This window comes from Alnus glutinosa, chromosome 6, assembly GCF_958979055.1.
Source record: "Alnus glutinosa chromosome 6, dhAlnGlut1.1, whole genome shotgun sequence".
Lineage (NCBI taxonomy): Eukaryota > Viridiplantae > Streptophyta > Magnoliopsida > Fagales > Betulaceae > Alnus > Alnus glutinosa.
The window spans coordinates 2,832,279-2,904,367 of NC_084891.1; the positions used below are offsets into that span (position 1 = coordinate 2,832,279).

Below are 72,089 nucleotides of genomic sequence, written 5' to 3' on the forward strand. Positions count from 1 at the left end.
GTTTTAGTTTTCATTAGGGTCTAATGATAAAGCCCAAATCACAACCCCGATAAAGGAAATGTTATTGAAAACCCTAATAAGTTTCCCTCCTACTATTTGAACCCCCCAAAAAAAACTGCTTCTCAAAGCAAAGGTGATAAGGCATACTGAAGAAGAAAAAGGGTCTATTAAATTGACATGTGTTTGTAGAGCACGTGAGACATTATTAAAAATGCAATTTGAGAATCACAGTCTACGAGCAAATGTCAGTTTAATGGGTATGTTTGTTAATGTGTTTTCAATGGTACTTTTTTGTTTTTTTGTTTAAAAAAAGTGTTCTAATGTAACATAAATGTAAAAACACTTTTTGTATTCATATGAGCATTTTTTATTTATTTATTTATTTTAGGTTGTTTGTTAATGTCTTTGGGTTCGTTTGGTTAAACGCCATCCTTTGGAGACACTCTTGAATCGGATCAGACATTTTGGAGGCAGCCTCGACAGTGTATCTTCACAACCAATTCCTCAGGCAGATGAGTAATGCTACATATCATTCATTTGTCTTCTTTTTGTCCCCCTAAAATTGATGTGGCTCTTAAAATCACCATTGGATCAAAATCCAATAATGATCAATCATAAATTCAATGGTGATTTTAAGAGCCACATCAATTTTAAGAGAATAAAAGGAGGACAATGAGATTATATGTAGCATTACTCCATGCAGATATCTTGCCATTCTTCCGACCTCTGCTTTGTGCATGGTTAAAGGCTATAAGGGTATTCTAGGTTCACTAATGCTCCGTTTGTTTCGGCGTAAAATGATTTCCAGAAAATGATTTCGGTATTTTACGGTGTTTGGTAGGGGCGAAAATAACGGTCAACGAAAATCATTTTCGGTTTGACCGTAAAACCTTCTTTAATTTTTGGAAAACGATTTACGGTTTTTAAAACCGTAAATCGTTTTCCAAAATTATATTCTTCGTCTTTACACGCACGTTTGATATCTGACTGTCCGAATCTGACAATAGTCGATCGTTCGAAAATAGGCAGCACCGGAATCCGGCATCATCAAGTCACTGGAATAATGCCGGCGTCGAAATTCGACCACCGGAATACCGCCGGCTGCCGAAATACCGCCTACCGCCGGAATCCGGCGACATCTAGCAACTGCACCGAATGCCGGTGGAATCTGGCCGGAATCCGGCCATGGACAGAAAACCGACCGGAATCCGGCCTGATTTGACAGGATCCGGCCACTGATCCGGCCGGATATGACCGGATCCGGACACTGACCCCGCCGGATCTGACCGGGCCCGGAGGTTTCCCGCTGGAATCCGGCAATTTTGGCCGGATCTGGCCAAACATGTTCGCCGGATTCCGGCGACAGTTGCATTTTCACTTTTCATAATTTTTTCGTGCGAACCAAACGCCGAAAAATATTTTCGAGAAAATAATTTCTTTTGAAATTGATTTCGTCGAAAATATTTTACGACGGAAACAATTTTACGTCGAAACAAACGGAGCATAAGTTTTATTAAGTTTATTGTGAACTTTTGATTTTTATTTATTTATTGGTATTATATAAGAAATTACATCCAATATACTTTGATTGGGTTATTGGCATGATTTAAACTATAACATATAAAAAAATATTACAGATACTTCTTTCAAATTATCGTTCTCATTATTAATATTCTCCTAATTTTTGACACAACCCATGATCTTAACACAAACTCAACACAAAATTAACAAATTATGATAGAATGGTCTAATCCGTTTAACTAAATGAATCGGATTAGAATTAATATAACTATATTATGTTATACAAACACTTCAACTCAACTCAATCCAAACCCAAACCCAATACACAAATTCACACCCTCAATCACCCCAACTGCTGATTGTAGACATAATTTTGCAGGCATTGTCGATTCAGGAAAATTAGGTTGTCATAGCCCCACATGGACCTTAAAATACAAGGAGCTGTGTGAGAACTGACACGGACTCCACAACAACCATTTTCTTTTCATTTTAGTGCGGGGTGTTATGGAGTTGAATTCCTCCAAAATTTCAAATTCATATTTTGCCTATTTTGCATAATTCACTTACAAGTAGTACTTTTACCCCCATGACAATTTCCTTGTTCCCTCCGACCACTTATCATAAAGGAAAATGTTTGGACTATTATAATTTTTAATATAAAATTTACATTTCATGAAAATAAGTGTCACATAGACTATTACGTAACAATTCACATTTTAGTGGCTGACGTAATGAGTGTCACATGGACTGCCACGTCATTTTATAAACGTAATAAGTGTCATGTGAACTACCATGTAACAATCCACATTTTAGTAGCTCACGTCAATTTATAAAGGATTTGTAGTAAAAAATTTAGTACCATAACATCAATTCTTCTTAATAGATAGCAATAGCATTGGTCTAGATAATTATGATAGATAAATAATACCATTTCACATGCTTCTATTTGTAGGCGCTTTATAGATACTTTTCATTTTATGGAAGAGTCAGAATTTAATATTGTTGTATCTAACAAAATGATGTCCTATCATTTAAATTTTTTGAATAATGTGTCAATATATTTATTATATATCATCATTTATACCATTAAATAGATCAATATTAAATTATGGCTATAAAATGACCCATCTTCATTTACGTAAAATCATATTCGGGATTTCGTACATTGAACTTCATTTCTCTTCTTGTGTCATAGTTGTCAAATCTATATTTTATTTTCAAAAGAACCAATGAAGGTTGAAATTTGTGACAAGGCTATGAATAATACTTCATAAAATAGCTTAACTACATCAATGAGATAAGTGATACCCACAAGCGACCTAACCACGTTTTGAAAGTTGGTGTGAGGGGTGGAACCAGAATTTTAGACGAATTTTAGATGAAGATAAATAAAATATATTTTGTTTAAGATAAAATTTAATTTTGAGAGGTTTAACTCATAAAAACGCATAGAATTTAATTAGGAAGGACAAATGCCTCCAAAACTAGAGGTAGTAAAAAGTAGGATGATGATTAATGAAAGCCAATTTAAGGCACCAAATTAAAGGCTAGCAAATCACCCTACAGTTAGATGGCCACTAGTATGTGCTTCCATTGAGTGGAAGAAAAACTATAGCATGTGGTTGGTTTATGGAAAGTTGCATCACCCAATTATGTGATGTATTTTTAATGGGTTCTTATCACATTGTCTTTTCAAAGATTATTGTAGACCCTTTATTAATTAATCACTTTGTTAGCGGACAAACTCGATTCTAATCATATCTCATCAATTTTATTGCCTATATTAAAAAATTAATTCTTTTATTTTTTTTGTTTAAATTTTAAAAATAACAAATAATTTAATATAATATCAAAACAAAAATCATGAGCGGACAAAAAATGAAAAAGATAAAGTCGCTGCGATCGAATCCACTTGTGAGGAAATCTTTTTAACTAGAAGTATGCATTGAGGGGGTAAAGTTAGGTTATGATTTAGAAAGAGATTGATGAGAAGTTTCCACCGACCACATGTTGGTGAGGATTGAAGTCCAAACAAGATCCCAATAAACATATAATATATTATGATCGATCTAAATCATCATCATTAACATCCCATTAACATCCAGAAGGGGGGTTTCAATCTTGCATGATAATCATAATCTCTCTTCACCATTGTATAATATAATATTATAACATACAATATCTAGAAGATTCGTGTTGGGTGCAAAATCTTTAGATTCCTTTCTTTTTGGAGTAGCATGACTTTCTCTTTGGCATGATTTAAGGTGATGGGGGGGGAAGAACAAGAACAAGAACAGTAGACCTAAACATGGGAAAATGCTAGCTTATGCATGCCCCAAGTCTAGCTTTGGTTGTCTCCCATGAGGGATATATGCCCGCAATATATAAACATGTGGAGTGGATTCCTACGATCTTCCTTTTATGTTTTATATATACTCAAATCTTGTTCCACTTGCCAACCATGGTTGACCATATTTTGTGCAAGAGAGAGGTTTTAATTTGTAATCACTACCAATTATTGCCAAAACGAACATTTGTGACTTGAACAAATCTACGATTGTTTTTGGGGTGCATTTGAAATTACGATTTCACAAACAAAAAGTAGGATTAGGATCCTCTACAATTTCAAAGAAATTTTAAATTCTCAAGTTATGTAAATCCATGCCGTTTTTTAGAGTAATGCTACATATCACATTTGTGTCATCCTTTTGTCCTTTCAAAATTGATATGGTTTTTAAAATCACCATTAGATTTATGATAGACCACATTATTAAATTTTGATTCAATGGTGATTTTTAGAGCCAAATCAATTTTGGAGGGACAAGAGGGAGACATAAGGGTGATAAATAGTATTACTCTGTTTTTATATCGAACAACGTGAAAAATGATACATATTAAAAATATGACATTACTGAGGCAAAAAAAAAAAAAAAAAAAAAAAATCATTCTAAAAGGCTTTTAATTCACTTTTGAGGAGACGCTTCTTCTTTACTAAACCAAAACACATGTTTTTGCTCAAAGCTTTTATACGATATAAAGTGTAAGAGCTTGATAAAAATATATTCAATGGTAATTTTTAGAGCCAAATCAATTTTGGAGGGACAAAAAGGAGACATAAGGGTGATAAATAGTATTACTCTGTTTTTATATCGAACAACGTGAAAAATGATACATATTAAAAATATGACATTACTGAGGCAAAAAAAAAAAAAAAAAATCATTCTAAAAGGCTTTTAATTCACTTTTGAGGAGACACTTCTTCTTTACTAAACCAAAAGACATGTTTTTGCTCAAAGCTTTTATACGATATAAAGTGTAAGAGCTTGATAAAAATATATTCAATTCTCATTGTTAACATGTCACATTTTTAATAGGTAGCATTTTTGTTATGCCGTTTAATGCATAAAACGACCCAAATTAACATAATTTGAGAATATGCAATTTTAAAGAAATTATAGGGGATCCTTAAAATTATCCTAATCCCAAAAAGTGTAAGGTTAAACCAAATCGCAGAAAATGAATCGTTTGAAAATTGCGTTTTTTAAATCGAATGCAATAGGGTGCTTTTATGAAAACGCATAATTTTAAAGGCTAATCTGCGATTTTAAAGACCAAATTGTTATTTTGCCAAATGCCTAACTGCGTTTTTAAAAATCATTTTTTCAAATCGCACTTTTTAAAATTCGCAAACTCAAACAAACTCTAACAATAAATATAAATTAAGGGGTACTCAAGAAAAGAGAAAATAACAACCAGGAAGAGGAAAAGAAAAAGAAAAAATCTTTGTAGGTTTTGTTTTTTGTTTTATGGTTTTTGTTGATGTATAGTTAATAACTTGCTGTTTGTAGTCAGAGCTTGGAGTTTGGTTGTTGACTAGCAACTTTGTTATTTTTCTGGTCTCATTGTTTTCTTTTAATTATATTCTGAAAGCTGCCTTTATGGATGCTAAGTTTTGAGTATTCTTGAAGCAAAATACTTTACAGAAAAAGATAAAGATAAAAATACAAAAATAATTTTTAAAACTTGAAGATAAATCAATGTTGGGAAATAATACCAACCCTACCAAATGGGCCAAAAAGCTCCGATCCACCAAAGCCCAACCACGGACCATCAAAATGAAACTTATTGGGCCTATCATTAAAAAGGCCCAATGTATCCTGATAGAATTTTACTGAGGCCATTTCACCTAGAGTCGGTAAAATACCGAATGAGGGTTGATTAAAAATCGCCCCTGCAGTGGTCATGGAGACTAACCCCACGATCTACAAGACGGCGATTATTGTGAAAGGTGCTCTCACGACCTGAAGCCGACTGACTCCACGATGATCATGGGGCATGCACCATAACCCCACGATCTAGAGCCAGTTGAAGACCGACTCCACAATGATCGTGGGGCATGTAACATAATCCCGCAATCCGAGTTGTCGACAAGTGCTCCGGACCCGACGCGTGGTCCAATGAAAAATCAGACCGCTCTTAGCACTTCATCTATAAATACCTCACAACTACGTAGGTACTTTTTTAAACTGCTTAGTGTGCAATTACCACAGATTGATATACACTTAAGATAAAATATTAACTTTAGCATTGAAGTGGGATTGTCGAGTCCCCCGACGCAGTTTTCTTTTTTACAGATTAAGAGGCAAGCTCTTCCAGTTCAGCGATTGACCAAACCGGAATCTATTCTAACAATCAATATATTTGTAAATAAAGCAAAATATTTGTAAACAAAGTAAAAAGATAATATTAAAAAAATAATCTTTAAAACTTATGCTCAATTCTACCAATTCTTGCAATACGGACGATCCTAATTTCAAAACGACATTCTAAGGTAGGAGATGTCCAATGGTTAATTTGAACAAAAGATAAATAAGAGATGTACCACAGAATATGAAATAACATTTCTTTTTTCTTCTTTCTTTTTATTTTTTTAATTAAGGCCATAGTTGACTTGTAACATATTATCTCTCACAATCTTTTCTTAAACTCATTTTACCGAGTTTCATAATCCAATTATAATTAAGCAAACTTTATAATATCTTGAAAATGAATTACTGTTAACTTATTTTTAAAATTCTCAAACTAATTTCAATCAAAGAATGTAATTATGAGAATTTCGAGAAATTTTACTAAATCATTTCAAACCACATTACTTTTCCCCATCATCAAGCAATCATCGACGCCCCCATGTCCTTGAAGCTGCCAAATAAATAATTAAAAATATATATATTAGTTCAAATTATTCCAACCAACCGTGACGAAGTTGTATATAGGATAATTCTGGGGCTACATTGGCAATAAACAAAATTTACTTTCAAATTAGGGTTTTTTTTTTTTTAGTCCATTAAATTAACATATATCAATAGAGGTCCAGTTCTTATGGGGATTGAAAGCTTACCTAGTGCTGAGATGGTCCAGTTCTTATCCTGGCCAAGGGCCCAAAAGAAATATCCACCCAACTGCCGAGACCGTGCAAACTGGATCTTCAGCCTTACGGATTGGATATCATCGTACCCGATCCAAGAGTCTCCAGCAAAGGAATAATACGACACAGTTTGGCCATCAAACACTACTGTTGCATTGTTCTCGTCGTTGAAATCAAGTATTTGATGATAATCAAGGACACCGTCATCTCCAGGCCCCACGCCCAGCGCCGGCGCTCCAATCCCATTGACATACGGCTCCTGGAGCTTCCATGTCCGGCCATACAACGGCAGCCCCATGACAAGCTTGTCGGTCGGTACACCGGCTTGGATCCACGACCCGATTCCAAAGTGTGTGCTGATATTACTATTAGCATCTCTTAGCGCCGAGTGCGCCCCGGTGAAATTTTCCCATGACCCATGATAATCAAAGCACATTGGACTAATCCAATCCACATATCTACGAAGAGCTTCAACTGGGTATGATCGAGGCTCACCAAATAACGTGATTTTTGAAGCGTAATATACTGCAGAAGTTAAGAGCAGAGGAGGCTTTCTGAAGGTCCTAGCTTCATCGAGTAGAGCTGCTCGCCATTGCTTGTACAGCAAGGCAAGGTTTGACATGTCCTCGGCATTAGCCGGGAATTCCCAGTCAAGATCAACGCCGTCAAACCCGTATTTTCGAGCTACTTCAATGATGGAATCAATGAAAGTCTGGCGTGTCGCCCTGCTGCTGACCATTTTAGAGAACACAGTCGGGTCATTACCGCCTCCTCCCGTGGATAGTAACGTTTTGACGGGTGGGTTTTTGAGACGGATTGCACCCATGAAGTCGGGGATCTTTGTTTGGTCAAATGGGGTGACATTCAGTTTATAGGTGATCGGGTCGGGTAAAAGGAATGCATAGTAAATGTGAGTGAAGTATGAGGTGTCAATGGCTGATGCTGGAAATGCATCAAATGATGGCCAATAGGCAGCTTTGATCCCTCGAGATGGATGAGGAAATGCAATGCATTTTAGGGCATTTGTGTGAAAGATTGCAAGAATTATAAGTGAAATGAATTTTTGGGCAGCCATGGTTTGAGATCTAGAGCTTATAGAAAATGCAATGGCTAAATGTACATACATACACACACATATATATATATATACACAAGGAACATAAGCTATGGTAGCATCGAAAATTTATGTTGCATAGCTGTTTGGATGGAACCTTAAGCTATGGTAGCTAGCTTGTCTTTTAAGGTAATCTTGGGAGACATAAACGAGGAGGAAGAGATCAAGCAAATGCATCCAAATTTACAAAACAAAGTCAAGAAGGGCCTGCCTGCCTAGGCCTGCATAGTTACAACAACAAAATTTCACATATAAATATTTTCTTAGAAGAATTGACCAAAGTTGCTTCACCGAAACATTGTTCTCATAAAAAAAAGAATATTAATTGTATGGGGGAAGAGGCACTTAGGGTGATGGTTTATTTATTTATTTTGGGGCTACTAATCATATTGAACTTGTTGGGCACATAGACTGTATTTTGATTGGAGATAGTTAAGTGTACTTTTGGTTATGTCTTTTAAATTGGTTCAAGAATTAATTTGTTTTCCTTCTGATCGAAGAAGCAGCAAGTTGTTGCCTTTTTAACTGCTTATAAGGTAGAGTAGAACACAGACAAATTAGGTTTGACCCCTTCCAAATTATATATATGAATTTTGAAATTCACTCTTTATATATATATATTAAAAAAAAAAATTGGCTTGATCCCTATCTAAAATAAGTGTAGTCTTTCATTCATGCATTACCTCTCAGATAAATATTTTTTTGATTCCATCCTGAATGAACATGCACCTTTTTAGAATGCCCTAATGCTATAGTTTGATGGAGGCGTGCTTATCTTTAGAGTAATGATACTCTTCACACCCATTTATCATACTTGTTGGAAGTTGAGCAGCCCAATACAAACCCAGTTGCAAGTGAAGGAATCAGTCCAGTTTGACCCATCAGCGATCGGGGCCCACCAGCAACATTTGTCCATTATAAGACCGACATGGGTAGGGACCATCTTTCAGCTTAATTATCAAGGCTCACAATCAATCGTGGGATGGACCCAAGCGTCCGCTACGTACGATCACCACCAAGAACCTTCACTAACTCAACTTACGAGATTCTATCACTGATTGATTGGACCCGCATTAAAAAAGAGATCTTTGAATTATCTCTTTCTTTCTGCGATCCCAAAGTATGACAGCAACGCATGTAGTGTTCTACAAACTTGAACATGGCCAATGTCCAATCAAATCTTCAATTCGAGAAATATAGGCACCACAACTTGACAACACATATTGTCTGGCCATACCAACACTCCCTTTTAGTCAAAAGGCCTAGTGGTGGTAGGGGAATTAGCCATCATGACTACAATCGTTGCAAAGCTCTTAGGCCATCTCCAGTAGTTGGAGTTAAAATAGCTACTCAAAAAGTAAAAATCTCTACTTTAACCACTGGCTATCTTAAAAACACTCCAACAATAATCTCTATTCCACTCTTCATTTTCTTAAAATATTGTTTTTTAATCTTTTTCTTTATTTTTTTTTTTTTTTTTTTTTCACTTCTCCCTCTCACTCTCCGGTCTCCCCCAACCCCAACCCATCTCCTCAACCCTAACCCATCGCCACCGCCGCAGCCTATGGGACCCCCAACCGGACTCCAACACAGACAACGCCAACAACACTCAAAACGGTGACGATTCGGGCAGTGGAGCGCGGAAGAGGAAGTCGCGGTGGGCCGATGACGAGCCGAAGTTGCCGACGTCTCTGCCACTTCAGCTCCCCGATTTCATGAAGGAACTCACCGGAGGTATTGAATTCGATCCCGAAATCCAAGCTCTGAATAGTACACTTTTAGAGATTAGTCGAATGTTATCGTCCGAGTTACCTCTAGACGATAGAGCAAAAAGGGCTCGGTCCCCTTCACCCGAGCCGATATACGATAATATGGGCATTAGGATTAACACTAGGGAGTATCGCGCGCGAGAGAGATTGAACAAAGAGAGGACTAAGATTATCTCTCAGATTATAAAGCGTAACCCGGCTTTCAAGCCACAGGCAGATTATCGGCCGCTGAAGCTTCAGAAGAAGCTTTACATACCGATGAAAGAGTACCCGGGTTATAATTTCATCGGTTTGATTATTGGGCCGAGAGGGAATACCCAGAAGAGGATGGAAAGGGAGATCGGTGCCAAGATTGTGATTCGGGGGAAAGGGTCAGTGAAGGAGGGTAGGTTGCAACAGAAGAGGGATCGGAGAGGGAGAGAGGGAGAGAGAAAAAATTAATAAAAAAAGTCTAAACACATGAACAGTGAATAGCCAATGTTGACTATTTACTGTTCATGTGTTTAGAAAAATGGTTAAAGTAACCATTATGTTGGAGAAGAAAAAAAAGCAAAAAAAGTCAAATTTGACTATTTTGGCTAAAATAGCAAATCTGTTGGAGATGGCCTTATATAACCAACGCTTAGAAAAGATATGAAGGATTCTAGCCAATTTTCTCCATTTTCGAGCTGTATTTGTCTATCTGATTTATGCATCGGAATTATCTCCCACCAACACATCCCGACAAGCTCTTTGTCTAATTGTCCTCTTTCTTGCAGGAATCAATTCATATGTGATCAAGTTTGAAGCTATCCAGTCACCTACCAAAAATTGTTCTAACATTACTTATTTTATATCGATTAACGTGACGTATTTCATTACTCTTATCTTTATCGCGTTGCCAGCAAACGAGGCCTATCTCAATAGAGTCTAAATCTGTTTTGCCCTCATCATACTTCTTTGTAAAGGATTATAAAAACTCTAACGATCACTTAAATGGGAGGATTCGGTTATAGCAAGAGATTTGACCTTGATCATATATATAATAAAGTAATTAAATGTAAATAGTTGTCACATTTGCTTCACTATTAAACTTGCACATGCAATCAATGAAACATTTTCATAGGATGAAAGCTTTCTCAACAAAGAATAGAGAAAGTCATTTCGTGTTGATATATATGGACATAAATAATTCCATTGTGTATGTTGGAGATTCAAATTTAGAATTCCTATCTGTCGTTTAGGGATGAATTTGTTACCCTTATGACTTTTATTTTATTTTCAAATGATAGGAGATGAATCCAAAAAAAAAAAAAAAATCGACTCTTTAGTGATTAAGAAATTAGTGTTAGGTTCTAAGTCAAGACACTTATATAACATGAATGAAATTATTAAGGTCCTTAAATTAGGAAGAGTATGTTTGGCCCTATAATTTTACAAGCTAAAAGTATTTTCAAACAAAATCGTAAAAAAATGTCTTGTTTGGGAATACATTTTTAAAAAATTACGGTTTGAAAATGTGAAAAAAGAAAAAAAAAAAAAAGAAGATATTTTCAAATTGCAGGCAATAGGTACGTTTTTAAAAACACACAATTTTAAAGGCAAACTGCGATTTCAACAAACGTTTAACTACGGTTCTAAAAATCATTTTCTCAAATCGCAAACTTTGAAATCGTTATTGTTTAAATCACATGTTTTGAAACCGCAAAATCAAACAAATCCAATGTGTATAAGCACACGAAAAAGAACAAAATAGAAAGAATAAGGTTTGTGTCCTGTGCGCACAAGATGCAAGATGGGGTGCCAAATTAGTAATTAGGAATGCACAAAACATAAGTTGGGGTGTCACATTAGTAATTAGGGATGCATTTCACCACAAGTTGCTTCCTATATGCTCATGACACAAACCAAAGACAAATAAAACATGCAACTAATAAAAGAATTGAAAGAATAACTTTTATAGGGGCATGTCATAAATCAAGTTCTTTTTGCTCTCCAATATGAGATAAACACAGCGTAGAACACTAAATTAAAGTGATTAAAATGAAAAACATGAGATCTTACACTTGTTGGGAATATATCTAAAAGATACAACAGAAAGATCTCAAGAACAAACATCATGAAAGCATAGTATAAGATCAAGCAACGCAAAATTTGCAAAGCAAGAAGCTCACCTTGCAAAGTTGGCTACCAAAGAGATTGGGGATGATTTGAATCATCTTACTCCAAAATTCAAACCACATACGTAGGCTAGAGTTTTGAGGCCTTTAAAATTTCTCCTCAATTTTTATTAAGTGATCAAGAGTGTAGACTCTAATGCCTATATAAGCTCCCTTTAAATAGGCTTTTATCTCATAGTAGAAGTAGTATTAGGTTTCTTTGTCAAAGTAGGGCTTGAAAACCCAGCCTACCATTCTTTTCATACCTGGCCAAAATGGGTTTGCCTTGTGCAATTAGCTCAAGCCCAATAAGGGTAATAATCAGCTTGGGGAGAGATCTAAATGAAAAATAAAACTAGCTAGCTCCAATAGGCATAGGACACTTGTCATCTTATGATTTGTTCTAGATTACTATTAACTATCAATTTATTCAACTAAAAATTTGTAATTACACTTACAATATTTATTTTGATTAATCAAAACTCTCAATGATTTCTTATAATTGCATTTGACTATTCATGAAATAATCCATAGTCGAATTTTGCATACGGAATCGCAAGAAAAAAAGAGATAAATCCAGGAGAAGTTTGATCATTTAACTAGATATGGTAGATTAAAAAAATGGGATACCAAAAGAAATGATTGCAGATTAAGATTTCAAAGTTTGATTATTTATATATTTCTTATTGTACAAAAGAAGTCAATGGATTCTTTCTAAAAAGAGATTTCACTAACAAAAAGCTACCAATGCTATCTAATATTTATATATATTTCTAAAAGAGATTTTCCATCACTTTTTCTTTCTTTCTTTTTTTTAAAAAAATATTGAGATACATATTTATATATAGATTACAAGGTGGGGGGCTAAGCAGGTTCAATGAGCTCTCATGATGTTAGGTACAATATTCTTTTTATTTTTTAATCTATATATCTTACTGGTAATTAATTTCTTATGATAACACGCAGATATGATGATCGATGAACAAGCTAGAGTTCTGTCAAGTATTCATCTTGTTTCCATGGAAACAGCCAAATCAATATTCTTATCAAACCATGCATATATAAAGCTAATCTGATAGGGACTTGATTATTTAAAATCAACACTTAATTTTACCATAATTAATATAACCGAAACAGATAATATAATGGTACTAAAGACGTACGATTGCTTCTTTCACAAGAAACAATTATATTTATCCATGCATAACTAGATAGCCCTTTAGAAATTTCGATCTCTATTGCTCTTTCTGTTTTTACCTGATAAATTATAAAATAGTCTTTATAAATTAAAAGAAGAGTTTCTGCTCTCAAAAAAAACAAAAAAAAATACTCATGAAACAAAGAAGGTTATATATATATATATATGAAAGTCTGGCTTGTCTCCAGGCCAATAAAAAAAAATTATTGGAGCCTATGAAAACAATAAACGGTGTAGATTGCCTCCAATGAAAAAATAACAAGAGTTCTCTCTCAATCATCTTGGAGTATCTAGAATGTAGAAAGGCCTAGTAGGCCCAAACAAAGGCCCATTGGCCCAGAAGCAGACTCAACCCTAGCCTAAGACCCGGCTCACCAAACATCGATCGCACACATTGGAACCCCTCCCTTTGCTTGCGCCCCAAACGGAAACGAACCACGTAAGGAATAAGGATCCTCCATTAAGGACCTATATGTACTAATTAAGGATGGCAAATGGTTTTTAGCGTGCCTAGAAGAAGAAGACTAGAAGAGGGTGTGCATCGAATTGGCTTTCTTTTTGATGCATGTAGGGATCGAAGTGATGTCACTTTTTGGCTTTCTTTTTATGGGCATTGAAAATTAGAAATGGGAATTGTTTTAAGAGTCTTTATGTGGACAGACAACAGATCTGATAAAGAGATTTGGTTCTTCTATTTGATCAGAAAAAAGAAAAAAGAAAGAAAGCAAATTGTACATGGAAACACAAGTGAGAGTTGTTACATGAAAAAGAAACCCTTTATATATTGCCCCAACCCAACCCAATCAAAGTGAAATGCCATAGTCAAAGAAACCCTTTATATGTGGCCTTTGGATTGGGTGAAAGAAACCTTTCCATGGGGGGCATTGAATAGGGTTAATAATATAATAATAAATAAATGCAAAGAGATCCCAAGTACTTATCCCAAGAGTTAACTTTGGAGATCTGATTTTGTTAGATATATATATATATATATTAATAATGCAGCATAATATAATATAATATTGTATTATATATATATATATAAATATATAGCACTATCATGCATATATATAGAGGGACTCCACATCAGCTAACCCTTTTGCTTGTCGGCCATTTGTCGCCTGCCCCACAATTCATGCCATGCAACAAGACAAATTACAAAAAAGATATTATTATTTTCAAATATGATGACATGGTAACATGTAGGATGGCCTTCATTCATGGCAGATGCATTTTGTGAGAGAGACGGCTACTTTGGCTTAACCCAAATCTAAAGAAAAAGATCATCCATATCTACTCCATCTTTAACATACAATTAATATATTATCATGACATACATATGTGTTATTGAAAACCTAAGAAAAATCCAAGAGAGAGTGAAAGAATTGGATACCTCACGTGTAGTGGAGTTGTGAAAGGATGAAAAAAAAAAGAAAAAAAATAAAAAGAAAAAAAAGGAGAAATTGTGGTGAGGAAGAGTTGTTGGAATAGAATTTAGGATATTCGGAATTAGAAGAAAGACTATGTAAAAGTTGTTGTCTTAGTCAAAAGCTTAGATGGAATGATTGAGAAATGTTTGGAATCATTTTTATTCTATTTTGATGATGTGATAATGTTAATCGATCATTAGATCGGTTCTTGTTAAAAAAAAAAAAAATAAAAAATAAAAAAATTAAAGATCGATTAATTGACAGTGCTATATTAACAAAGTCTAATAAAAATAAAAACGAAATAAAAATATGGTGTATAGGTTGCGTTTTATATATATCCTCTACACGGGATACAAGCCGAGAGTACTACAATATTGAAAGCGCGGGACACCTCTAGCTTGTGTCATGTGCGTGCGACGTAACCGATATTTACGGCATTTTGTCTCTTATATATCTATCTCACTCAAAACAACATTTTTTCTTTTGAGTAACAAGATAAAATTGTGTCAAAATCAACTATATAGCCTAATTATAAAATCTTATGGTTCTCAAGCCAGCTGTATTCTTGTTCGAAATATCAAATTGTTTGTTGAAATTAAATATGACAAGAAGTTTTCACATATATACAAAGTAGCCTTATTTTATTGATTTGTTCAAATTAATTTCTTTCTTGATAGAGCACGAAGCAAGATCCTAGAGAAGATAAGGTGTAAAATATTAACACTCTCCATTGAAGGATGCTAGCCTCTTTTTGGTGAAGGAATTAAACTTTATTTAACTGCCCTAAACTTTTATTATATTTACAATTATCTCCTTAAACTTAAAAACTCTCAATTTAATGTATCTATATTTTATTTTATCTTTCGATTTCACTAATCCGTCAGGATTTTTCGTTAAATCCTAATGAAGGGGTGTCAAAAATCTCAAAATACCCCTCCGTTTTTTAGGAAAAAAAAAAAATTACAAGATTTTAAGTGTTGATCAGGATTTAACGGAATTTGCAAAAATACCCGTGCTATGAATATTTTATGTTTTTTTTTTTAATATTTGTTTATATATAAAAAAAAAGGTATTTTGTAAATTTTAAAAGAATTTAATGAAAAATCTTAAAAATTTGGCTGTGGCAAAAATAACTACACAAGTTTAGTTTGGGTTAATTTCTAGTTGAAATTAGACTTGTTGAGATCAAAACACTTGTCTCATAACAGGACACAAAAAAACACGTGTCTCAATCTTGCAAGGCATTATTTGGTTCTAAATTTGAAATCCTATGAAACTTATGCCAAAGATATTGGACAAAAGTACCTGTAGTTAATCTAGTTCCACTGTGGATAAGAATATCAATTATTGTTTGTTCGAAAAGGTTTATTTGTGCATGGTTAAAAAAGAAAAAAAGAAGAAAAGGACAACTTTTGTTTGTTCTGCAAGATGAAAGATATCTATCAAAAAAATAAAAATAAAATACAAGATGAAAAATATAGGAAAAAAATATAAAAAAGCTCCATAAACATACAGTCGATTTTAAAATAGTCCAACGAATTTTCAAGTGCGACCATAAACAAAAGTGGCGTTTTCGACACACTTTGGTAGTTTGATGGGTCCCATTAGTGCATTTGAAAATTCAAAGCGCTATTCTAAAATCGATTGTTAGCTCTTAGGGCTTTTTTATAATTTTCCTAAAAATATAAGTAGGGAAATATCTAGGGATAGCGATGCCCCACAAAAAATGTACAGAAGTATAGATGGAACAACCATCAACCGGGGTCATGGTATTTAGGGTTGGCAAAACAGGTTATCGTGTCAGTTTCAGGTCGACCAGTTGACCCGCCAACTCGAACACGACACGATTAGCTAAATGAGTTGAGACACGAAACCCGAACACGACACGTTATAAGGGTCATAAATGTGTCATAAGCGGATTGACGAGTCATAAACGGTTTGATCCGTTTATGACTCGAATCCGTTTAACCTAAACCCAAACCTTATAACTTTGTGTCAGATTCGCGGATCGTGTTAAAAATTGCCAACCGTAATGGTATTGGTACATAAAAAGGTTTGCATGGCCCCCTATGATTGAGGCACTTTAAGTAGTTGCACGTAATATATTACTGTTAAATTAACATTTATCTCAATGGTGAATTTAGTGAAATGTAGTAAATTATGAATATTTTGATATCATGTTAAATTATCATTTATTACAAAAGCTTAAGCTAGTAAAACTTGATGAGTTTAAGTCACTCAAGAAGTTTTTGGTTCAGGCAAAACCGAAACAAAGAACTTAATACTTATTTTATAATCTCATATTTGTTTTTACGTCCTAAGACTCCTTATTTATCTTCAAACTATTTTATGATATAGATTTTATTTGGTTGCATTCAACTGTATACATAGTGCCAAGTTATTTAAATATATTTTAGGTAGAACTTCACTTATCACCCTTAATCTTTTGTAACTTTTACAATTATACCCTTAAACTCTAAAAAGTGTCAATTTAGTGTATACATCTTTCAATTTTTTTTTTCTTTAATTTCAACCATCCGTTAGGAATTTTCGTTAAATCCTAACGGATGGGTGTCAAAAATTTTAAAATACTCCTCATTTCTCAAAAAATAATAAATAAATAAATAAAAAATTGGAAGGATTTAACAGAATTTGCAAAAATACTTATGGCTGAATGAATCTTTGAAAAATATTTATAATTTTTTTTAAAAAAAAAAAAAACAGGGGTATTTTGGGACTTTTCTACAAGATTTCACAGAAAATCTTATTGGATGAGTTAAATTGAAAAAAAAGTGAAAGATGAATACACTAAATTGATACTTTTTAAAGTTTAAAGGTATGATTGCAAAAGTGGTGAAATATTAAAAGTGATAAGTGAAATTTTTCCTATATTTTAAATAACGTGACAATATATTCACTACGTGGCAATATATACACCATTAAATCTACTGAACTATGAAATAGTTCCTCTTGTTTTCACCTGAAATGTAGAGGATGATCCAACTTAATGTGACCGTTACGTTTGGTTTTAGCTAGGACTCGTAACTTTTTAATATGACTTGCGAATCTGATTTAAATTCAACACGAAATTAATAGATAGAATTAGGATTAATCTATATAATCTTCTCCTCGTATGTCGATTAGACACCACCCTCCCACGAATGGCTAAGACTTAAGGCTCCCGACTGGATAATTATCAAGTGAAATGATGGAGTTTCAACCAAAGTGTACGAGAAGAACTGATCTAGTACCAAAAAAACGTCTAAAGTTTTCACTATTTTAAACTTTGTGGAACAGTGTATCCTTGTTGAATATATAGCACAAAGCATTTACTTTCCCATGAAGGACCTTTTATCCTTTTTATTTCAAAATCCACCAAGAAAAAGAGGTATTCTGCAATGGAGCCAACAAAGAGTACTGAGCCCTGTCTGTCTAATAGTACTCCTCCAAGCATCTTCTATGCTCCAGAGGTTCCCCCATTTCCAAACACACCACTGCAAAACGGGGAAGAAAACAAGCAGGGAGTTGTTGAAGAAGATGAAGGAGAAACAGAGACAGAGCCAGAGCCAGAGGCAGATGTCCTGTTAGATCTAAATCTCTCTACAGAGCTCAATCTCATAGGTTGCTTGGAGGTGGGTTCATCTCAAGCCCCAGAAACCCCACAAGCTTCTTCTGCAGAGCCACGAGTTTTTTCATGCAACTTCTGTCAAAGAAAATTCTACAGCTCACAAGCACTTGGAGGGCACCAAAATGCCCACAAAAGAGAGAGGACTCTGGCGAAAAGAGGCCAGAAGATAGAGGCGCAAATAATGGCTTCGGCAGCAGCTTTTGGGCACTCCTTCCTCCACCACCAGCAACACTATTCAAGCGTGGCTTCTCTTCCTCTTCATGGTGTTTATAACAGATCCCTTGGAATTCAGGTGCATTCAATGATCCAGAAGCCATCTCACAAATCGTATTCCAGTGGCGGCTTCTATTCACCTCGCGGCTCTTCAAGAGTACCCCTCATGAACCAACAGCCAGCAGTTAAGAATTTTCATGCACCAGTTGATCAGAATTTTCATACAGCAGTAGGATCACAGTCGCGAGGCAGTGTTGGTAGATTTGACTTGGTAAGAATGATGAATGCTTCTCCACCTGATGCTGAACTCAGTGGATTCTGGTTGCCAGGTAGTGGTGTTTTCAAGACTAATCAAGAGCAGATGAAGAAGCTTGACTTGTCTCTCAAGCTTTAAGCAGTTTCGACAGAGATTCTCAGTACTTTTGTTGTTCGAATTGTTAGTCTCTATAGAGCCTGCTTACCTGAACCAGTCAAGGCAGCCCGGCCGCCCTCTCGTAAAAAGTCTCTCACATTTGCTGCCCGAAGCAAATTGGTGGAATCCGGATCCCATCTTTATTATCTTCTTTTTCTTTCTTTTTTTTCTTTTTTTTATCTTCACTCTTATTTGTAGTAAAAAGTTTGTTCAAATTTTCTTTTCACCAATTGCAGTAATATAGTGTAGATTTTATGTTATAAAAGGATAGTTTTTCTTTTCTTTTCTTTAAGATACGTTTAGTGTATTTTATTTTTCGAAGGAAGATACATTTATTGAGCTTGGATTTCTTTTTTTTCTTTTTTTCTTTTTTTTTTTTGTGTGTGTTTAATTTGATGAAAATATACCTTGCCCATTTAAGATTGCATCGTCTGTCAACCCAGATGGGAATCAGAAAATATGTTGATTTGAGGTTCACAGTATCTGTGCACTAAAAGGAAACCATAAGATGGTCAACTGGCAAAATTCTAATGGGTGGTTTGATAATCCATCAGTCCATATGTCTTGAGTTACTGGCTTTTTATTGTTTACAAAGTCATCACAACCAATTCCACTATAACATCAAGTATGATGATGGAGTTGATCGCACACTAAATTTAGTCAACGAAACCTGCAAAACGAGTAGAAGCAATTAGGGACTTGCCGACAGAGAATTTATAGCTCCGATGCTTAAATCAGTAAATAAAAAGTATTAGTACCCTTCAAGAGAGCTATGTTATTCTCAAAATTTGTGTATGGGGATGAATGTAAGTTGTACCTGGAAGAGTGATATGACCTTCCCTTATGTAGAGCATTCACTAGTGAATTGTGGCCTTAGCCAGATTCGGTGCTGAATTCTACATTAACCGATGGGTAAAGTCAAATTGAAATCATTGAGTAGTTATACTTGGTACTACCATCTCAGTATCCTTTAAGTAACTACTATGTTGGAACAACTTGTCAAACTAACTGGGTTTTTTTTTTCTTTTGTCGAATTTTGTTGTCTGTTCTTTGTTCTACTCATTTGTATTGACCTTAATTTGTAGTCTTGTGGGAGTTTGAGTTTCAAGCTTTATCATCCTGAGTCCTGACCCAAATCTTAGGCTCTCGACTGAGTTTTTTCAAACCAGAACTAGTCGAGTGTATATCTTTATCTATATCATCAAAGTATAATTTTCTCAATTTTCTATATGGAACCCCAAAAGTCCAAGGTCAAAATCAAGCCTGCCACTATCATTTAAGCCAATCACAAAGAGATCACATGAAGTTCACACTCCACTCCATTGAAAAAAAGCCTCAAAGGAACACCAAAAGGCCAATAGCAACAAGATTGCATAGGATGAGTAGGAGATCTTTATGAACATAATTTCTTATGTTTAATTATAGGAATAGTTTTGTTGCCAACTCAAAGAAAGATAGATAGAGACTTGCTCCACTATTTTTTTTTCTATCTCCACAAGTGGAGAGTATTTTTGTCTTGTATCGAGGAGCGTGTGGTGTGTCACTTTCATCAAAGTACCTCAAAATCTTGGAAAGATTTTGTAGGCATTTTAATCCAATCCAATCTAAAACTCAGTCAACATTGCAATTTGTATCACATTTTACATGGATCATTTCTTTTTTGTAAGCTAGTTTTCGTGGGCTGGTACAAATCATTAAAACCTACCACCCCCACAAACCAGATTTTTGAGTCGCTGTCTCTTAATAATAATAATAATATGACTTTTTTTCTTCTTTTTTTTTTTTTCAGAAACTTTTTAAATTTATTTCATTAGAGTTTAAGAGACGAATGAATTTATAATTTTGACAATTAAGCGCATTTAAGATATGTTTGACTTTCAAATTGAGTCTTCTATCACTCGGGAAAACTTTATTTATAACTAGTTGCGGAGCTAAGAATCTGTCTTAATAGGGAAGGAATTAAAATAATAAAATATAATGATAAATAATTTTTTTTGTTCTTTTTATATATTATATTTTTTTTTCATTCACGGTGTCTAATTTTGGTTTTGGGTTGGGTTTTCTTAGTTTTGGGTTGGATTTTCTTAATTCAATATCAGCCCAAATTTGAGGATAACTTTTATTTTTTAAGGGTGTTGCTGCCACTAGGCTAGGCTAAGTTGTCTCGATTTTTTTTTTTTTTTTTTTTTTTTCTTTTGAACATATACAGGGGAATGAATGTTTTGATTTAATTTGTAGAGACTTGTAGCCTTGTATGGGCAAAATAAAGTTTGGGTTAAAAAATTTTATATATATATATCTATATATATATATATATATATTAGACATTTAGGGGCGCCCGCCCCTCTTTATCTCCGCCACTGCTTTATAACCTCTGATTTTTCATCACTTTTGAAGTAAAATACTCTAACTTTAAAACATGTCAATTTAAGGTATTTATTTTTTTAATTTTTTTCAATCTCAACCATTCGTTAAAAATTTCTGTTAAATTCTATTAAAATTTCTAAAATACCCATGCATTTTGTTTTGTTTTTTTTTAAAAAATAAAATAAAATAATTTCAAAGATTCAGGGATGAGTATTTTTGCAAATTCCTAAATTCTGACTAACACCTAAATCCTTGCAATTTTTTTTCTTTTTTTTTTTTTAAAAAAAAATGATAGGTATTTTCGAAATTTTGACCGGATTTAACAAAAAATTCTAACAGATGGTTGAAATTGAAAAAAAATTGAAAGATGGATACCTTAAATTAACACGTTTTAAAGTTTAGGTACCTTATTTCAAAAGTGATGAAAGATAAATGGTTATAAGTGAAGTTCTTCTTCCATCACATTTTTTTTTGTATAAATTTTCAATAAAAATATAATCACGTGTGCAAAGGTGATCTCTACCCTATAGTAGAAGGAGCGGAAGGAAGTGGGCAACTCCCCTCCACCCACCCACCCACCCACCCACCCACTATGTGTGGTGATGGGGTGGATCGGAGTGGGTAGGTTGTGTAGGGTGTTTCCACGATCTCCACCTCCTTGTAAAGAAGGTGGAAGGGGGTGAGTTACTGAGGTCGCCTATGTGGAGTGGAGTACCTCTCCTCTACTCTTTCGCAACCTCTTTAATCTTTTCTCCCCAACCCCCCTTTTTTTATTTTTTTTTTTGGTGGTAGCATAATAAAAAAAAATAATTAATTTTTTTATTTTAAAAAAATTATATGGTTGATTGGCCATGTGGCAATCAGGTAGCAACTCTAAAGTGGTTGTGTACAAATGATCACAATTCTGTTAAAAATTTAGACGGAACATGATAGAACAATCAATTTGAAAATTGAACAAACTTCGAGTGAAAATATGACATGTTGCACTCAAGGGAAAAAAAAAAAAAAAAAAAAAAAAACTCTTTAAGTTTAATTCCTGGGTTTGACGCGATTTTAATTTGATACATGAGCCACTTCACCTATTATTATCTCTGCCCCTTCTTCTTTGGACAAAGAATAAGAGGGAATTCAGATCCGAAGCCGGTACTCCATGACAAGTAATTTGTGGAGAGTATGAAATATTCACTATATGACGGCCTTGGTTGACATTAACCACTCAACAATCCATCTATGATGAAGAAAAAAAATGATCTAAATATGGTTTTTGTCTTTCAATTTTGTCCTTGGAACTATCAAGGAGGTGGTATTTGCTAAAACAACCCCATTTCCTTCTCGTAACAAAAAAACTTTTTCACCACCCCCTTCCTCCCTTTGCTCTCTCCCATGTCTCCCTTTCCATTTTCTTTTATTTGGTTTGTAAGCCAGATTGGAGGTTCTCCATCCACCGCCACGTCCTCCTCGCCCTGCTTCCACCCTCAACACCCCACACGCTTCCCTTGAATGATAGATCTGGGTTTTTTCACACCTCACACCTACATTTGGGGTTCTCAAACCCAAATTTGTCATACACAGCCAGCCACCAAAGCTGCAGATCTATGGCTTTTTTGTTTCCTTCTGGTACCTACAATCTCCCCTCAGGCATGGAGACAACATAAAGAGATATGTCCTATGGGCTTCATCGGTCGGGCACCCCTACTGGGGACATCGGATTCAACATAATCTGTCCTTGAAGTTACTGTCATTTCAGTTGCACTTGATCTCCTGGTCAACAACCAAGTTTGATAGGAGTGTCTTTAGCTGGACTCACAAAATCACACTATGGGCCGCTATAACCGGTTCTACTAGCAACATTTCCGCTCGGTTGCTCCATCACTTGGATCTCTCCCTGGACTCTACCTTGAATTGTAGTTTTGTTGTTATTGTTGTTTTTGTAGTTGTTTCTTCATTTCCTTGTAATTTCTCGTTTCTTGTTGGGCTGTTCAGCATTTAAAGATACATACACAAAAATCGTCGTTCGCAACAAAAATTATCACTCGCATAGTGACTGTAAGGAAGGGATATGATAACATTAAAAAAGTCTTTCAAGCTTCAAAAACTAAATTGAAACAATAGATAGTTTAAGGATGAAATTGAAATTTCACACATAATTTAGGAGCCAAAATCATATTTTTAATAAAAATAGTAAAGCAACTCTAAATCTAGGTAGAAATACAATAGTTATAGAAACTATTTCAACAAACACATGGGCCAGTACAAGCAACAAACATAAATTATCAAACAGATTGAAATAGATATTCGGCAATTTTTGTGGAAATAATAGCAGCAAACAAATACCTTGGTTTCTGCACCTATGAAGGCCTTGTCCACAAGTGTACATCTTGGTGGAAAAATCAAACCACTGAAAAATTTTCTTTATCTTCATCAGTAAATAACATTCTAATAATGCTTTCATAAGAATACAAGCATGGTTATTGGGATCACATCAAATTTGAGAAAGTAAATATGCGACTGTTTTGTAGCACATGTTATACGCCAAATTCTTTTCATATGAAAATCAGTAGCAATTAGCATTGAGATTATAACCGAGATCCAGAGGTCAGAATCACAAAAAGCATTGGAGAGGAGCAATATGGCACATAGAAAGGATGTATCTTAGAGATGCCTTAACTTTCTTCTTCTACAAGAGATGACATAATTTGTGTAAGAATGACAAATAAAACTAATGAGACGTACTAGGATTTACCAGTTACAAAAACAACAATACAAGGAAAAGGAACTGAGTGTTTAGATTATTAATTTCAGCTTGAGTTCATGCAAATATGTTCTAAAATATATATTACACTCGAGCAATTTCATCATATTAGTGTTAAGCATAATTGAAGTTAAAATTGGAATGAACCAATACAAGAACCATACCGATACCCATTAAACTACCATATGTGGTTCAGACAGATTTGTGGGAATTGGTAAGACTCTGTATGCATAAGGCCATACTCTACTATTTGATGAAAACAAATAAGTAAAAACAAGAAGACTGCATACCTTCATTTTTTGAAGTGCTAAAGGAGACACTACCCATGTACAAAGAACCCATAATTTCACCATTTCTCGAGTCCTATAATTTTCTATATGTAAATATACAAATGAAAAGCATCTTGAAGCTGCACTGAAATAGTTGCTAGTTCCAATTTCACATTTCAGTTTTGAGTTGCTACATTCTGTATAAACCTCAAATTTTCTAACTGATTCTGGATACAAATCATAAAAATTGCCTACCTACTGCAGAGACCTCATTCCAATCAAATTCAAAATAACAAACTTCGCAATGAATCTCTCGCATGCAGCAAAAAGAGCACTCTTTTCTAATTCTCCACAGAATTCTTGACATTTCCAAACCATTGGATAAGTTCAGTTCTATCCTTGTTCATCATATACTCGTGCAAGAAAACAGAGAGTTCATCGTTTACCCCCCTTGCCTCTAAGTACTCCTTTAGCGCCTTCTGAATCTTAGCATCCAATTTCCTGTAAACAACAAACATGAGTCACACAAAACTCCAGAAGAAAACACGGGTTTTCAAGATTCTACAAAATTCAGTCCTAATCTTGCCAATGTGAGGTCAAACCAGACAAAAATTTCCAACTGATAAATGAACAAACAATGTCTATAATCATACTACCTAAAATCAGGTCCCATGTAAGGCCTAGCCAGCATTCGATCACGCCTAAGCATATAAACTTTCTGAACCTCCAACAAATCTGGCCAAGCGGAGCACAAAAACTCCAATTCATCACCACAATCGTCCCTGGAGATATCAACAAGCAAGCTAAGGTGAAGGCGCATATCTACTCCAGAGCTGTCATCTCCAAGCCTAGGAACAGGTACGCACCCATCAAACATAGTGGCCTCTATTTTGATACTCTCAGCGTCTCCAAATTTCCCTCTCATCGTGATCCACTGCTCACCCGGTCGATCTTCCACCGTAAACGAATTGAATTTCGTTACAGGCTATATAAAACATTACCCAAAAAAGATATTATAATTGAATTTAAGAGATATCAAAACCCCCATTAATTGCTCATTTTCTTTCTTTCAATTTGGAAACAAAGTAATATATAGGAAAATGAAACATAAAAATAACTCGAGAGCAATTAAAAATAAAAATTGAAAAGCATATCGCCACCTCTTTTCCTGCATTTTCTATGGAACCAAAAAGAGACTAAGAAATTAAAGAAACGTAAAAGTAAACAACTAAAGACAAAATGAATCACTGAATTGCCTTAAGTTCCCCGTAGGATTAAAAAAAATTGAATTTTAATTTGATGTTATGCTTTAATTTTGGAACTAAAGCAACAAATGGGAAAATGCAGGGGTCAGAAACGCTTTAGAATAGCTCAAAAGCGATTGAAAATAACAATTGCAAGGCATATTTTCCCACACCTTTTCCTCCATTTTCTCGGGAACCAAAAGAGAGGCTAAGAATTTAAAAAGACACACGAACGAACCTGATGGGGAGGAGCGTACTCGGACTGGTACTCGATCTCGGTACGGAGGATTCTGAGGATGTTAGCTTCGAAGGGCGATTTGGCAATTGGCTCCGAAGCACATAGTCTGGCTTGGAAGAGAAAAGCTGAGATGGCATTCCGCGATTGGAGGGAAATGTCGTGGCGGTGAAGCCCATGAACTAGGGTTCTTTGAGCGGTTCGGATTAAGCAAGCCATTTGAGACTGCGAGTGAAAGCGTGAATTTTTCTCAGATAGGGTTTTTCGAGGTCAGAGGAGGGGTTTAAGGCTAGGAGCCCCTCAATCTAATAATAATAAGAAAGAGTAGTGATAATTTCATCCGACCTATTTAATTTAATGGTTTAGAATCATCAAAAAAACATAATCTATTAATTTTATATTAAATTCGTAAATTGTATAAAAAATTGATAGTCTTAAATATTATTTGTTTAATTTCATAAATTATGTCAAAAATTATTAGTCTTAAATGTTGTGTGTTAGATTCGATTGTGTCGAGACATAAATATAAGACTATATAGATCAATTATAACTCGACCTATTTAATTAAACTCTAACCCACTAATTTTGTGTTGAGTTTGTATAAAATTTATGAATTGTACAAAAAATTATCAACTCTAACTACAACCGACATACTTTGTGGGCATGTTTGACACGAGGATTATAAACCCTCACTGTAAGATTGGAACCCATCAAAAGAATATGGAGAAAGTCTACATATCTTCTTCAAACTAACACTCAATTGATAATGGTCCTCCAATCTTTTAATCGGGATAATATTTTCTTAAACTACCAAAAATTGTTAACGTCTCCTAACGACAAAAATTCTTTTAATAAAATAAAAATAAAAAATACTTTTAAAAAAACTAAAATTAAAATTAAAAAACCAAGGGTGGAATTTTAAATTTCTTTTTTTCTTTTCTTTCAAGAAAAAATAAATATTATCCTGATTGAAAGGTTGGAGGACCATTATCAAAAGGCCAAAAAAAAAAAACAAAAAAAGGTTTGGGTTTTGGGGGGTGGCCAGACCCGGCCACCCCCCAAAACCTTTTTTTTTTTTGTTTTTTGTTTTTAGGCCTTTTGGGGGTGGCCCGGCCACCCCCAAGGGCCTGTGGGTGGTTTCGACCACCCCATACGGCCGATTTAGGGGTGGTCCGGCCACCCCTCACCCCCCAAACCCCTAACTTTTTTTTTGTTTTGTTTTTTGGCCTTTTGGGGTGGCCGGACCACCCCCAAAGCGACCACCACAGTCGGCTTTAGGGGTGGTCTAGCCACCCCCTTAGGCAACGCTGTCCACCCCTTTTTTTTGGGGGGGTTTAATATTTTTTGTTTTTAATTATTATTATTTTTATAATTTTTAAATTTATTAAAAGTTTTGCAAATTTTTTTAAGTGAAAAACAATACCGTTTTGTGGAAAACAGTACCATTTTTCACTACAGCACCATGCGGTAGTTTAAAAACTACCGCATGGAAGCAGATCCATGCATGAAATATATATGTACAATGTGATAATATTTGTACATCTATTATTTCTGAATTTTTGACAAGATGAAGAAGAATCGACAACTTCAATCAATAACTACGTACTAATGTTTCACCAGGGTGATAACAACCAATTGGAATTAGGGTTGGCAATTCGGGTTCACGGGTCGGGTTCGTGTCAACCCGACTGACCCGATTACATAAACGGGTCTGACACGAACCCGACCCGATTATTAATCGGGTTGTGACACGCGACCCGATTAATAATCGGGTAACCCGAACACGACCCGACAAACACGGCTAATAAACGTGTCACCCGTTTACCCGACACGGCATAATTTCACTGTTTTCATATGTTTCAACCTTCAATTTTAGTTTTTTACTTTCATTTTTTTTTTTTTTAATCGGGTTATAATCGTGTTGGCGGGTCAACCCGCGAGTTGACCCGCCAACACGATTATAATCGGGTCAACCCGATTATGACCCGAACCCGATTATAACAAACTCAAACCCGGTTTTTTCGTGTCGTGTTCATGCCGGGTTCGCGGGTCGTGTCAAAAATTGCCAACCCTAATTGGAATTTCTTACAATTTTATGTCGGTGTGTCCAAAGAAGAGAAGCGTGGGACTGGAGAAATTATAGAGTCATGATATACGTTAGACTTTTATTTTTAAAAATTAATGTAACTTTTAAAGTCGTCGTTAGATTTGGGTTACTATTAAATCTTAATCAAATAATAATTTTAAAAGTTACATTAATTTTGAAGGGTTAAAAAGATAAATAAAAGTATTGCGTACACTTGAAATTATAAGTGGTTGTAAAAGGGGCTCTCTATGGACCCTACCTAATCGAACAAGGGCTTTCTTGTTCACAACAAGGCCAACTTGATAAATTTTAATACTACGCTCAAAGTTGACTAGACATTTGGCTAGGGGCATAGCTAGGTAGAGTCTTAGAGCACTTGTAGTGAACACATCAAAGTTTAGTCAGATTTTGGCTAAAAAGTGCACTTTGGTTATTTTATTAACTACCCACTTTTCAAAGGCATCAAATATCAAACGCTCTAAATATTCTCTACTTCAAATAAGTACAATTTTTATTATTGGTTTTAAAACAACCACTCCCAACCACTTTTAACTACCATGAAACCAAAATTTATTAGAAATTCAATGTCGATACAGCTCCAACGTCCAACGCCCATAAATTTATTAGAAATTCAATAGCATTTTGATGATGGAACCCATAGATTGGAACTGCCAGTATCAAATATGACTGTGAATGTCTGAGGGGGCGTGCCAATTCCAATCTCTCCGAAATATTGAGCATCCAAATAGTTCTTCAGAGGTACTATATCTTCATTCGAACGACGCATATATGCCAATTACACCCTCTGCTCTTGCCATTCTGGCAGCATTGATACTGTGAAGGTCCAGGCAGCGCTGCTTCAGACCAATCCTCACACCATCAGAAGAAGCAGGAAGAAGAAGTGAGCATAATAAAGCCCATAAAAAGAAAGCCACAGAAAAATATTTATGCCCCACGTTCAGTTAAATCCCTGCCATAAGAAAATACCATTTAAAGTTACTTTTTTGAATCTTTGAAACTATATTTTAGAGCAAGTAAACAATCATCATATAGACTCAGATGCTTTCTAGAAATAACAAAAGCTTGGTTTTGTCACTAGATCGAAGGCATAAAAGAGGAACAAAATCTGATTTCTAGAAATAAGGGCTTCAACACAGTTCTGTGATTGAGGATCATCAAACTATGAAGATAATATTGGATACTAAAACAACTAAAGATATACCCAACCCAAGCCTGAGAAAATTCTATCACGAGTGGAAAAGAAAGAAAGAAAGAAAAAAGCTCAGAAAAATATCTACCAGAACATATAAAAGATCATTTTATAATCACTTTGCCCAAAATTGCAACAGATATTGATAAACATCCACCATCAGCCATGAACAAAATAAATCACACTTAGGTTTACTAGATTCAAAATAAAGTCAAGGCCAAAAATTGTAGAAAAGCTAAAGGTTGGCAATGATATCTCCATAAACAATCTGATGTACTAAACAGCAAGCCAAGAGATTAGACACACAAAGAAGTAATAACTGATACCCAAAGCCAAAGAAAAAAAAAATCAATACAAAAGGAGTAAGGCCACAACTTGAGAAATAACAAGAAGCAACAAGATTGAATCATATGAAGCCGTCAACTCCACATCCCCCAGGAAAAACAACAGATCCTTGGAAAACAAATAAGGCGTACGCATCACCCGAAACCCACAAGCCAAATGTAACCAACCAACGATTGTTCACATGGAAACTAGCAAGCAAGGAAGGTAGGTGGTGCAAACTCTCAAAAGAAGACAGCAGAATCTCTCTGCAGTTTGGACTCTCTCCAAAAGTGATATTTTTCTCAACAAAAAGATGGCTACTGCCTTGTTCTCTTTTCTTCTCATTATAAATAGCAAACCAACGATTACAATATAAGAAGTGTTGGGGATAAATTCCACTCAACCCGATCCAAGGAGGAGATAGAGATTTAGCAACTACTTCAGAGAAATCAGGTATCAGTTATCTCAGTAAATTGGGATAGGACTCTAATTAGCCCAAGTATAGTTTGATCAGTAGTCCTATCTTTGGTAAAATTGGGATATGACTTATGGTCCAATCAGATAAGAAGAATGATCAGATCAGAAGTCTAAGAAGATATCAGATTAGAAGTTTAATAAAAGATCAGAGTCCAATTAGAACTCTGACATCAATTCTAGATCTCGATTAGAACTCTGACAGCAGTTTTAGATCGACAAGAAGCAGGAATTCTAATCCAGCTTTGACTCCACCTCTTTGCCTATAAATATGCCCATACCCCAGGTATAAACTAAGACTCAACTTTATGCATAGAGTATTATTTTCTCATAGAAGCTAACTTAGGCATCGGAGCGGGATCTCCGGAAGGGTCCCTAGTTTTTGTTGTTTTGCAGAATTATTGAGAAGCGTGAAGAATATTAGAAGAGCGTGCAGATTCACACAATACCGGAAATTGTACCAACAAGAAGCAAACTAGGAAACAAATAACAAACTGGGAAAATACAAACTTAAACTAGGAAAGAATAACAATGACTTATGGAAATTAGCAATCTCCTTACAATCCTTTGTCAAGCATCCTGAAAATCTTTATTACCATGATTCAAGGAATATCTTTTGTCACCCATGATTCATGCAATAGCAATCTCCTAATAATCCTCTGTCAAGCATCCTGATTTGCATCAGTAAGTCTGTGAAAAATGTATATATAGAGATAATTGAAGAGATTGACGTTTGGGAAATGATAAAGGGAAGTTCCACTGTCTAGACAGGAAGGTGATTGCAGAAAAGTGAAGGGTGGTGTGCTATGGCACACTTCTAAACCCATGTTCGGTTTTTGAAATTCGGTGCCCTTGTAGGTTGCCTTTTGTCGGGCAAAAATAAAAAAAGAAAAAAAAACACAGTAGGTGGTGGTATCTCAAAAAGCTGCTGCTCATCAAAGCAAATTGTTGGCAGAATGGATGAATGGGTTTGATTGCTCTTTTCATATATTTTTATGGTGCCCAATGCCCATGGCTATCAATATTTATAGGCAGGTTTTCCCCTCTAGATCAACCAAACTGGATGAGTAAACCTGCAAGTGGTCAATCTATTATGATTACTAAGAGTGAAATCCAAGCACAACAGGTTACAGACGAAAAACAGCAGATCCTTGGAAGATCATTCTTGAGTACTCTAAATTTCATCATCAGTTTTGCACTCACATTGATTGACACAATAAACATGTTTTTAAGCACACCACATTCACCAAATTGGCAGACGGTGAGAGTAACAACACCAACGAAGACACCATTGCTTTTCGTCCATTTGCACCCATTCTTGCCCTATACCTCTGCTCCCCAACCACAACATTTCAATGAAACAAATGTATCCAAGAAACCCATAACCAAAACCCAGAAAACCATTTGCAACCCCTTCAACCACAAAGCACACAAATTTATCTCAACCAGTCTAGCTCTAGAAAGCACAAAAAATTAAACTAAATAAAGGGCATTTTTAACAAGAACATGCGTCAATCACATAGATTAATCGTATATAACTGATTATAGTTAAAAAAGCAAAAAGAAAAACCCACTTCTAACAAAATTATATGCAGAACCCTTTTCAACTTTCACATATCTAACGAACAAACTCACAAAAAGTCTCTCTAAGTTTCTGTTGGTGGGTTTACAATTAACTAAAAATTATCACGCAACTCGTCCACAGACAAGAGGAAGAGAGATTCAAAACTCACAAACCAAAATTAAAATACGAGATTCAAAATCAAAACCCATAAACCAAAACAAACCTGGGATTCAAAAGCTTGCAGAGGTGATTTGTGAGAAAATGTGCAAAGGAGCTCCAATTTTCGCTTCAGGAGATCGAGAACGCGGGAAGGGTAATAAACAAATGGAAAATAAGAAGAGACGAGAGGAAGTTGCCTCAGCAGACCAGACGAGCCATTTCAGCGCTCACCAAATTTACTGTAGCAGAGACGAGTTCGTTGCAGACACGATTTTGATGAAACTCAGCTGATTTTGACGATTTCCTCACTTTGACGAGCTCATTACAAATGCTCTTAGGGGGTCTATGGCCCCCCCCCCTAGCCTCAAGCTTTTCCCAAAAATAAATAAATAAGTAAATTTTACCCTTAATTTTTTTTAGTTTTGGCCCTTTTAAATATTTTTTTTTCAATTTGGCCCCTCCCCAAAGTCTAAAAGCTAGATCCGCCCCTACATTTGGCGTTTACTTATGCTATACCAAACGTGCTTAACTTTTAAAATAAGTAATAATTTAATAAAAGTAACTTAAAAGGACCACTCTAACCCTCACATCACTTTTGATTGCTTTGAAAAGAGAAGGTCTAAAAAAAACAACTTCGAGCCTATCATTTGACAACCCCTTTTCTCCATATTTGAGGTGAATTTTTTTATTTATTTTTAGTGGTAATAAGAAGTAATTGATATAATATAAAGTGGAAAGAATTTGTATGAAAAAGTGAAAAAAAAAAAAAGAAAAAAAAAAAAAAAAAAAGGTTGTATTGTAGTGAGTTTTTTATTTGAATAGTAATAAAAAATTGTTTAATTGATATAAAAAATAAAAAAAAATGTTAAAATGTTTTGAAATTTTTTTTTTTTAGAAGGTGAAAATAAAGGAAATGAATGATGTTTTGCTTACCAAAAACTTAATAACCCAGCTTGTTCGTTGAATCAAAGTGAAACCAACTAACCAAGTGCAAAATCAAGAAAAACCATCAAACTAACATCTTGACTACAGATGGATTTGAACCCTAGTGACTATCACGAGATGTAACTTTCTTGGTTCGTAATTAAGAAATTAAAAAATAAAAGTGGACTAAATTAAATGGATTAGTACAAATGGGGCTAATTTTTAGTGTAACACCATAGAAAGAAATAAAGAAAAAAAAAATAGTTTTGGGTCGTTTTTTTAAACAACGTTAAATGTGAAAAAAAAATAAAGGACCTCAATTAATTGAAATGTTAATGAGTCATTTTATTGTTAAGATTTTATTTATTGTACTTATTTAATGTTGTACATGATCGATGCTATGTCAATTCTGTCAAATGTAACAAAATAAAACGATGGCTAATATATGATTTTTCATCTCCATCACCCTCTTTTTTATTTTCTAATAAAAAAATTTAGAAATTTGTTCTTTGATGTGACCATCAAAAGACAAATTTTGATTTTTTTTTTATTAAAAAATAAAAAATAAGATGATGGGAATGATTTTTTTTGTCCCCCACAAGTCATTTTCCAAATAAAATTAGGCCGTAAAATAGGGTGAGGATCCTATTCAACTTTTTTAGGGTTAGTGAGAGAAGATTCAAGAAATCAAAACAAGTACGAAAAGTGAAGCAAACAAAAACCTGACCCTGAAACGCATTCTCCGAGAGAGAATTTTGGACGTTTAGGCCTTCACTATAAAAGAAGATCCCCTCACTCACCGTTTGAACAAACCCCAACGCCTTGAGCCAAAGCTGTGAAAAGAATCAAAATGGGTTCTCGTGCTCAGCATATTGTAATGCTACCCTTCCTGGCTCACGGCCATCTCATACCATTCCTCGCACTAGCAAGGCAAATCCACCAAGCAACCGGCTTCACCATCACCATTGTCAGCACCCCTCTCAACGTTCGCTACCTCCAATCCACCATCTCCTCTGATTTGGCCAACATCCGCCTCGCCGAGCTTCCTTTCTGCAGCACCGACCATGGTTTACCGCCCAACACGGAGAATACCGAGAACTTGTCTCTACATAACATTCCAGTCTTCTGCCGTGCATCGGTGACACTCGAAGCTCCTTTCCGCGGCCTAATCCGTGATATCATGGACCAAGAAGGTGGTGGCTGGCCGCCTCTTTGTATAATATCCGATATGTTCTTTGGATGGGCTGTAAATGTTGCCAAAAGTGTAGGTAGCGTGAGCATTACTTTCACCACTTCTGGCGCGTACGGCACGGCGGCTCTCATGTCTTTCTGGCTGCACCTCCCGCATCTTTGTACAGATTACGAAGAGTGCTTCAAGCTCCCGTGGTTTCCTGATAGCCACCGCTTCCATTACTCACAACTAAATCTATTGGCAAAAGCTGCAGATGGTATGATTTTAATTATTTAATTTATATTCTAGCATGGATTGACTTGTCATGTGAAATATTCTTATTAAAATAGAGTAAATTGTAAAGTTAGAATTTAAACTCACAACCTCACTTATCTTAAAATCGATAAATTTAATCTTTTAATTTATATTGTAACAGGTACAGATTTGTGGTCTAGGTTTTTGCAGTCGCAATTATCACTTTCTTTAGGCTCTCATGGGTGGTTGTGTAACACTGTTGAGGAGATAGAACCTTTAGGAATGGAAATTCTTAGAAAATATCTCAAACTTCCTGTTCGGGCTATCGGTCCTCTTCTTCCTCCGGCCGTGCTTAAGAAGCAATACTCGTCCTCTTCTTTTGGCTCGAATATATTCAAACAACGTGCCGGCAAGAAGCCCGAAATATCACCTGAAAAATGCATTGAGTGGCTCAATCTACACAGTCCAGGTTCCGTTCTATACATTTCGTTTGGTTCCCAAAACACTATTAGTGCTTCCGAGATGATGGAGTTAGCTCTAGGTTTGGAAGGTAACGTTAATCACGTGATGAATTTAATCATTTAATATATATTGTAACACTTTCTTAATAAGTAAGCTCAACACATGCATGAAATATTTAATTTATATTCTAACAGATAGCGCAAAACCTTTCATTTGGGTCCTTCGGCCACCTATTGGTTTTGACATAAAAGGTGAATTCAGAGAGGAATGGTTGCCGGAAGGGTTCGAAAAGCGAATGACGGAAAGGAAACAAGGCTTATTGGTGCACAACTGGGCGCCGCAGCTGGAGATTTTGTCGCATCAATCTACCGGAGCATTTTTAAGCCATTGCGGGTGGAACTCGGTGTTGGAGAGCTTAAGCCAAGGCATTCCGATCATAGGCTGGCCTATGGGGGCGGAGCAGATATACAATTTGAAGATGCTGGTGGAGGAGATGGGCGTGTGCGAGGAGTTGGCAAGGGGAGTACTGCAGAGTGATATTGTGAGGAAGGAGATGAAGAGGGTGATAGAATTGGTGATGGAGAAGAAGAAAGGCAAAGGGAAGGAGATGCAGAATAAGGCTGCTCTCATTGGAGAGCAAATAAGAGCAGCAACGAAAGATCAGGGAGGAGAAGAGGAGGGGTCTTCTGTACTTAAAGCATTGAATGATTTTGTAAGTTTTCCACCTGCTGTTTAGAAAATAATAAAAATTTTAAAATACTTGTAATAATTTAGTGAGCACAAAATAAACAATATATGTATTAAACCTCTCTTTTCCTATATATATATATATGACAAATTATTCTTTTTATTAAAGAAATACCTTTCTTTAATTATTCCATATTGTCAAATATATATACTATATACTATTGTACAATGGCTATAAACTGCACCCTTTTTTTTTTCTTTCTTTATTCTTTTTTTTTTTTTCTCATTTTGCTGAGTTGTTACTTTCAATCCGCCTTTGAATTAGTTCTTGTTAGAAAAAAAAAAATCAAAAAAAAAAATCAAAAGTTGATTGGCAATGTCACATTAAGAAAATGAGATAAAATTAAAGTATGGTGTATAGCATTACTCTTATACAATATATATATATATATATATATATATATATATATATATATATATATATATATATATAGGTGATCTTGTGGATATATTAATTGTTGTTAAATTGGAAATTCTGCTTAGGTATTGTAAAATAAAAAACTACAACACATTTCTTAAAGTTTTTTCAACTGTCTAGATTTAATTTCGTTCTCTCTCTTTCTTATGAAAAGCTTAGAATTAAATCTAGACAAATGAAAAAACTTTAAGAAATGTGTTTTAGTTTTTTTTAAGATACCAATATCATTATCATTGCCTTAAGATGAAAAAATCGTAGGTGGAGCACGCTAAAATAATTTAATGCCCAACAAAGAGTTTTTTTGAATGTTTTTATCCAAAAAAAAAAAAAAAAAAAAAAGGATAAGAAAAGAAAAAAAGGAAAGCTAAGGTTGTTGGAGATAAATCTCACTCAACCTGATCCAAGGAGGAGATAGACATTTAAACAACTACTTCAGATAAATTAGAAAATTGGGATAGGACTTATGGTCCAATCAAATAAGAAGAATTATCAGATTAGAAGTCTATCAAGATATCCAATTAGAAGTCTAATAAAGGATTAAAGTCCAATTAGAACTCTGATAGCAATTATAGATCAACAAGGAGCAGGAGTCCTAATCCAGGTTCGATTCCACCTCTTTGCCTATAAATAGGCACATACCCCAGGTATAAACGAAGACTCAATTTGATGCATAGAGTATTATATCCCCGGAAGGGTCTTTAATTTTTGTTATTCTGCATAATTATTAAGAAGCGTGAAGAACATTGGAAGAGCGTGCAGATTCACACCATACCGGAAACTGTATCAACAAAGGTGATGAGAGCTAGTCATTTCAATTGTATAACGGTAGTATAACAGTCTATTAAACAATAATTTTCTTTTAAATAAGAGAAAGTCGTTAAATTGATTCTTAGGCTGTGATGAGTAATGTTAGCAGTCCCTCATGTGTCACTTTTTTTGTGCTCATCCAAAAATGAGATGGCTTTTAAAATCACCATTGAGCTTGTGATTGATCACTATTGAATTTTGATCAAATAGTGATTTTAAAAGCCACATCATTTTTAGAAGGATACAAGAATAATGCATGAGGGACTTCTAAAATTCCTCGTCCATGATTCTTTAACAAATAGCTTTCTAGAATTTATATAAAAAGTGACAAGTCACTTCCTATGATACTCCTACATAAGGTAGTGATTGGGGGGAGGCACTTGACCGGCTTTCTCCCCTCCCCTTTTGAATAAACAAATCCATTTTATTCTAAAACTATTTTTTTTTCTTATTTTATGTTTTCTTTTTCAATAAAGTGGGTTTGTTTATTTAAAAGGAGAAGGGGGGGAGAAAGCCGGTCAAGTGCCTCCCTCCAATCACTACCCTCCTACATAAACAACTTTCCATATGCAAATTTTTCTCATTTTTTTTTTATTGGAGTTATTATGAATTACACATTTACCTTAAAAAAATTAACAATAAGAGATAATGCGTTTAGCCGTTTAACTTATGAAAATTTTAACGATAGGAGGTAACTGAAAGGGGTTGGTAGAATAGATCCCTACATTACAACTTTATAAAATTTGGGAGTCATTGCAAATAACATGGTAGCTCGAAGGGAGTAAGGGTAATTTTTCTTTCTTATTTTTTTTATATGTCTATAGAGAAAATTGCTGGAATTTGTACAAATAATGTTTTGTCACATACGCATAATGTGATATAAAATATCTATTATACGCCATAAAATTAAAAATATAATTATGCCCTTAGGACTAAAGAAATTAAAAAATAACCTTTTAAACTTGAGAGAAGAACGAATTAGTTGAAATGATGAAAGAAATTATAGTTTTTTAATGTGATTAGGATGGACCAAACCCATCTTTTGTTGCACGATCTTAATTAGATCAAATTTCAATGTAATATAGTCAATAGATTCAGCAAAACTTTCATTTCCAATTTTCCCCTAAAATCTAAATGGGCCGTGAGGTCAAATTGTGTTGTTTAGTTTTCTAAATTGGGCCCAGTATATTTATTGACTTGCTTATTTGAGATTTGCCCAAGGAAAGGAGTAGTTGGTGGTATTTCTCAAAGAAAAGCAAGTTAGGAGGTTGCCTTAAATGTTATGCTATTTTGGATGGATTAAAATTTTCTCAAATTATTTGTTCGAATTTGAGAGAATTCAGGTAGATGATTGTAAAAGATCACTTATGAGACTTACCTGACCGCAGAAGTAGTTAGGCAACCAAATTTTAATTTAGTCAGGTAGATTCCATAAGTGATATCTCACAATCACCTGTCTAAATTCTCTCAAATTCGGGCAGATAATTTGAAATGATCTTAGTCAAATTTGAACCCACTTATTAGGAGAATGATCAAATTAGTATATTTAGGAGGGGTAAAATGGTCAAAAAATTAAAATGACCATTTTACTCCTAAATGCACTAACTGGCTCCTCTTTATTTCGAATGAAATGAAATAGGTCCGTTTCCCATTTAATAAGGGAAAAGAGCTGTCGGGGTTGAGAATAGAAAAGAAGTGAAATCGTGAGGATGCACCACATTTCACAAAGATGCCTTGAGTGTTTTGTTCAAGAACGGGAGGATCAACATGAACAAAGAATAAACTTAGGATATATATATATATATATATATATATATATATATATATATATATATATATATATATGAAAATTTTAATAATAGTGGCTATTTTAGCTACTCAAAATTTATTTATTTTTATTTTATTTTAACTACTAATTTTTAATACAAATTCTAAAAGATTATTTATTTTACTCTCCATTTTTTAAAAATGTTAAGAGGATCAGGATGTGGAAACCCTTGTAGATGTTTGCTAACGATGAAATGTGCCAAGATAAAATTTGTTATTTTGCCTACTTTGATTAAGACGAAAACTATTATGAGCCATTTGACTACTTTGTTGAAAATGTTCTTAAACATGGGCGATCAAAGGCGACCGGGATCAACAAATGTTTGGCTGCTGTCGTTGGCGGCCAATGGATCTCCTATCAATAATACGACACAGAAACAGTAAAAATATCAAAAAAAGAAAAGAAAAATTGGAATTTGATTAGAAGATGATGAGAAAGAAAGAGATTCTGTGGGGGATGACGAACAAGCAATATTATACGATGATCGATATGCTTTCCATATGAGCGAAGACGGTCCTCTCTCTTTGTCATGGAGCACCTATTTGCTTGGTGGCCATTTAACGTGTGAATAGTGAAGTAATGGCATAAATCTTGTACCCACCACCATATTTGTGGGCTTAATAAGATAAACCGACATATATAGTTTATATATATAAATGAAACTATATATATATATATATACCTAATCATTGCTATATCTTCTGCGTGGGTGGATTCAAAACCATTTAATAATTAATGATGATTCATGATACACCCAAAACATGAAATATAAAGAACAACCTATTCATCCCACCCCACCCCAAAAAAAAAAAAAAAAAAAAAATTCAGAAAATTAACTTCCATTCAAATAATTAATGGCAAATATTTTGTTAAGCTAATACAATATCACTAACCCAAACTTGGTACGACACAAGTTGGATATATAGCCAATTTAGCTAGATTATGAGCTGCATAGTTTGCTTCTCTTTTAGTATATATTGTCTCGCTTGCCAACTTTGCAAACTATCCTGGAAAACTCTTGTGTCTTCTATCGAGTGACTCGATTTACTCCAAGTTCTTCGTTTAGCATTCGGAGCCTGCAATGTCCGGATAGCATTTTCTTCTAATTTGACATATTGCAAACTCAAATGTCAACTAAGCATGGCTACAATCACGAATCCCTTATGATGCTATGAAACCAATACACATTCTCTTTTAATTTGCACTTGTCTATTGATTCTAGGGTTGGCAAATTGGGTAATTGTGTCGGGTTAACCTGAACCCGACACGATTAGCTAATCAGGTTGAAACACGAAACCAGAACATGACACGATCATAAGCCGGGCTACCCGACCCGATCAACCCATTTAGTTAATGGGTTGCACCGACCTGACACAAACCGATTATTTTTTAAAGATTTTTTAAATGGGCTTTGAATTTTTGTTAGGCTTTTTTAAATGATAATTTCACTAAGCCATGAGAACAGTGCCTCGTTCTAAAGGTTTTATCTTCACTTATGCATGTAACGAGTTGTCTAACTTCTAATATTTCTTTTTTCTTTTTCTTTTTATTTTTTTTTATTTATTTTATATATTATTATTATTATTATTAAAATAAATAAATAAATAAACGGGTTGACCCGTTTATAAATGTGCCACTAAACGGGCAAACCCGTCAACCTGTCAATTCGTTTAGCCTAGACCCAAATCCTATAATTTCATGTTGTGTTTATGTCGATTTTGTGGGTCATGTCAAAAATTGTTAACCCTAATTGACGCATCCCAATTCACTAATTACCACTCAATATGGTGGGGCTTTCCACAAACATCCTATAGCACCCGAAAAATTTTAAAATTTAAAATAAAAATAAAAATTTTAATATATCCCAAACATGGTAGCATTAAGCATAGTTAGGACCAAAGGCGATAGATGCCCATTGAAAAAGAAGGGCTTGGAGGATAAGGTACACATTCACTCTTTGATGGGAGATTTATCTCTCTTTTCTAGGTTGATAAAATACTCCCTTATTCCATAAGTTTACTCCATTAACTTTAGCATCAACGGTATCATCGCCAGCACACCTAACAAGCTTTTTTTTTTTTTTTTTTTAATTTTTAATTTTTATTATTATTTATCTCATGAGTTCTTCGGCTTGGACTTGGTCGTCGTGCATATTTATTTAATATCTAATAATAACAAATATAACAATTCATTAAAAAAAAATTATAATAGAGCATTCTTTTTGAAGTATGCATGGAATTTTTGCTTATAAATATCATTCTCACCTCTCATTATTATTTACTTACCAAAAAAATAATAAAAAATAAAAAAATAAAAAAATTTCCTCCTAATTGGATTAGAAAAATTTATCCATTCTATTCTATTAAACTGACGTGTCCAAATCATTTTAGGAAAAACATGTGAAAATCACATATTCTATTAAAAATTGTATGTGAGAATAACATATATTTTCAATACATGTCAATTTCATAAACTATATTAGATAAAATTCTTATAACCTAATTTTGAGAAATTTATAAGGACTACAAATACTAAAATCTCATAGTTTCTTTACTCTAGGCCCCTCTTTCTTTCATAATATGATTCTCTCAATTTCAAGAGAAATAGAGAGAAGTCATTTCATTAACGGTGTAGATGATGTGACATGATAAATATTCTAGTGCCCCGCATAAATTAAATACCTAAATTTACCCTTTTCTCCTTTTCCCTGAGCATCTTTGCGTAGGGGTGGGCAAGACCCGCCCACACCCGCGAAACCACCCCAGCCCGCACTGCTCTGATCCATGAATAACGGATTTAAGATGATTTTTGAAATGTGCGGATCCTAAATACTGCAACCCGTGTTTTATGGGGCGGGTTGCGGGATTAAAATTTTCCCCACCCGCACACCCACCCCACCCTAGCTATACTTCTAATACCCATTAAAATTTCCCCCAAAAAACCCTAAGAGTCACAAACTATCTCGTATTCTTGTGAAAGTGTGAAACTCTTCGAGTTTGAAAATTGCAATGCGCCTTTGAAGATCAAGCTGCAGGCAGCGTGAATCGCGTGATTCATTGATTCTGATTTGCTTTTTGGTGTGTCTGACCAGTTTGTGACTTTGATTTGGTGATTTACTGTAATTTCTCACATGAGTATTTTATGTTTTCTGGAATCGAGGGTTATGTTGTTTGTCATGGATTTGGAGAGTAAATTCTTGGGGGAGTTTTGCTTTGATTTTTGTGTGTAATATGCCGTTCATGTCTTTTTTTTCGTTGCTCATGAGCGGATGACTTAGACTAATTGTGAAATTGTCTGGCATGGGCTACAGAGTAAAATGTATATGGATTTTAACAAGTTAATTTATTTAACTATTCACTTGCTCTATTTATCAATTTGAATTTTCATTGTAATTGTAATTTTTTTTTTTTTTTTTTTTTTCATTCTCCTTTGTATAACTTTGAAGAAAATTAGCATTTTGCTTGATGATGATTAGTTTTTTTTTTTTTAATAAACAAACAGAATACCCGAACCCGCAAAATTCGCCCTCGATCCATGCTACCCGAAGTCCAATGGATTGACCATTCACTATACAGATTGCGAATCTCGATTTTCTAACCTGTTCATTACATGACGAGTCGTGAAAAACATGTAAATCCAGCTCAATTCGACCCGCATCCACCCCTATCTCTGCGTTCATTGCATCTCTTTTTAAGGGCTAAGGTTCATTGATACAAGACAATTTGCGCGTGGCTAACTTCCCCATTAGCTGCTTCTTCTTCCACCTCGTATTCTTGTCATCTTATGGGACCAATTAAAATATTCATTTTGAAATAAATAAATTAAATTAAGGTTCTGTTATTCTAATCTGTTCCTTAAACACCTCTAGTTTTCTCGAACCACTCAACCTATAAGGATTTATTTAACTATTTTTAATTTTTAATTTTTTTTTTAAAAAAAAAACTAATGAGACCTTAGGCTCTACTCCATCCGTGCTTTATGCCTTTATGGCTTCTTTTTTGTTGAACTGTTTTTTTTCTTTTTTTAATGCAGAAAGTTTTTTTTGGGTTGAAAGAAATTACTACCTAACCTAATTAAGGTTGTTTTTTTTTTTTTTTCCCTAAATGTTGTATGCCAACTAAATTTGGTGTTAGAAGAAAATTTGAGGAAAGTCAATCCGTTTGTTTTTAAAAAATTATTTTTTCTTTTCAAAATAAAAATATTAACAAACAACTCAAATAAAAACAGTTTTAAAAATACAAAAACAATTTTCACATTTTAGTAATATCAAAACTTTTTTCCAAAAAAAAAAAAAAAAAATCCCTCAATTAAAACACAAAAACAAATAGAGCCCTCACGACAATATCGGTTGTTGCACTCCTTGATGGCTGTTTGATTTGCATTTATTATTTTAAGTATTAATTAAAAAATTAAATTTATTATTATTTTTTAATTGTTTTAAATTTTTAAGATAATTGGTGATTTAACAATGGTATCAAAGTCGAGATCGTGAGTTCAAATTTTGACTTTACATATCATTCCACATTTTTAATTAAAATATTCATCATGTTGTTTGTAAGGGTGACAATTCGTGTTCACATGTTGGGTTCGAATCGTATCAAGGCATGTATATAAAAATTATATAGGTCGATCTTCACACTACCCATTTAATTAAATAGATCAGACCCTTTAACTTTAACCCGTTAATTTCGTGTTGAGTTAATGTCAGGTTCACGGATTGTGTCAAAAATTACCAGCCATAAATGTAGCATGTTGGATTCAGATCATGTCGAGCGATATGTACGTATAAAACTATATTCAACCTTAACTCGACTATTTAATTAAACGAGTTAGACCCCTTAACCATAATCCGTTAATTTTGCATTTGATTTGTATCATATTTGTGAATCTGGGTCATATAAAAGACTAACAACCCTAATTACTTAGTCTCACACGTGACTGGCATGGGAGCATTAGCTTAGACTCTCAAAGCTTTTTGGTTTTGTTTTGAGATAAGTGACAATGGGAGCCCTAAATATAAAAAAAATGATAGTCACACTAAAAATATAACAATATTTTTTTTTTTCTGCATTTAGATTAATAAAAGCTGTAAAATCAAGATTTTAGCTTCTAGGTTTCCCAGAATTGGATTTGGAGGGCTTGGGATCTATACAAACTATGTTCACATATAAATCATATTATTATATTTTTTTGAAAAGATAAATTATATTATATTAATACTTGATACGTGTACAAGAATGTGAATCATATAATAAAATTCAAATTGGACCGTGACATATCTTAGACTTGATTAATTATGTAGAAAACATGCGTGCAACATCTTCCACAAAACAAAAAGAGCATCAACCCAAAATCCTGTTCCTACGAGAGATTTATATATGGACAGAATTGTTAGGCATGTTTGGTTTGTTTAATTTGGGTGATAATAAAATAGTAATTAATCGAATAAGTAGCTTCCAGTTTTAAGAAATAATTATTGTACAACCGTAGACACAATTTTCGTCAACTTTTGCCTACATGACAGTTTATTTTTATTTATTATTTTTCATGAAAATGACTTAGCATTCTCCAAACGAGATAGAGAAATGATTGTTATACAACCTTTTACACAAGTACTCTTATATAAGTCCAACAATTTTTTTTCAAATTAACTATTGGATATGTTTTCCTACGCAACCTTCCCAAGGAGTCGGGCAGCAGCTTCTTGGTTCATTTTCCCCGGGCATATGTGAGTCCAAAATATCCAATAGTTGATCTTAAAAAAAGTTGTACAAAAATTATAAACGTATCATATCTCCACGATATGATATGTTCACAACTTTCGTTATAACTCCTGTATAACTTCAATAACTTTTTTTTCTTTTTTTCTAATTAATCATTGAATCAGTTTTTCTAAATGTGAATACTACACATTTAATAGTTAATTTTTTTTAATTAAAAAAAGAAGTTGTTTAAGTTCTACAAAAATTGTGTCAAGAGTTCCCAAAATGATTTCATTATATTTTGAAAAAATTAAAAAAATAAAAAATTCCATGTAAATAAAGTTGGATGAAAATTGCATCTACAACTGCACAACAATCATTTTTCTTCATTTTCACGACAAATTAACAAAAAAACCTAAAAACAAGCCAAACCAAAGAAAAAACCTCGGATAAGACGCTGTTTAATCCTACCTCTCCCAATAGAGACAACAGAAACCCACCAAGTCAAACAATTCTGTTTCTCACACAATTTTTTTTTATTATTTAATTTCAAAAAAAAAAAAAAAAAAACCTCTCTTTGTAGGAGCAGTTGGTGGTTGCAATGTTGGCTAGTTTAGTTGACTACACGTGGGTTTGTTGGGTGTTTCCTAGATTGAGGTCCCCATGTAATTCAAAGAAATTGCACCCACTGCAATTCCAAATATTTAGGTTGTTTAGTCAAAATGAACTACAATCTACATATATATATATATATATATATATATATATATATATATATATATATATATATATATATATATATATATATATATATACCTTAAAAACACTCCAAAAAAGGAGTAAAAGATCTTGTGGTGCTTGACCACCCTTTAAAAGTTGTTGACTATTGTTTTGTCTATTGAATGGGTTATGGGTGATTAGCTATGAGACTTGTTAGTAAGGTCGGATCAATCTTTTGGGGTCTATTTGAATGTTGAGTAATTATATATACCATATTTTTACCTCTCAACTATTATATAGTGTTAACGTGACAATTTCAACCAACATTTGAATATTTACTTTTAACAAGAGTAATGTTATTTATCATAATTTTTCTCCCATAATACTGAAGTGAAAGTCTAACCAACCCATAGATTAGTTATTATTTTTTTTTTTAAAAAAAATAAAATCAAATCAAATGATTGGTTGGGCCAACAGCATTGTAGGATAAAGTAATATTACATACCACACAAACATCTCACAAATATTCGACAAAACTGACATGGCAAGGTCTAGCGTTAGATTTGTGGAATAAAAATGTAATTTCTAGCTTTACTCATGAAAATTTGAAAGAAAAATACTAAAAACTACACTTTTATTTAACCTTATACGTGCCAATGCCAATCAATCTTTAATTTTTTTTTTTTTTTAACAAAAATCAATCGAAGAGCTGATTGACACTATTACATGAGCAGGACGAAAAAAACAGTGAAATAAAACCAAAATATCTAGCATTATTCCACCCTATACATGCCATTATCAATCAACCCTTAATTTTACTTAACAATTATTGATCAAAGAAAATAATAGTTGAATAAAACTGTGATTGTTAGCAGCCCTACGATTGATAAGAATTGCAGAGATCTGAGTCGGCTAAAGCCCAACAACTTCCTAGTAAACCTTTGTGCGAGCATTCCGCGTAGCAAATAAAACAAAAGAGAATGGCACTTTCCGTTAATATCAGTTAATTAATAAACCCAAAAAATAAATAGCAATTTATTTATTGTAGGGAAATAATAATTGCAGTAAATTGTAGTTAAAACATAAACGTATGGCAGCATGATAAAGGGCACAGAGCTCACGTTGCGAAAAAGATACTTTCGGCTGCCCGAAGGAAACTTAAAGGGAGAGCCATCAGCCAAGATAGAAGATGCTTCTCCCTAGAAAAAAGCAATAAGGAAGTGCGCCAACGAATTTCCACCACTCTCTGAATTCTCTCGCCAATCTGCACCTCCCTTTGTTAGAGATTTTTGGGAGAGACAGCGTTTAATTTGGGTGGGTGGGAATAATGTTGTGTAGAATGGTGTTGTTGACGAAGAAGAAGAAGAAAGGAGCAGTGCCGGTTTATCTCAATGTGTACGATCTTACGCCGATGAATGGCTACGCCTACTGGCTCGGCCTTGGGGTCTACCATTCTGGCGTGCAAGGTGATTTTTTTTTTTTTTTATATATATTTTTTTTAATTGGGGTTCTTTTTAATTTCATTTTTATATGTGGGATTTTTTTTTCTTCATTTTTTTAATGTCTTTGAGGAGTTGGGGCCTGTTTGGGAGCTAAGAAGCGAAGGAACATGAAGGAAAAGAGAAAAGAAAACTTCTTCTTCTTCTTCTTCTTCTTCTTTTTTTCTTTTTCCTTTTTTTTTTTTTTTTTTTTTTGTTGGTTGGTGACGGCTAATTGAACTTGGGGATGTAATTTTGTTTCAAATTTTCCTTTTTGGGTTTAAGTTCAGATCTGTGGTTACGTTTTGTGTAGAATCTGCGAAATGAAAACCCAAATTCTTTGTTTGGTTGCTTTGAAATTGGAGAATTTACCATGGGAGTTTTTGTTATTTGATTTTTTGTCTAATTATGATATTTGGGATCTGGGAAAGGAGTAGTTTACTCTGAAGATAATTACTTTTTTATTGAATTGATTTTTACTTGTTTGATGGTTTTGGGATTTAATTGCTAAAACTTTGTTTGTTCTGGGGGTTAATCTGATACAGTTCATGGAGTTGAATACGGGTTTGGAGCGCATGAGCATGCGACATCAGGAATTTTTGAAGTGGAACCAAAGCATTGCCCTGGTTTCACCTTCAGGAAATCGATTCTGATAGGAAGAACTGATCTAGGTCCCAAAGAGGTCCGTACCTTTATGGAGAAATTAGCTGAAGATTACTGTGGAAACACTTACCATCTTATTACGAAGAACTGCAACCACTTCTGCAACGACGTGTGCATCAGATTGACAGGGAAACCCATTCCTAATTGGGTCAACCGACTTGCTCGACTTGGTATGATTCCCAAATTAGATTAGAATTCCTTGATTGGCTTTAATATTTAAGTGAAAAACAAAAACAATTCAACTAGTTGAGGTTTAATTACTCGGTATATATTATTAGTATTATTATAATTATATGTAGCATGGAGCAAGATTAAAAGATAGAGTTGAACAATTCAACCGTTAGAATGATCTTCCCTTACCAGCATTATTACTGCTGGCACCCTGAAAGATTCACCTCCAAATTTATAAACACATTTCCCTTCCTCTTTACTTTGACTACCCACAAGCTACCAAGGGCATCAATCCAGCAGTTTCCCTTTTCTATCACACACCATCACAAATTCCACCACACGTAGTCGGATAATATTATGTTCTTCAATGTCCCAATTTGAGCTCTTGGTAAAAAGTTGTTTTCAGGAATTAATGAATGACTGTTTTCATTGGCAAATATCATAGTAGGAAAAGAGAACAAATAAATGTCATGAAATGTGCTCTCAACCTATTATGTTTTCTTCTGTCTTTGTCTCTGAAGATTATAAGCAACTTCTAGTTACTCTCAGCCCAAGTCAGTTGTACTATTTGCCTGTTCTATTCAGCCAATCCATTGCTGCTTTTGCATTGATGTTCTCGCGTCAATAATGAAAATCTTAGAATCTGAAATTCAATGACAGAAATAGAGGGGAGAAAAGAAGAATTCATGATGTTGCATTGGGTTGTCTTTTGTGTGCATATGATAAATCATGGATGGGTTGTATAACATTAGAAGAGTAGGGCTGATTGGCCCAGCCTGCATTTGAAAAAATTCTCTTTAAATTTAGATGCCGCTTTCTATTATATGGAATGAATTATATGATTGTCATGAACGAAGTGCCTATTAGTTATGCTGCAAATGCAACTGAAATGGTGTATGTCAGTACCCATTCTAACAGCCACTTTCCAAACACCACCATCCATAATTTTTTTCTTTTCTTGTTTCCTACCTTAGCAAACAAATGTTGTATAATTTTCTAACAATCTGTTTTTGGATTGATTATAGGTTCTTTTTGCAATTGTGTCCTTCCAGCTAATGTCAGCGAGACAAAAGTTCGGCAAGTTAAATCGGGAGATAGGGTTTACGAAGGAGATAAGAAGAAATTGAGGAGCCATTCAAGTAGGTTCCCGGCTTCTACTAATCGTCCACCTCCTTCATTATCATCTTGTCCTCCAGTTGCTGCAATCAAAAGTAATAGTAGACAAAGACGTTCTCTCCCTCCATGTTTGTCTTTGATTCATTCTGCTCCAGCCTCAACCTTGACTTTAAAGCTTTAATGGCAATCTGGTTTGATAGTTCTTAGGGTGTTAGAATTAAACAAAGAACAAAAGGCAAAATAGTAAATCCCTGTCTATTTACTTAGTTTTACTGTTCTTTTCTCATGGTTGTGGAAACAGCTGCTTGAAAAAAAAAATGTTGCAGCGTTTCTGTTCTGTAAAATCCCCTGCTTGCTTGAATGGAAAGATATAATGCCTATCCAATTTTCAGCTTCTTTCCTTGTGGAATACATCTTGCCTTTGGTTGTGCCAAGTGTTTACGTCCATTGAACATGTATAATCTGCATGACTGGTGAGAGATTGAAGTCCTCATTCATGTATGAAGACTATGATCAAAGTAGGTGGAAGTGGGACACCTAGTGGCTTTATCATTATGGATTGGAGGGAGAGGTCTTGTTTTATTAGGTGTGAGATGCTTTAATAATCTTATTAGCGGCCCCATTTGCCATCAAAATGTTTTCCTTGTCGGCATCCCAGGATAAATATGACATGGGCTTGGGCTCTTCTTGTGCTGGGAATTAGAGACCATGTGGGTGTTCTCCTCACCTCATACTTGGAATTTGATTGGTACTGCGATTTTGCATATTAAAAGTGTTATTTTCAACAAAATTATAGAAAATGTATTGTTCGAAAGTGTGTTTTTTAAAACAATGATTTGAAAACATAGAAAAATTTGTATTGCAAGCAATGGGGTGCGTTTTAAAAACACAATTTTAAAAGCTAAAATACGATTTTATCAAATGCTTTAAGTACGTTTTTAAAAACAATACTTTTAAATTGTACATGTTGAAATCACATATTTTGGAGTGCTTGATTGTGGAAAAACAGTTGACCATGTTATCTGCTATGATCTTCAGCTTGTTGTACAAGGTATATGTATCTTGAAAATTAGCATGTTTGAACTAGTAAGTGTATTTTTTTTATTTTTTTTTGACATGTCCACACAAGAGGGGGAGGGGGATTCGAATTAGTGACCTCTGCTTTATGAGGCGTGGTCCGCAGCCGATTGAGGTATCTCTTGAAGACAACTAGTAAGTGTATTGATGAACCTTGTTGAGGCTTCAATTGAGGTCGGAATATTCAATTCCGCCAAGATCGGCACTCTTAGAATATTAACTAAATAATTAAATCAATTATTTATTATCCGTTCTTATTTCAATTAAATATTTATTTCCCGTGTTAAATTAATAAAGCTTATAAAGATATGGATTTATATATCTTGGAGATGTGTTATTTGTACATCACATTACCCTACATCAATCATATACTAAGATACATCGAGTGTTGGACCCATGTATATGGGACCCACATGCATGGGTCCCACACCTTATGCGTGTTGGTGTAAGATTGATATAGGGTAATGTGATGTAGAAAAATTATTTCCCTATATCCTGTTGCCTTACGGGCTTGGACAATTGAGCTTGTTATGATAAGGAAATCGATGGGCTTTATAGCAGCCCATACTCAATTAGACAAAGGCACAAGCATACCCTGTGCTTTTGAAGTCCTTCTATATAAATATTAAAAAAAAGAAAAGAAAAAAGGTTGCACGGACAGAGGACTATTACTTCATTGTTATATGGAGTCTTATTAGGATTATGAATATTCATTATTAAGAGTCTCATTAGGTTATGTATTATTAAGAGACTTAAAGGATAAGCTTGTTATCTTTTAGAGTAGTATTTTCATTGTAATTCTTCTTCTAAGCCTATGTAAGGCACCCATACACGAATCCATAGACGAATCCGACCTTTCGCTTCATGTTAATCTAGTGGCCGGGATAATAAAGCTCATTTTACCATCTCTCCCACAAAAAGAAGAAAATGATTTTCTCTATTTTAGATCATTTCATGATTCATATTAGATTTCATAGATCCTTTAACAGTACATATATTGACATATGTTAAATAGAACAAAACAAAACCTAGATGGTAAAATAGAGCAAAAATCTAATCCATACTACTTTTTTGACAAATTTTGAAGTCCCACAAAGACAATGGATAATAAATTCCTTAACTCTGTTTAGCGAAGATAGGTGGAAAGTGCAAATGAGAAACCACATCAGAATTGTGTTTGGGTCTTGCAAAGAATGAGGGGAAAATGGGTAAATGATTGAATTTGTTTGAGAAAAGAGGTCAATTGGAGGCCGGAAGCCCCCCATTATAACCTTCTGCCAAGTGTATCAGATAGGCATTGGGCAACAGACAAGTGCAGATGGCCCAATGGGGATTGCATCTCACTTTAATCGGTGCATGTGGGTTCAAGTCCAGCAAGCAAGTTGTGCCATTTGATGGAGACCCAAATCCTAATTTATTACTTACAAAAAAAAAAAAAAAGAAAAAGTCATAAATTATTAGGTCGATTTTTAAAGAAAAAAAAAAAAAACCCAACTAACCCTTAAATCAATCCGTATTTTTTTTTTTAAAAAAAAAATAAAATTAAAGGGTTAGTTAGGACTCCAACATCAGTATTGTGAAATAAAAATATGATAAAAATATAGTTTAAAATATTTTTTGAAATTAAAAAAAAAAAAAAAAAAAAAAAAAAAGTAATTTCGAGCGTTACTTTTTTTTTTTACTAAGTAATGCTATCCACCATACTTTTATCTTACTTTGCCGGAAAATCAACCATTGAATTAGCCCTTGTTTTATTGGCAATGACACATCAACAAAGTATAATATATAACATTTTCTTTTAATTAGCTGACATAAAAAGCCACTTAAATCAGATCAGGATCCCCTAAATTTATTGTAGATTCTCAAATTATACAATTTATGCCGTTTTAAGATATCGAAACACTTAAAAAATGTTACCTATTAAAAAATTGGCATGTTATCGAAGCGGCCAAAAAAAAAAAAAAAATCCTTTTTAAAAGGCTTCATTTTCACTTTTGCATAAACGTTTCTTCTCCATAAAATCAAAAGACGGATTTTGGCTCAAAACATTTTTACAACATAGAGAGTAAGAACTTGATGAAAATATACTTAATTTCTCAATTGTAACATGCCACATTTTTAATAGGTAACATCTTTTAAGGAGAAATGCTACATGTACTTAAACTTTTACAAATGAAGCCTTACTAAGATGATGTGGAGTTTATTCATTGGTACTCGTAGTATTTCTTTTTATTAATTATTTTAATCATCTCTAATGAATAAACTCAACATCACCACATTAGTTAGTAAAGCTCACTTTGTAAAAACGGCCAAAATTACGTAATTTAGAAATATGTGATCTAGCCCACTTAAAACACAAGTAATATTAAAGGAATCATTTATCGAAAATAAATCTGAGCAGTAGAATTAGTCTTCATGGCTTAAAGAGAGTGGAGTTGGGCAATCGCCATTAAATTGCCGCACATTAGGCTAAACTCAAGGCTTCAAGTTAATTAGCAGCTGGCAAATGGTCGTCATTGACTCGTTTTTCTGACATATGTGGATGAAAACTGGTTGAAGTCATATTTGTCGGCAGTAATGAACGATACAAAACCCTAAACCCCTCTTACTCATTCAACATTTACAAAGTCATTGCGGCAACATAATCATTAAACCCTAAATCACTTCACAATTTCTGAGTTTTTGCGGGTTTGGGTCGAATGCAATTTGTTGACTCACTCCACGACGAGGGCAAGTGCGGGAACCCCTTTTCACGAGCAGCTTAGCCTTAAACATAGGGTTGCTCGAGACAGGTGAGTCTTGCACTTATCCTTGTAAGTGGAACTACCCGAACTGTATTCCGAGATTCCAATACAAAACCTTTGCATGATGTATTTGGATTTGTGCTCAATTGCTTGTGATTGAGGCTACTCATTACCTTGACTTGCATACAGATGCATTGTCTTCGCCCTGTTTTTGAAACTTTTAGCAATGTGAAGAGGACGCTCCTACTTAATTATTCCGGTTGACTTTTACGGTGGAGAAATAATGAAATAAATAAATAAATTTTGATTTTCATTCGATTTGTTTCACTGACTAGATGCGAATAGTGGTAATAAAGTAATAATAATAATGTTCAAGGGTTTTTTTTTTTTTTTTTTTTTTTAATTAACTCACAAATCTATAAAGATTAGAACTCACAATCTCAACCATTTCATATTTATGAGAAATCGTGAAAATAGGACAAAGTTTTGCTCTAAACTATTTTTTTCAACCCAAACTATTAAACTGACATTTATATTTAAGCACATGATTCTTACATGCATTTTACTTATTTATTTATTTATAGAAATGCACGTGATAATCATCCAAATGTTTGACCAACTCTACTTGGCTATAGATGAACCAGATTGTTGGTGTCAATTAAACAACTCGATCATGGAATTAAGAATAAAATTATACATAGAATGAAATTCATTAATGTTTGTTACATGATTTATTTTAACCTAATTTTTCAAATTTTATTTGTTCTACTGATAAATATCATGTAAACTGTTATTTATCAGTAGACTATCCTTAGATACCTAGGTAATTTTTTATGAAATTGCTGGATTCGGGATCTCTGTTATTATTCTTATCCCATTCTATTTGGACATGAAGTTATGAAAAAAGGCTTCCTGTTCGAACGAAAAACCGGTCTATCCGAACAAATTGTCGGACAGAAGACTCTCTCTCACATCATTCCTACAATTTTCTTCTTTCTGAACAAAAGATCGTAAGAACCCAAATGGGCATGATTTGTTTTGGTTGGACCAAATGTAGATCGAGCAGGTAGATTGACGAGCCTTCTTCCCCTAAGACATTCATAAGGGATGTATTAGTTGCACAATTAAAAATGAATAATTTTTACACAATCAAAATATATTGACGGGACTCATACATAATGAAACTCACATGCAGAGACGGAGGGAGGGGGGGCTAGCAGGGTCCATCCCCCCCAATTTCCTTAAAAAAAAAATATCTCAACAAAAAAAAAATTAAAAAAAAAATGCTAAAAAATTAAAAATTTAACCTATTGATCCCTACTAATAAATTTTTTTTGTCACTGACCATACCCATAAGAATTTTTGACTTCATCCCTACTGACATGCATAAATTTCATCGATATGTCCTGATCGTATGAAAGTTGTACACATTGATTGTGGGGAAATCAATTTCCCCTCCACAAAGAAAGGAATCTGAAAATGACAGCTGTCGTGTGGTCTTATCGTCAACCTTTACACGCTCTTTCCCAACACCCATTTTGGCCATTTCCTTGTGTTTCTTTCCGTGCCGTTTCCCTTCCGGTGCTGTCGTTTTTTTAAGCATATAAATTAACCGTTTGACGAAGTTTCTTTCATTGATCCACCACATGGGCAACAAAACTAACGATTTAGATTCTCAAACATTTATTGTTTTTATGAAAATACGGATCCGTAATAATATATGCATTTATTATCTACTATTTACATATGCAAATCTCAATTTTAAAATATATTATAAATTTTTGGAATAATTAAACCGTTGGTCCCTGTGGTATGCCATAATTATTTTTCACTCTCTATGGTTTAAAAAGTGCATGGGAGGTCCTTGCGGTATACAATAATTACAAATCGATCTCTGGCGTCAAATTCTGTTAAAATTTTTAACAGATTCCGTCAAATGCCACGTCAGTAACACGTGTCGCCAATAAGATGGCGACACGTGTCCATCTTAATAAACAAATATAAATTTATTAAAAAATAAATAAAAATACTTATTTTTTTTTTAAAAAAAAAAAAAGCTGAAATGGTGTCTGGGGGTGGCGCATGGCCAACCCTTTCAGCTTCTTTTTTATTTTGAATTTTAATTTTTTTTATAAAAAAAATAAGTATTTTTATTTATTTTTTAATAAATTTATATTTTTTTTATTAAGATGGACACGTGTCGCTGACGTGCATTTGACAGAATCTGTTAAAAAATTTAACAGAATTTGACGTCAGGGATCGATTTGTAATTATTGCATACCACAAGGACCTCCCATGCACTTTTTAAACTATAGGGAGTGAAAAATAATTATAGCATACCACAGGGACCAACGATGCAATTATCCCTAAATTTTATGGCAAAATGATTAGCAAGTGTGTTCTGAATAATAGCGTTCAACTATAAATAATATCTTTTTGTATTTACTAGAAGCATGAATTACAACTTCAAGGCTCAAAACGCCTATTACTTAATATGTAAATAGCGAGTAATAACCGTAATAATCGTACGGATGTAGATTATAATTGCATAATACAGATATAAATCTATAAAACAATAATCGTATTATGTAGATACATATGTAAATATTGTTAATAATTACATCCGCATCCCGCAATCGCAGTCAAGTCAACTTTTGATAATGTAGCATGTTTTGGATGGTTCATCCAAAATAAAGGGTCTACATTATAGCTATTATAATGTATATCTCAATGCCGTGATAATTAATATAAACACCCGCGAAAACTGAAGAGAAGTTGCCTACTTCACATGCATCTTCTAGTCTTTGCACCATGGTCAACAACTTGAAAAATGTGTGACAATTATTGTACCTATTAATAAATGAATTCTGGATCCAACTAATTTCACATCAAGAACTGTGGCCAATAACACATACCATTTAATTGCTTGTCAGGCCATTAACAAAGAGATAGGAGATTGTGAAATTTTGTTTTGTTGTATTTAATTTTATATATAGTATTATGTTATTTAAAAAAAAATTAAATTACATAATAATATATTTATTATATGACGATATGTACATCATCAAATTTTTTGAATTTAATTTAGACTATAAAATGGATTCTATATTTACCTTAAAATGAAGAGGGACTACAAATGCTAAGTTTATGTAAATGGAAGACTAATTATAATGTTTGTACTATCAACATATTTATTATTTACTATGTGTCAAGATTTATATCATTAGATTTATAAAATATAATTTAAATCATAAAATAAATTCCTTCTCTCTGTTGTTTTTTTTTTTTTTTTTTTTTTAGAAAAAGAAAAAGAAAAAAACTTTCTTGAAGGATTCTTTGAAATAAAAATATTCATGAATGTGTTAACCCACAAGGTCTTTACTCGTTGAGTCGTTCTACAACTTAAAGTCTTTGCAGGAGTCATTTCTCTTGTAGCAATACAAAAAGAGAAATGCTAGAGCATTTATTGTATTTCTTATTGAGTCCTTCTGTACTGATTTAACACCCTTTTTTGTAATAAAAAAAAAACCCTACAGGTTGTAACTATACTCTCTCTATGCCCTTCATGCACTATGGTTGTGCCGAGCGGCAAAAGATGTTTGGGGGAGCTCTTTATCTTGTTTTCAAAAGTTTAGCTTTGCAGGTCCAAGTTTTCGTGGCTTATTTGCCTATTGCATGGAGCGGTGCACAAAGGAGGAACTTGAGTTAATGGCTGTAACTGTAAGATGAATCTGGCTTTGCAGAAATGCTTGGGTGTTTGAGCAGCGTTTTGATCATCCCAATGCAGTTTTCATCGAAGCTATAAAGTCATTAGGGGAATTTAAAAGCTGTAACGTGCAAGATCAGGAAACAATGATGCCAGCAGGAAGGAATGAGGCGCTTAACAATCGACAAACAAGCTGGATTCCCCATCTGGATGGGGTGATCAATGTGAATTGGGATGCTTCTATGAATATGGCCAAGAATTGGGTAGGTCTAGGGATTATAGCTCGAGACAGCAAAGGTTTATGTATGGGAGCGCGAAGTATAACGCTATAGGCAAAGACGGACCCAAAAACGGCAGAGAGAATGGCAGCATTGGAGGCCATTTAGTTCAGCAAAGAAGCAGGTTTTTGGAATGTTATTTTTGAAGGAGATGCAGCTCAAGTGATCAAAGAAATAAAGTCGGATACGTAGTATTTTTCTAAAACAGGCCATTTCCTTGAGAGTATTCACTAGGAGATGCAACATTTTTGTTCAACAAGCTTCCAAAATATACCACGTGCTTGCAATATGGCAGCTCATACTCTAGCTAAGGAGGCTTCTTGAAATAAAATAGATTTATGTTAGTTGAAAGACACTCCTTTGAGTGTTAGTAACAGTGTTTTTAGGGAACAAACGTGTCCCTAAGATCTTCTTTTATTATGATCAATATTGATGTATTGTTTACAGAGATGCAATAACGGAATCTATTTAGTTAAAAAAAAAAAAAAAAGAGTCAATAAAGAAGGACTCAAGAAGAACAACAGTAAATACTCTAACATTTCTCATACAAAAAATCTGATTAGTTTTTTAATCAAATAATTATGCTCTGAGAATCTTTTTTTTTTTTTTTTCTTTCTAACAACCTCATGTCCTCAGCGACTAGCATTTTTTTTTGTTTTTGCAATAAATTTGGATGGAGATATGATATTTAGCATTATCTTAAAATAAATTTAGCATTGCAATTGATGTGACATGCTCAATCTATCATTACATCAATTTTAATTAAAAAATAATAATTAAGCATACCATGTCAATAGAAAATGTTAAAAAAAATGGTGGGAAAATACTAATTCGAATTTCTCATTTGTATATATGCTAAAAAAAATAATCCTCTTTTGACAACTGTTATGACCCATTCTTTCTTTCAAAACTCCTGAAATCTTAAGGGGGAGGGTAGGGTAGGGATAGGCCTAGGGGAGCCAGAGGGCCCCAGCCCCCAAAGGTCCATCCATACGGGCCCCCCATTGGAATCAAATTACTTTTTAAAAAATTGTTATAGTTTATCCCCTATTTTGATAAATAAACAAAAATAATAATGTAGTTAACTATTTCATCCCAACTTTTTGTTCTTTTTCTCTAAAAAGGTGTAAGTGAATTTATAAACAAAGAAAAATAAGAATAATTTTTTTCTTTTTAAAAAATGAATCATATTTGATGAATATGTCATAAATAATTTCTATTTTGTTTTTTGTTTTTTTAATCTCCTCTCCTCCCAATTTAAATATTCTTGGTTTATCATTAGTAAATATCCTCACCAAGCTTTTTAAAACCCACTTTTAGCCAAAATCTTGAAATTTTTTACAAAAAAACTTCATACATTTAAGTTTTTTAAGATACGTTTGAGATTGCGATTTCATAGACAAAAAGTACGATTTTAAATTAAATCATAGAAAATGAACTGCTTAAAAATTGCGATTTGAAAACCCAGAAAACTGATTTTTCGAATCCCAGGCAATGGGTGCTTTTTCAAAAATGCAGAATTTTAATAGGCTAACCTGCGATTGTAAATGTCAAACTGTGATTTTGCCAAATGGTTAACTGCGTTTATAAAAGTTATTTTTTCAAATTGCACATTTTAAAATCTCTATTTTTAAATCGCACTTTTTGAAATTATAAATCCAAACGGACCCTTATTCCCCTCTCTATTTTAGAGCTTGTTAGACACCAAGCTAAATATGGAGAGGGAAATGCTAAACATCCTCCACTTATCTCCCATTCATCACCCTCTTTTTCTTAAAAAAATTGATTTTTATTAAAAAGTTGTCTCTGATGTGACATCAGAGACAAGTTTTTAATAAAAATCAATTTTTTTATTATTAAAGGGTGATTAAGGGGGGATGAGTGGAGGATGTGTAGAAGGGCTCATATGGAGAATATGAAAAGTAAAATCCATTCTCTAATCTCTGCTTCAACATTTTATGTTTTTATATTTCCCTTCACTCTTTCTCTCTCTTCCCCACGTATGAAGGGGTTGTTCTAAAATCAATTAAAAATAATAATATTTAATTAAAGTAGAGGAATCTCAATCCATAATAAATAAATTTAAACAATCATTGAGAAAGAATATTAAATAAAATAGTGAGAGTGAATAGATAAAATAGAAAATCGCATATAAGTACTTTAAAATAGTGAATAGCTAAAATAAAATAAAAAAATATTTTTGCACTAAAATAGAAATAAAATTTGCCGTGCAAGAAGTGAATACTCTAAGGTCTCGTTTGGCACAAAATAAGTATTCCGTTAAGAAAATAAATAGCTATTATTGAAAATGGATGAAGGTAAAATAAAATAGTTATTTTTATTTCTTCGTTTGATAACAATAAACATGCTCTAATTGGATTTGAACCATTTTATTTTATTTTTTTTAAAAAAATCCATATTATCTCTTTTTTCTTTTTCTTTTTTTTTTTTAAAAATTCAAATTAAATTTAAAAATAAAAAAAAAAAACCTAAACCTATGAATTCAGTGGGTTGAGTGGCCAGCCACCCACTACAAATCCTACGGTGGGTAGAGGTGAGGATAGTTGCCCACCCACTGTAATCAGTGTTTTTAGGTTTTTTTTTAATTAAAAAAATGAGAATTCTTTTAAAAAATGATGTGGAAATAATTATTCTAAAATAACTATTTTTTTAATAATATTTTTTTACCAAATAAAATAATAACTATTTCATAACAATAATTATTACTCGAACCAAAACAGCCCTAAGGAGAGACTGATTCGTGAAATTCATGGATGCTTTCGTTATGTATTTGTATTGTGGGAATATTTATGGCATGTAATTATTTTTATAGAGTCACGGGACTGACCAGTTCTCCACAAATAAAAAGTAGCACACAAATACAAGTTTTCCTTTTCTTTCCACCCACACACCACGTCGGCCAGGGGCCACCCTAAGGGAACCTACTCTTCGTTGATCCAACACATGTTAACAAACTAGCGGTTGCGATTGGTTACCGTAGGTTTAAGGTTGCCATTAAATATACAAAAAAAAAAAAAAAAAACACCCAAGATATCTTGAAAAAGACCCTCCTCACATGCGTCTTGTCGTATGGTCGGAGGAAGACTTTGACAAGTTCGCGTTCCAGAAAGATCGAACAACTCAGACCACACCGCAGAAGCCAGAAAGATAATTGAGCAAACAAGAAGATGCCTACCTGGCTTCCTCTGTTCTTCTTCTTTATGTTCGTTCAAGTAAAATATACAACAAGCTTAACTCAACATTATCAACATCGTATTCAAATTTGACAACCTTAATGTACCAAATATATGACAAAAAAAAATAGGGATACAAGTATTATACAAGTACAAGAAATCCCACAGGAAAGAGAGAGAATTTGGTTTTCCTTTTGAAAGGAAAGGTGTTAGATCTAGCTGCTATGTATGTATGAATGAAGTTCACATCGTCTTTATTCTTTTAGATTCAACAACAAATGGGGTTAGTGAGAGAAACTAAATCAATTAATGGAGGATTTTTACCAAATTGGAACAGAACAGAACAAAACAGAACAGAGACAATCTTCACCTCTTCCAAGCATAAACCACCAGAGAAAACCCAGATGGGCCGACCAACTCACTCTCCTCCGTTGTAGCCCACTCCATCACAGAGCTTCCTCCGGATGACCCCGCCGACGACGACATGGACACCGACGACGACGACAGGCTCTTCCTCATCTTCCTCCATTCGATCCGACTCAACCCAGTACTCCAGCTCTGTTGCCCCCACAAAGCCGTCCCGTTTTTCTCGCTCAAAGAATTCGCCTCCTTTTCTTTTTCCTTTTCTTCTTCTTCTTCTTCGAACCTGAACATGAAAACAGCACGCCCATCGTCGTTGTCTTTCTCGAATAACCAGTTGTACACGTCCCACGAGATCTGAATGGGCACCCCATCGACTTCGATTCTCTCGTTGCCTCTAAATTTCCACTTTAAGCGCTTTATCTGCAACACCTTTTTGTTGTCGACGAAGAAACAGAGCCTGGTGTCATCATTGTACCCGCAATCTATCTGTATTTCTCTCGTTTTGCCTCCAATTCTTGCTCTCGTGGTGTAGATTTTGTTGGCGAAGACATGCTCTCTTCTCAGGACAAGAACCTGGGAACTTTTAGGCTTCTGGGCCTTGGTTTTGGCGTAGGCTTCTTTAGTGCAGTTGCCGACGAGAAGAGTCATTTCGCCGTCAACAACTACGGCGATGTAGAAGCCTGAATGGGGTTCAGGTCCGGCGGACCTGAACTTGGCTTTTGTCAGGTCCCAAAAGATTTGGGTGTTGGAGTTGAGCTTCTTGCATCCATGCTTTTTCCAGAAAACGAAGGGGGCGATGTGGAGGTGGAAAGAATACGGAGAAGAAGAAGAAGAAGAAAGTGGAGGAGATTCAAATGGGTGGTGATGGTCGTGGAGGAGATTGAGGTTGAGAGAGTGGGTGAGGAGGGAGCGAGACCAGGTGAGGGAAAAGAGGCCGAGTTGAGTGTGGTAGAGGCAGGTGGTGAGGTTGGCGTTGCCGGAGACGGGCGGCGGTTGTGGCGGAGAGTGGCGGGGATTGTCATTGGTGGGGGTTGGTTGGAAGCAACAGGGGATGGGGGAGGATTGGGGAGACATTTGTTGTGAGGGGTAGTGGGATAAGAAAGGGTCTCTCTAGGATTCTGTTTTGCTTTGAGATATGTGAAGGATCGGGGGCTTTATACAATGGAAAGGGAAGAATTCAGGGGAGAAAAACCAAACGTTGAGAAGGGGGGACGGAAGACTTTCCTGCCTGAAATATTTATATATATATATTTCAAATAGGAGAAACACTTGTTGAATTTCTCAGAGACAAAAAATTAAAAATAAATAAATATATATATATATATATATATATATATATATATATATATATATATACATATATATATATATAATTAAAACAACATTTTACTTTTATATCACCTCAAAATATTAAAAAAAAAAAAAAAAAAAAAGACATGGAGGCCTATGAAAGGTTTATTATTAGAGTGATTTTTTTTTTTAAAAAAAATAAAAATGGGCCAAGGAATATCCTAAAATTGTTATGTACGTGTTTATTGAACATGTGAGAAATATATATATTTTTTCTTTTAATAATATTAACAAATTTTGGAAAATTTTACTAGAAAAAAATTATGTGTTTGTCGCCTGCTAAGAAAACACGGAACAATTATATCTGTCTCACTTCGGTGAAAAAATAGTGAAGGGTGATAGGAAAGTGTGTTGCTCCTTTGTATTTGTAGGGTACATCAAATTGGTTTCTTTCCTACTGTATCCCATGTGAAGAAGATTCGTTTTAATATCAATTGAAAGGGAAAAAATTGTGAAGGAGATAGGTATTTGGAAAGAATAATATTCTTTCGTTGTCCTAAGCTAGCTATTTTAATTTAGATAATGTTAAATGTCTCCTTTTTTTAAAAAATAAAAAATAAAAAATTATCATTTAATCAAAATTTAATATTAATCTATCACAAATTTCATGATAATTTTAAAAGATATGGGGACGTTTAGCGTTACTCAACGATGTATTCCTATTATTAAGATATGAGAAGAGTATAATGATAGTATCAAAGTAAGACGTAGTTGATATAGTGATATGTTGTTCTCAAACTTCTATTTACTTTTCACTTCTCCATATCGGTTGTATTATGAATATTATTTAATTAAATACAATCTTTTATATTTTTGAGAGGTCCTGACCGGCTCACTCGAAACAACGAATTTATCGTCTCTTGTGTTTTGTGTCGGTTGATTCACATCGGTCCGGGTATAACAAATAATTCAAAGTAGCAATTTACAATGATTCCTACATAAAAAGATCGAGTAGTAGATTGGAAAGCTGAGAAATTTGGTCAGAGAAAAATCGGTGCCTTTGAAATTTCCTAATATTTTTCTTCGCACGCACAGATACAGTTCATGCAGGTCTTAAATGGCACATGGAAATTCATGAGTCAAGGGTAAAGCATCGAACGTTTGAATTGCAATATTTGACTGCACGAATTAGGAAAAGCCAAAGTCTCCAAACGTGTAGATGAGCCAATAAGGACCCTTTTATTATTATTATTATTATGTGATTATTTATTATACTATATGATGCTCTTTCACTTTTTTTTTTCAAGTCCGACTCACCTTTTATTTTATGTGGACTAACTTGATAGGGTTAATAATTTAATTAATATTCTATCAATTTTGGTCCAAATTCACTTAGAACTATGCCGTCGGAATTAGGGTTCGGTATCGGTTAAATCGGTATTTTTGCTTACCGAACCAAAAAAATCGGTTAATTAATTGATTTCATATCGACATGAATAAATTTTAACTATTGCGATTAAGTCGGTGAAGTAGTTGTGCACTTTTTATATTGGATCAAACCTATTTTTATGGGAAAAATTTGGTTTTTTTGGGTCAAAATGGTTGTTTTTTTACTATAAACAAGTGTTTATTGGACATGTTTTTGGGCTAAACAAGTGATGCAAAAAATTATTGAGGGTCAAAATCGGTTAAGTCAGTTTAGTTTGATTAACCGACGAAATAAAAACTTTATCGCCTACCGAACTGAATCGGCGTCGACATAGTTTTTTTATTCCTACTATTGACCATTGGAAGTCGGTAGGCGGCAATCAAATATTCTGCTCACCCCTAATTGGAATTGTAACATGTTTCTTATGCACAGTTAAGGAATAAGCGTCCTGATTCCAACCGTCTAGTTTCAATTAAAATTGAACGCAAGCCAAACCCAACTCAACAAATAACAACATGCTTTTGTACCCGAAAAGATCTAAGAGTTATGAAATATTTTTGAATAAGGCCACATTTTTATTTAGTAAGTAATTAATATGGCTGTTTTTCTAGATTTGGGATCCTCGTTAGAGTTCATATGCTAAATATTAAAACCATATCCTTACTGATAAGTAAAGGAAGTACTTTCAATTGGTTTCTCACTCTAGCTAGTTTGGTATCTCAAAGACTACCAAATCTTAAAGTAGAGCAACAACTCTAACCTCCAATAATTCAAAAAGGGATTTACTTTTCATCACTTTTATTTTAATTTAGAGACCACAACTTTATATTTGATTCAATCATTTAGCAAGGGAGAAAAAGGGGCATGCATGAGGCTATTATATATGAAATAAAGACCAACCAAAGGTCCTAATGTAAAGAAGAGTAACTAAGGACTAAGATACAATTAGTTTACAATACTAATGTTATAATATTAATTAAATAATTAGATTTTTTTATCTTTAATTAACTTAAGCGTTTGTGATAATCGATGATTTAACACGGTATTATAACATAGATTGTAAGTTCAAATATTGTTTCTATAATTTACTTTTCTATTTTAACTAAATGTTCAACGTTTTGAGCTTTACTTCTTGAGAAAGAATTTAAGCCTATGCGTGATTTGGGACAACGGGTAATTTAACAAAAGAGAACTACTTTTGGTTTAAAGAGCTTTGCTTGATCAGTTAGAAAATGGCCAGCCCTGTAAGTTGGAAATTAACCAAATTAATGACTCTAGCTTTACAATTATGACCAGTTGATATGTGAAAACAACAGCAAACCGTCCGACCCATGACAAGTTGTGGCATGTCGTATGAGTTTATGGCTTTGAACATCATGGTTGATAAACAACCAGACAGATCCACATCCCATGGTCTCATGCAATAATTTTGTAGTACCGAACCGTATCTTTTAAGTAAATGGTTAGCTTTGGATTATTATTATTATTATTATTATTTTAATTTTTTGGGTGCGGGTGACATTTGCCAAAATAGTGGTTAGATATATTACCCTAAAAAGGTGGTTAGGAGGGGCCGAACTAACCATTTGGTTAAGGCGGTGGCCGAGAGTTGATTTGGCCACTGCCCCCAAACCGGCTGTTTGAGGAATAATTCAACAATGAGATATGGTGTATTTACAATGTTTGTACAAATTTTTTTCAAACTAACCATTGAATTTGTTTTTTTTAACATGGGTCTTAAATATCAAATAGTTATTTTTATTTTTTTAAAAAAAATAAAAATGGTTGGGTTGCGTTTGGTGGTGGTGAGAGGATAGCCGAACCACCCAAAGAAATCTCCACCAGAAAATGAAGGATGGTTCGGCCGGATGAGGATCCTCTTAAATTATTTGTCCGATTTTGAGAGAATTCAAACAGGTGATTGTAAAGTACTACTTATGAGACTCACTCGGCCGGATAAGTGGTTGGACAGCTTAATTTTTATTTAGTCAAGTGTGTCCCATAAGTAACCTTTTACAATCACCTGCTTAAATTCTCTTAAATTCGGACAAATAATTTGAAAAAAAAAAAATCATAATCCGATTCGCCACCCCCACCAAAAACACCCGAAGTTTTTTTTTTTTTTTTTTTTTTTTTGGCATAATTGTCACGATCTGGACCGTAAATGAACAATTCAGAACAAAAGTATTGTGCGCCATGCATGCAATATACCCAAGGAGATCTAGATCCGAAACAGACAGCCAGACAGGCATGCCCCATTTCCTTCTTTTGTCATCGGTAACCGTTCAAGTGCCCAGCTGCCACGGACATAGCTTTTTTCTTGGCACTATCCTACACTTAATTTTGTGTCTCCTCCGCTCCCCATGAGAGTGATTGGTTTCCAGCTTGTACCCGTACGGCAAATTATTTCAGGCCGCTCCCCGATTTGGCCTCCGTCTTTAGACCAAAAAGCGATTGGATGAGTATCATTAATTATTTGTGAAATTTCCTGGAAGCCAAACAGAAATTTCCAGAAAATTGAAGCTTCATTGTTTGGGGCCTATAAAGTTGATTTGAGCTGTGTGGCATAATAAATAAAGAACCTATCATTCTTCCTTGGTGGATTGGGTGTATTAATTGTTCAACAAGATCCAATTTGGAGTTGATTTTCGAATCAAGAGATGATGGCCTGCCAGCAATAAGTTCACTTTTTTAAGCCTTTTAGGACATAGGGAATTGTCCACTGAAATAATTTTGAAAGTACCCTTTACACCTACAAGCTAGCTGGTAAATAATTTGCTTCATAATTAAATTTCAATCGAGTGTACTGTATTATAGGCATAATTTGTAAATATTGCGTAAATGAGATGGAATATATGACTTATAATCAAGGTTTATAATTTTTTTATACGATTTAGGAATCTAACACGAACCAAACACGAAATTAAAAGGTTGAGAAGTCTAACCTATGTAATCTTATATCCATGCTTCGACACGAGCAGAGCCCAACACGCGACATAATGACAGACAATTTTTGACTTGTCTCGCAAATCAGATACAAACTCAATATAAAACTAGAGGGTTAGGGTTGAAGAGTTTGACCCGTTTATTTAAATGAGTCGGGTTAAAGTTTACCCATATAGTCTTATACTTATGCGTCGATATAATCCGAACTCGACACACGAACACGAATTGCCACCCCTACTTACACGTGCGTTCGTTTTATTGTAATATTACAGTTATCAATCAAAAAGAGTCATGTTCTATAAGAAGTACTATAATTTTTATTATAAATTAATAAAGAATGATAAGACAATTCACGTGACACTTATTACGGTCAAATTCCATCATATAATTGGCCGAAGAACATTTGTTAATTAGAAATCATGAATTTGAATCTTTCTCCCCACCCTTTTAGCTCAAACTCATTTACTAAGTTTTCAACATCGACTTTGCAACGAGAAGCATTTCTTAAGTCATATTTCACGTATTTTGTTGCTGTTAAATTTCTCAAACATGTGGTGACATGGGGGGCTATAAATTACCATTTGTTAACGTGTTTGAAAATAGGATTTTTTTTATATCCCCAATCCAGATATTCGGAACCGGTTTAAAAGTTTTGTTTTTATTATTTTTTCAATCGAAAGAGCTAAGTATTTAATTGATCAAAGATCACGAGTATAAAGCTCTGATATCACAAAGCATAAAACTCTGTAAAATCATGACCATATGCTATGACGTTACATATTCATATATACAAACAAAATTATTACAATAAAATGTTATCTATGACTTTTATCTTCCGCTAACCCATGTACAAAAATAGTTAAAGAGCAGATCTACTCCAAGCAGACTATATCTAAGATAAGGGTAACCAAATATCCTAAAAATTTATTTAAACCGTCTGTGAGAGATAACCCTTCACACGCAACTAACCTTCATTCCATAGATCGCCCATGATGGCAGATATAAAAAGAAAAAAAAAACTCTTTATTCAAAGCAAAAAACACAACCAGCAGACAGTAGCAACAACCAGAGAGGAGATTAATGACGTAGTACGAAGGTAGATAGACTGGTATTTGGCGGAGAGGCCAAAATTGTTGATCTGGTTGGAGAACACCTACAAACAAAAGAAAAAACCAAAATGAGAGGAAGAAAGTAGGAGCGGGGAGTAAAAAGAAAAATATTGAGGAGGAGGGAACAGATTCTCCTCTCATATATGTTTTTTGGACCAAACATCATTTCTAATTATATTTTGTTTTTATTTTTAGTTCTCAAAATTTTGAAAACAAAGTAAAAAAATGCCCAATAACCCAAAATAATAAAGAGGGATCAGGATGAATAATTTATTTATTTTCAGCAATCACATCCAGTGACTAGTTTTAGTAACGAAGTAGAAACCTTTGAATAACCACTTTAGGGCAGTCAAGCTCAAAAAAACTTATTTGGTGAAACTTATCAAAATATTTCTCTCAAAAAAACAAAAACACATTTTGTTCGAACAAGAATTGCCTGAATTTTTATATTTAAACCGCATAAAGTTCTTTTTAACTCCACCAATTTCTTCTTCCACCCTATTCAAACCTAAACACCCAATGCATGACCCCAAACATCAACTTTACTTACAAAAATCTTTGCCTTTTCATCTAAACCCTTGTTTCATATTTTTGTCTTTTTCCACCAAACTACACCATTACAAGTTGCTGCCCATTAAGGAGCACTAGATCATGATTTTATAAGGCAAATTTATGTTATGTTATTTTGAATAATAAGTTAATAAAATTTGTTTATTAAAATTTTTGTATTTTATTTTATTTTTCTTAAAATAAAGAAAAAAAAAACTCAAGCCGAGTCAAGAGCTCAAAAAAGTACTCAGCTTGAATAACTGTTGAACTTTGAACATAGCCGAACCTAATCTTAAAAGTTCAAGTTGTTTTTAAACGAACTGAACTGAACAGAAACAGTCAATACTCGACTCGTTTACGGCCCTATAAATATGAGTCTATATATAAGATTAGAAATGTCAATTTGTGAACCTCGAACTTCGAGGAAAGTTTTCATTTCCATTGATTAGGTCTATCATAAAAATGAATGGGGAAGGTAAAGCGTTTGAAGTCTTTGTAGTACAAGTATAGTCAACATCGACAACAAAAACAAAAGAAATCAACTTCTGTATGACTTGAAGACTCGGACTTGGTCCACGAGTCCAACCATGTATTTGCGCCCTAATCACCAAAAATAAAAAAGAGTAATTAATTTCGTAGGGTTGAATAATGGAACCACTCTTTTAACTTACGAAAAGAAGAATCTAAGAAGTTTACTTTAGGGATGTCTTTTTCGCATGTGGGGTTGGTGGTGCCTTGGCTTACGGTTTGTTTGGCAAAACGTTTTAGAAACAGAAATGATACACATATATTTTTTTTATATATTTTCATACAACTGAGTTTTAAATTTATTGTTATATATTTGTGGAATCTATAGTTGGGTTCTATAAATTTAATGATAAATTTAAAAAATGAGGTGCGTATAAGATGTATTTATATTATTTTTGTTTTCTTTTGCTAAAAAGTTAAAAACAACGTTAAAAAACATTGCCAAACAAGCTTGGTGTACGACAAGGACTTAGTCACCACCATATCAAAAGGTTGCCTTGTTTAATTATTATTGACCGTGATTCAGTATTTGGTTTAGGGTTTTTCTCAAAAATCCTGAAAGATAGCTTAAGCCTTAAAGCAAATACCACGTCAAGACCTATTCGTTGTTTCACAAACGACGAGTGATTGTTGCACTCATCGAGCACAACTTGTGCACTCACAGCAGGCACAAGAAAGTAGGACGTGGTGGTCCCACTTCCTTGTGCCTGCTGTGAGTGCACAAGTTGTGCAGCAGAAGTATTTGTATCATTTTCCTTCACAAAAAAGATGGAGAACTATGACCATTTGATTTCTGAAGCACAACCATCTGCATGTCATTTATGAGCTATGCAACTCCATAGTTATCATAAGAAATTTAGAGATCTTAATCTAAAACAAAAAAAAGAAAAAAAAGAAAAAAAAAGAGAGAAAGTTTTGTTTCAGTAAAAGGATATATATATATATATATATATATATATATATATATATATATATATATATATATATATATATATATATATATATATATATATTTTATATGACACGTTTATGTAATAATACAGATGGGATAACTCTAATGGGTTGGCTGGATGGGTTTGTTATTTGGTCTTGATGTCTCGTGAAGCATTAGGTCCAATCGTCTTTGAATGCAAATAATTTTTTAGGACCAAGCTCAAGGGCAAAAACTTGAGTTTTATCATACCCATGTGGAAAGAGCGATTAGTACGGTGTCACATGAATTTAGTTGTAGCGAAGCTCCAAACACCCAAACAAACAAACTTAGCAATAACTAGCAGTAAACTTACTACGCTATTCACTAAACAATTAAATTTACCTGTGCCATGTGACAAATTTATAGAGGAATTATAGTAAAAATTATAATATGCCAAATATTTTCCTTTTTAGATTCCCCTTATACACTATTCCAAATAATTTCATTTGCCTAATTTTTTTTTTTTAAAAAAATAATAATAATTTCATTTGCCTAATGATGCCCAGTGCATGTATCTAGTTGATCTTTTCTTAGGGTGAGATGTCATTAACTTAATTTCAAAGCTCTGAACTTTTCCTAAATGAAAATTAAGAATAAAATAGGAAAGATTGACTATCATCAATAGCCTTCGTCTAGAGAAAGAAGCTCTTATTTTCTTGAGAGAGAAAGTTTCTTTTCTGGTTTGTTATTCACCGGGAAGGGAGGTTCTTTGCCTCCCTTCCCCGGTGGTGGTGCCTCCTAGCTTTCATGGGCTATGGAGTTTTTTGATCCTTCATGGTGTGTATCGGTGGAGGTAATTTTCTCCCAGCCATTAGGGTTGTGGAGCTTTTGCTTCTTCGAGTCTTTTCTGGGCTTTGGAGTTTGTGTTGGTTATTCTTCTTCTTCTTCTTCTTCTTCTCGTTTCTCTAACAGGAGGTTCTTCTCGAGGCATCTGGTGGGGTGATATTGTTATCGTTCGTGTTGCCGGTGGAGCGTTTTCGGACTTTATTTGTTAAGCTAATTTTGATGTTAGATCTACGCTTATCCATCGACTTCTGAGAGACACACGCCACTCAGATGGTCCACCGGTGTTTTCAGGTTCCGCCGTTGATTGCTTCGGCCGTGTGGGTTACCGGTGACCGGCGCGTGACTGTCACGGGCCAGGGAAGTCTTCTCTTTGAGCTGCGCGTGACGGTCACTCTCCACCTTTTTTCGCCGTGCAAAGGTGGCGCCCGGACATAGGGAGGCTGATCTGTTGTTTGGTAGCTCTGGGGGAGGCACGTGCCGTACACGCGCGGGACTCCGGCGATGACAGTGCCCCTTCTGACGACTTGAGTTGATTTTTCTGTTAGTTATGTTTGTGTATTCCCTTGTTTCTAGGTATAATTTGCTTATGTATGGCTCAAATTTTATTGGAATTCTCTTTGTAATGGGGGTTTGATTGTAATTTTAGTAAAATTTGAAATTCTGCATAAGCAGCTGTTTTTTTAAGCCAGATCTTTCTGGCTTAAGAGTGTGGGGGGTCTGTCCCTCATTTTTCATGATGTAAGCCTTTGGGCGTTTAGAATTTATAATAGCACATGCTATTAGTTAAAAAAAAAAAGAAAAAAAAAAAAGAAGAAGAAGAAGAAGAAGAAGAAGAAGAAGAAGGAGGAAAGATTGATACATGTTATGGGTTTCCTTTGGGGTTTTCAAATGCTTCAAGGCTTCAAGCAATAATGGAATCTCCGTTTACCTTGTGAAATGTGTGAAGGATTATTATTACTTACAGCAAAAGTTGCACAACAAATTTTTTCACAATTTTAATTTCTTTTCAAATTAAGTTAAATATACCTTTAACCCGAGCTATAAACCTTTTTAAACAATTAATGACTTTCCAACAGAATCTGCCTAAAAAAAATTCTTATTCTTTTCAGATTGCTAACCAAACAAAAATTAAATTAAGTTAAATATACCCTTGACTTGTACTTTCTGTCTCTCTCTCTTCCAGAGGTTCTCTATCTGAAATGCTTCTAGGGTTTTCTTTGAGGGTTTCTGTTATGGGGGGAGGGGGGAGAGGCGCCCAGCTTCATTGTTCCCATTTGCCTTTTTAGTTTGTTGGCCGTGTCTGGTGGCCATTGGAGGATTATGGTGAACGGCGGCTGTAGGAAGTCTTTTGAAGGCAGCACGTGTGCCACACGCGCTGTATCGAGTGGCGAATCTCTTGAAATGCAGTTTTTGTATTGTGTTTTCCTGTGTTGTTTGTTAGTTTGCTTTATGCTTATTAATCTAGTTATTGTTTTTAGCCAGAATGTGTGATCGACACTTTATTTAAGGAAAGTTTTATGTCAACGCAGAGACATCATTCTGTTTGGTTAAGTTTTATTTGTAGCATTTTGTCTGTTATGTTTTAAGTCTTTTAGGTTCAGGTGGGTTACACACCTGAATGGTGGCATTGTGTACACCTATATGGTGGTGATGTTATGTACCCTTCTCTTGATTAATGAAATATTTACCTTTCCATAAAATATATATATATACACCCTTAACATGAGCTATAAACCTTTTTAAACAATTCATGACTTTCCAAGAGAATCTGCCTAGAAAAATATTCTCATTCTTTCCAGATTGCTAACCAAACAAAAATCAATGTTGACTTGACAAGAGAATTCAACTACATGAGATGGTTAGAATATTAATTAATTATTAAATTTATTATTTTTAATCAATCAGATTAAATTTTTGGGATAACTATAATTTAACATTACATTAGAATAAACGTCTTGAGTTTGAACCTTAATCTCTATAATTTACGTTTCATTTCAATTAAATATTCTATATGTCGAACCTTACTTATTGAGAGAGACTGATAGAATATTAATTAAATGATTAAATTTAAATTCATCACTTTCTATCCACTTAAATTTTTGAGATATATAATTGATTATTTAACATATATGTTAAAACCATTAATAGTGGTAGTTCAATGGTCTCAAGAAAACTCTCAAGTGGTTGGGCACGCACTAGGACGTGGGTTCGAATCCCGTAATGGGAATCCCCACACAAGCTTGATTAGTATTAGTCATTTTAGGTTTTACTGATGCTATGGTAGAGCTAGGTCAAACTATAGGTCAACTAGGCTTGAGGGAGCGCCTGGTTTTTCCACTGTCTAAGCCAGTAGTTTTCAACAGATAGGTGCTACTATGTTAATTACACCCAGCTAGAGTAGCCAAAGTTGGTCGCCCCTCTTACCTTTTTTGCTTAGGAAATATATATGTAAGACCAACATGTGTCACATGGACATAAATTTCCTACAACCAACATGCTAGTAAAAAAGCATGTGAGAAGCATATGTTGTAAGAAATTTCCTACAACCAACAAGGCAAGGGACACATGTCAATCTTATATATGGGTTGTAAGAAATTTCCTACAAACCGGTTTATAGAAAATTTCTGTCCATGTATGTGTGTGTTTAAAGTTCATTATATAATTCACAAATGTTTCTCACAAGCTAAGGGATACATGTCAATCTTATATATGAGTTGCAGGAAATTTCCTACAACCTGCAAACCAGTTTGTAGGAAATTTTTGTCCATATATATGTGTGTTTAAAGTTCATTATATAATTCCTTTCCAATTCTTAGAAATAAGTGGAACTCAAAAATATCACATTCACTTACAAAAAATAAATAAATAAATAAATCTCATGTTCCAGAAAAGTTAGAAATTTGGTAATCAAATCAAATATGAATATCTTTATATTTTGGGGCCTTTAATTTGAATCCTTATATTTGAATATTCCTGTGAATCCAATGCTAAAATATATTGGATTCTTCACACCAAACACCATTTGGAATTATTATCAAGAGTTAACAAGTTTTTAAACAAAAACTAAAAGAAACAAAAGCAAAGCAAAGGAACCCCACCATGTGCAAATATTCCCTCAAGTTC

The 72,089-nt window shown here is 34.1% G+C and overlaps 6 protein-coding genes across 6 annotated transcripts; 3 read left to right on the forward strand and 3 right to left on the reverse strand.

Annotated features, from left to right (window-relative positions):
• Positions 1-6,497: 6,497 nt before the first annotated feature.
• On the reverse strand, positions 6,498-12,107 carry LOC133870964 (class V chitinase CHIT5a-like). The gene is made up of 3 exons (XM_062308274.1): positions 11,983-12,107; positions 6,920-8,281; positions 6,498-6,720 (listed from the first exon to the last, which is right to left on the reverse strand). The coding sequence occupies exons 2-3, from the start codon at positions 8,070-8,072 to the stop codon at positions 6,695-6,697; spliced, it is 1,179 nt and encodes a 392-aa protein (XP_062164258.1). The 5' UTR covers positions 8,073-8,281; positions 11,983-12,107; the 3' UTR covers positions 6,498-6,694.
• Positions 12,108-17,905: 5,798 nt separating this feature from the next.
• On the forward strand, positions 17,906-19,187 carry LOC133870094 (zinc finger protein 1-like). Its single transcript, XM_062307140.1, has one exon. It carries the CDS (start codon positions 17,994-17,996, stop codon positions 18,828-18,830), a length of 837 nt encoding a protein of 278 aa, XP_062163124.1. The 5' UTR covers positions 17,906-17,993; the 3' UTR covers positions 18,831-19,187.
• A 5,048-nt stretch (positions 19,188-24,235) lies between these two features.
• On the reverse strand, positions 24,236-26,019 carry LOC133871101 (uncharacterized protein At2g39795, mitochondrial). The gene is made up of 3 exons (XM_062308464.1): positions 25,719-26,019; positions 24,893-25,221; positions 24,236-24,737 (listed from the first exon to the last, which is right to left on the reverse strand). The coding sequence occupies exons 1-3, from the start codon at positions 25,932-25,934 to the stop codon at positions 24,578-24,580; spliced, it is 705 nt and encodes a 234-aa protein (XP_062164448.1). The 5' UTR covers positions 25,935-26,019; the 3' UTR covers positions 24,236-24,577.
• A 7,285-nt stretch (positions 26,020-33,304) lies between these two features.
• LOC133871834 (crocetin glucosyltransferase 3-like) lies at positions 33,305-35,119 on the forward strand. Its single transcript, XM_062309273.1, has 3 exons — positions 33,305-33,904; positions 34,064-34,432; positions 34,539-35,119. The coding sequence occupies exons 1-3, from the start codon at positions 33,307-33,309 to the stop codon at positions 35,078-35,080; spliced, it is 1,509 nt and encodes a 502-aa protein (XP_062165257.1). The 5' UTR covers positions 33,305-33,306; the 3' UTR covers positions 35,081-35,119.
• A 10,543-nt stretch (positions 35,120-45,662) lies between these two features.
• On the forward strand, positions 45,663-48,396 carry LOC133871977 (deSI-like protein At4g17486). Its single transcript, XM_062309471.1, has 3 exons — positions 45,663-46,032; positions 46,590-46,877; positions 47,904-48,396. Exons 1-3 carry the CDS (start codon positions 45,894-45,896, stop codon positions 48,173-48,175), a joined length of 699 nt encoding a protein of 232 aa, XP_062165455.1. The 5' UTR covers positions 45,663-45,893; the 3' UTR covers positions 48,176-48,396.
• Positions 48,397-58,968: 10,572 nt separating this feature from the next.
• On the reverse strand, positions 58,969-60,560 carry LOC133871415 (uncharacterized). Its single transcript, XM_062308868.1, has one exon. It carries the CDS (start codon positions 60,428-60,430, stop codon positions 59,360-59,362), a length of 1,071 nt encoding a protein of 356 aa, XP_062164852.1. The 5' UTR covers positions 60,431-60,560; the 3' UTR covers positions 58,969-59,359.
• Between the last annotated feature and the right edge of the window lie 11,529 nt (positions 60,561-72,089).

Coding starts and splice junctions, on each gene's coding strand:
- LOC133870964 (XM_062308274.1), bottom strand. CDS start 8,072: ATGTATGTACATTTAGCCATTGCATTTTCTATAAGCTCTAGATCTCAA. Junction 6,721..6,919: donor CTGGACCATCTCAGCACTAG/GTAAGCTTTCAA, acceptor TTTATTTGGCAG/CTTCAAGGACATGGGGGCGT.
- LOC133870094 (XM_062307140.1), top strand. CDS start 17,994: ATGGAGCCAACAAAGAGTACTGAGCCCTGTCTGTCTAATAGTACTCCT.
- LOC133871101 (XM_062308464.1), bottom strand. CDS start 25,934: ATGGCTTGCTTAATCCGAACCGCTCAAAGAACCCTAGTTCATGGGCTT. Junction 25,222..25,718: donor AGTACGCTCCTCCCCATCAG/GTTCGTTCGTGT, acceptor TGTTTTATATAG/CCTGTAACGAAATTCAATTC. Junction 24,738..24,892: donor TACATGGGACCTGATTTTAG/GTAGTATGATTA, acceptor TGTTGTTTACAG/GAAATTGGATGCTAAGATTC.
- LOC133871834 (XM_062309273.1), top strand. CDS start 33,307: ATGGGTTCTCGTGCTCAGCATATTGTAATGCTACCCTTCCTGGCTCAC. Junction 33,905..34,063: donor ATTGGCAAAAGCTGCAGATG/GTATGATTTTAA, acceptor ATATTGTAACAG/GTACAGATTTGTGGTCTAGG. Junction 34,433..34,538: donor GTTAGCTCTAGGTTTGGAAG/GTAACGTTAATC, acceptor ATATTCTAACAG/ATAGCGCAAAACCTTTCATT.
- LOC133871977 (XM_062309471.1), top strand. CDS start 45,894: ATGTTGTGTAGAATGGTGTTGTTGACGAAGAAGAAGAAGAAAGGAGCA. Junction 46,033..46,589: donor CTACCATTCTGGCGTGCAAG/GTGATTTTTTTT, acceptor AATCTGATACAG/TTCATGGAGTTGAATACGGG. Junction 46,878..47,903: donor CAACCGACTTGCTCGACTTG/GTATGATTCCCA, acceptor GATTGATTATAG/GTTCTTTTTGCAATTGTGTC.
- LOC133871415 (XM_062308868.1), bottom strand. CDS start 60,430: ATGTCTCCCCAATCCTCCCCCATCCCCTGTTGCTTCCAACCAACCCCC.